The 72,089-nt window shown below is 37.8% G+C and overlaps 1 protein-coding gene across 1 annotated transcript; it reads left to right on the forward strand.

The window, feature by feature from the left end:
• The first annotated feature begins 23,669 nt into the window (after positions 1-23,669).
• Positions 23,670-47,689, forward strand: LOC134673091 (uncharacterized). The gene is made up of 7 exons (XM_063531032.1): positions 23,670-23,783; positions 24,301-24,694; positions 25,347-25,479; positions 26,684-26,771; positions 27,911-28,033; positions 46,856-47,011; positions 47,538-47,689. Exons 1-7 carry the CDS (start codon positions 23,670-23,672, stop codon positions 47,685-47,687), a joined length of 1,158 nt encoding a protein of 385 aa, XP_063387102.1. The 3' UTR covers positions 47,688-47,689.
• Positions 47,690-72,089: the final 24,400 nt, after the last annotated feature.

Here is a 72,089-nt window from a genome sequence, read left to right on the forward strand (position 1 = left end):
CGGTGGCTTTCAATGTAGAATGCGTGACGAAAGCAGAATAGGACGTACTAATTTAAGAACTTGAAGAAAAACGAATGGGACGACCCAAGACGATACCAGACAGTTTACAGGTCCTGTAAACTGTCTAGCTATCATGGTTCATCAGTTACAGACTGGTAACAGACGGACGGACACACGGACAGACGGATAGCGGAGTCAAACGGAAACCTAAAAAGTACGAAGCCCTCGGTGGGCGAGTCCGACTCGCACTTATCCTTTTTGTTTGTTTTTTGTATGTCATCGTTTTCGCGATAACCACCGGAATGATCCTTCATAATTTCGTTGATACTTAAAATTTGTAGTCAATTTTGCCGCCAAGTAGCGATATATGACATCAACAGTTGCGAAACAAAGCAATGTCGGACAATACGAATCATTACAATAGAGATCCGCACAATGCAACTGAAACTCATTGTTTTCGGTTTATAGGTTGTTAATAAAGTCAGGATAACTTATTTACGACTCGGTTCACTGATACAATACATCTTTCTACTGGAGCGGTATTCCTATATTAGAGTTTGTTAATTATTTGATATCGATATGATACGAGTCCCTTTACATCTCGCCTGCACCAGTAATTGCGAGCGAGATATGTAATGAAACGACTTTCCGTGTATTTCGCGTGTGTCAATTGGTGCGAGCGATCGTACAGCAGCAGAAGTTGCTAACCGGGCGAGGTGTTCAAAATGATTATACTTCATCATTATAATAAATTCCTGTCATTCATTCATCATTTATTCCATTCAACTTAAATTCCAAACCTCCGTTGCTGCCAATATCCCAATAATCGCTATCTTCAGAAGCCTTTTAATCTGAGATCGCACCTCACACAATTAGGTCAGTAAATAGTACAAATTATGGGCCATAGATTTCGGCAGTTCCGGTTCCGGATCCGGGGCGCGTCCGGACAGCGTCCGGGGTTGACCCGGATTGATGGCTTCCGGGAGCTAATTGTCAGGCTTGGAATTTGGATTTGTCAACGGTTTGAGACTGTTTAAGGCTTGTGGTTTTGGTTTTTTTTTCATGATCGTTTTGGCTGATTATAAAAAAAATATAGTTTTTATATTCTTTTAAATATATCGTCGTCTAGTACCCACAACGGTCACACATTTCAACTTTTAAATAAATTAAATTTTAGCTCTTACCGTATAAACGCAATGTAACATAACATGGGTCTCTATTGTTTCCCAAAAAGTGCTCGACGCGGTCATCACACACACACATGACACATGGCAGACATGTCATCTGGAAACTTAAGACATTGTCAATAGAGGTGACAGCAAGGTGTCATCTATTGGGCACTATTACTTGTACCTTACGTATACCAAACCCCACTGTCAGACAAGTTTCTCTTACCCCATCCGAATTATTGTATCCAAGTATTGAAACTAGATAATTAATCCAAACAGCAATCTAGCGTTTATTTATTCCGTCTATCGACATTTTCGATAGCGAGTATAAGTTGCCTCCAACTGTTCGAAACGTGCTCCGAATATTAATTAGCGAAAATACGAGATAATGTCTACGATGCGATTACTCTTCCCCAAACAAGCCAAATCGAGAACTTCTAGATTGAATTAATATTAGAGATGCACTGGATATTCGGTTACTATCCGGTATCCGGCTTAGCCGGCCATGATTTTAATATCCGGCCGGATACCGGATAGTGACCTACTATCCGGCCGGATACCGGATAGTAAAATTGCTTGATTTCGGAGTAAACTAATTGGATTTAAGAAACAGTCTTGATCAAAATCGTACTTGTTTATTATTTTAAAAGAAAACATTCCACTGACTTGCACGCGCACTCATTTCGAACCTAGAAATGTGTTCGCACGAACGTTCACTAGGAAACAGGTCAAAACTGCAGAATGCGCACCTGTAAAACCGAAACGTAGGTATAGTTCCGCTGCCCGATTATTCGGCGGCCGGATACCGGATATTCGCCCGATAGCCAGGCCGAATATCCGGTATCCGGTATTCGGCCAAACAACTATCCGTATATAGGTACCGCTGAAAACTACTCAAAAGAAAAATATTTGGTTTGAAGCGGTTACTTTTTTGTTTAAATTCGTTCAAGGACCTTTTGAATTGGTTTCCTCTTGTCGATGTTTGATTGAAAACCCTTGAGTAACCGTAAAATTAGTACAATAAAAAACTGAAGCGTGCATGTACCATTTAATTCAATCCAATTTAAACAATTTGAAGAGAAATATTCCAAAATGTTGAAAACCTTATTAACTTTCAGGATAATAAAGGTAATTTATGTAGGTCAGTGAAAACTGAGATAAAGGGACCGGAGAACAACGGTCTTAGAAGAAGTTTCTGCAAAATCCAGGGAAGGAGCGGACTTTCTCGCACAAAGGGTCCTTGTTTGTAATGAGATACAACTTTATAAAATCTAGTTAATTTTGTTTAACTGTAGTTATAGTAGGTCGGTAAATAAAGTTACAGTTTACTTTCTGTTCCAAGTCATCTCGGATTATGAGTAGGTATATATGTACATCAATGCATTCAGCATGATGTCTTGAATACAATATATGAGATGAAAAAAGCGCGTAAATGGTGAGGTTAATAACTGTGACGTCATAATATCGGCGGTATATATTTGTAATCTACTCACATGATATCCCTACATGGTAAGTTTACAAGAAAAAAAAACCGGGCAAGTGCGAGTCGGACTCGCGCACGAAGGGTTCCGTACCATAATGCAAAAAAAGGCAAAAAAAAACGGTCACCCATCCAAGTACTGACCCCGCCCGACGTTGCTTAACTTCGGTCAAAAATCACGTTTGTTGTATGGGAGCCCCACTTAAATCTTTATTTTATTCTGTTTTTAGTATTTGTTGTTATAGCGGCAACAGAAATATATCATCTATGAAAATTTCAACTGTCTAGCTATCACGGTTCGTGAGATACAGCCTGGTGACAGATGGACGGACGGACAGCAGAGTCTTAGTAATAGGGTCCCGTTTTACCCTTTGGGTACGGAACCCTAAAATTACCCGACTTTATGACGTCTCAGTTACTTTCCCCCACCTTTGTCACGCTTGTCAAATCATCAAATTGTATAATTGCCGCGTGTCCAATGTTCATATAAATTGCATGTAAATAGTTAAATTACGCGTAATCGCGAGCTTAATTATGTTCAAAGAATAACCATAAGAATTAAAATAAACATCTCGTTAATATACTATGGTTTTAGTCACGCGACTGACGGTAGCTATCAACAACTATCAATAACAATGTTTGAGCGTGTCGTGTGCCGGTCAGCAAAATATTATCAGCGCGTGACGACGAGAAATGAGCTAGCGCACGCGCTGATATACCTAGTTAAAATAAAAGTTGTGTCACCGTAGATTACGAATATGGCATTACGTCTGTATACAGGGTGAAATTGTTATCTCTGACCATACTCTGAGGGGTGGATATGTATTGTGTATTGTAGGTCATACAGAACAACTTTCACTACGGGGCCAACCTCATTATCGCGAAAAAAAATCACCTATTCTATAGAAAACATTGTAATGTATGAGACAACAGATTTTTTTCGCGATTTCGAAGTTACCCTCATATGTATCTACATACTAATACTTAATGTCTGACCAAACTTTGAGGAGTGTATCTACACTCCTCAAAGTTTGGTCAGACATTAACGATGTCACCCTGACCCCGTATACCGACCGGCTGGAGTCAGGCCGCGCCGGAGCGTCATTTCATAATGTGCCTAAGTACATTATGTGGCAGATGCAATTGAGTCCGTCCGGAGCCGTCCGCGAGAAGCCGACCGGCTTGCGTGGAGTTGGGTGGATATCGTAAAAAATATGCATTATCTAAGTTTACTAGTTAACGGAAACTTTATTCATCCTGCTGCGGACGCTTAATTTCCTAAGCGCCAATGGTGCAAGTGACGCTTAAAAAATTAAGCTCTTAGCTCAGCTCTATTTCCTAAGTTTTTTAAGCCTTTTAGACTAAATTTAAACAGCTGGAGAATAGAGCTATTAGAAATTTTGTATGTAAAGCTCTAAGGGTCACTATGCACCATTCACTTACCCCTTACCTGGAGTTACCATGGTTATCAGTACAATTTGACACTGGGATTGGTAACGGGCATAGACTAGGAATCCTCTAGACCGAGTTTAGAGCAATTATTTCATGCAACCGATGATGTCAAAAATGCGGGGGTGCGCGGGACGAGGTGAGCCGTTCGGTCCGTTCAAAGACATGGACGTCACACAAAGACACTTTCGACTCGAACATGGAGTAAAATTACCGTATGCGTGGCAGAGGGGGTATCGCGACTATGCCTAGTCTGGAGGAGTCTTGTCTGTGGTAACGGGTTTACCCCGGGTTAGTGGGATGGTGCAAGTGAACTAGCTGCTATCGTCACTGTGCTAGGAACTTATTTATGGTATTTCAGGACTTATCTTCATCCTTATTTAGCTTAATGCCTAAGGCCCTTAGGTTAAAGCGAGCTTAACGACTTTAACTAGGTCATCATAATAACTCACTGTCAGCTTAATTCCAAGTTCATTGTCGGTAACATTGAAGAAGTTCCTTTGTTAATGTCAGTAAACTGTAATGATTAATTTTGTTAAATGTTTCAAAGTACAAGATTGAAATGTTGTTCGGTTTCCGCGAATATTACTTATTTAATTAAAACGATTTGGAGGAATTTGGTCTGCGGATTGGTATTTTGATTATGCCTAAAGCGGTTGGTGTAAAGTTATTATTTACTTCAGCGGAAGCTTGAAAATTGTCTTTCTCTGAAACCCCGGAGACAATACCGTGCCTGCCTTAATTATATGCGATTAAATCCCATTGAAATAAATAATAATTTAAGAAAATCGTAAGTTTAAATCAGTGTTTTCGTGAGAAGTTTTTCTTAACTAACTAACTGCAAGTGGAGTCCAGACGGGACAATTTTTCAGCAATCTGATTAAATTGTCCGATCGAATCAGGCCGTGCGGAAGCAAACGCCAATTTGGCTCGCTGATCCCAATCGCCGATTATGAACAATATTACCTACCGATAAAATGGAGGTGCGGATGCAAGAATACTAGTTTGTGACACTAGTGTTCGCGTTTGGGGGCATTATTTATGGTTCCGTACCTCAAAAGGAACAAACGGAACCTTTATAGGATGTGACACATACGTGCGTCTGTCTTTCTAATATCACTGAAACTTAAATTGGCGATTAAATTCGAGATTGACGCTAATTAATTTTCTAATGAAATCTTTAGTAAGTAATTATAATAACCTAATATTTCACAGAGACAAGCTTAGAGAGAAATTATAATTACCTTTACCTAATATAAATAGAACCGAATTAACTTAACGCCCCAAGTTCAAAGGCACCCCGTATATTTTTGTAACAAGGATTCATTCGACCTCGGTATGCAAATTCGAGTCGTTGACACATCAAAGCTATCCCGAAATAAAATAACAGACGGCAATCGCTTTAAAAGCACACGAAATGTTTCCAAATCCGCACCTACTCCGTGCCGAGCCTGAGCTTACTTTAAATTATATACTCGTAGAATAATAGTAATTTATACAACTGCTACATAATGAAATACATTGAAATACGAGTGTGGTTAAAAATAAAAAAATATCACGCGAGTGTTTTAATGGCTAATTATGTACAGTTCCATAAACACACAGTTACACAAATCGTTATTACCACAGATGTTAAATTCGATGTAGCTGCTAAGATTTTTGACGTTTGCAGCAGAAATGTCGCGCTGCAGCGTAATGCTGGTGTAGTCTGAGAGCCTACCGCGAACCACGTTCGACTTGTTGCCTCTGTCGCACTTGTGAAAACGTACGTAAGTGTGACAGGGAGGCAACACGTCGATTTCCTTACGGTTAGGTACCTTTACACAACCGAGCGCAGAACGCTCGTAACTATAAATACGGTGTAAGGTGGTCCTGAAAGGGTTGACTTGCTATTTTCATTAATGTAATAGCACTTTAAAGGCGCCCTTTTACGAGTTATTCTAAGCAATGTTGACCGATCGAAATGCGAGTTGATTTAGGTAATGTTTTGTGGCTGTTTTATGGGTTAATAAAACAACAGTATCGGTAAGTAATTTATGTAAGCAATCAATGATGTACAGTAGGTATATAACTGTTATAGTGAAAAAGGAAAACAAAAGCTATATTAAAACCATAACAAGTTATTACATCTGGGTCGTTATGTTTTACACACATCTTTGTCCATGGGACTAGGCAAAATAAAATTTTACCACTGTATTTTTTGTTAATATGTTTAAATTAATTTAAATGCGCAAAAAGATGGACCACATACAATACCACAGAACGGTGCTGTGAGCAAAGTGATTATTTCGGAAAACAATTTTACAATCGCTGCTTTCACCGATAAATTAATAGTGATTCACACAAAAGCCCCTTTTGGCAACTTTTATACCTCGAATATTACGTAAATTTAATTTTAATTTTATTGTATTGCAGTACACAGCGGTCTTTATTCGCCGTATATTGTAGGAAGTGTTTTCGTCATTTGGTAACAAAAGAAAGTCTGGATACAATGGAAATAAATACCGAAGTATTTTTATAGATAGTGGTATAATATGACTGCTACACAATGAAAGACATTTAAATACGATGGGTTTATGAAACGAGCAGAAAGCGAGTTTGACTCTTAAAATATGGAAATAGAACTTTTTGCAACAGAAATGTCACATGACTTGGAAATGACGTAATTAAGTTTTAGAAGCTAAATCTACATCACTTCAGAGACATAGCTTCCGCGTAACGTAAGTTAGTTTGCCGTTCATACATAATCGTTCCCAGGACAGCGTATGAATAGTGGTATTGCGGTCTACTCGGTCTCTTGCGACAAGAAATTATAGAAAGTTATTGCGGGCGCCAATTCCTACGTAAAATGCATAAATATGGCAACAATTTAGTATAGATCTTTTTTAGTTCCAATTTTTATATTTTTACTATTTTATGTCGCACTATATTACCGTTGTTTCGCTTACACACCGTGTGATAACCGAGTGTGTGTAATCGTGCGAGTAATAATTGATACTTCCGATCCGAGACCTTGAGATACCCTCCTGACCTATTTCTGGCAAGGATTGTTTGTTTTTAATCCTTACGATGCGAGAATTCAGTGTTTTTCTAAAATATGCCGTGAAAACATAGGTAATGGATATCGAGTGATATTTAATTTTAGTATAAATTAAAATCTTACCCCCTTAATCATTAACGTTGACTAAAGTTGACAAGCCGATAATAATCGTTTGTCCCTTTCCATCATACATACGTCGGAAAGGCACAAACGATTATTATCGGCTTGTCAACTTTAGTAAACGTTTAAGATTATGAATAAGGGGGAGACGCTTCCGAGTTCCATTTGTTCTAAAGTGCATTCGGTCTTTGATAAGCAATGAAAAATTTTAACGCGACGTTCTTTAAGACTGAATTAAACGTTTGCAATTTGTCATAAAAAAGAGACTCATTTAAATGGAGGTCCTTATTCCGGCAAGTATTTAAGGGGGGTTTTTTATCCGGAAAGTCGGCTGGCAGTCACGTCTGACGCTTTCCTGTTCAGTTTCCGGTTTGCGTATCTCATAAATTATTGGATTTACGGATTTTATCACGTATTCAAAAAAGAAGGCATTGTGGGACGATCTGTGCTTTTCATAAATTGTTATTTAATTGGAAAGCCCACGGGGCTGGCTCGTTGTGATCGTTGGCAATTTTGATAGATAGATAGATAAAAACTTTGGGCCCGATTCGGATTTTTAAATAGACATCTATTAGATATCTTTTAGACATCACCAAGATACGATAACGATATGTTTAAGATCTAACCTGTCAAATTTGACATTTGCGCGATTCTGGAGATACTTACTCTTGAACGATTTCCACAGGATATGACTTAGAGATCCAATTCACATCTAATAGATATCTTACTCTATCTAACGTAAAAGTGACATTGGTTGCCCTAATTGCGCTGCAAAAGAGAACTAGTTGATATCTAAACTATAACGTATCTAGAATGGATCTAGTACGTGTCGTCTCTTGTGAATATCTTGAAGTTCGAATACGGCAGTTTATTCATTTCCACAACATACATGGTACATAGATAAAAAGAAGTTTAGAATTAAAAAACTAGTTTACAATTCTTAAAAATAAAACAAATACAAAACCATGTGTCGTGGCAGAGAATAAGCGCTGGCTTAGCATGATGATGCGGGAAGCCACATCGCTGATAATCTGCCATAATTTGCATTTGTCGTCGCAAAGCAACAGTACGTATGTAGACTTGGAACTGATTTTGCAGTGATGGTGCTCCTATATACAAATAGGGCGAAATCTGGGTCGTGATTCAAACCTATTGTACTTAACTCGGTAAATTAACGCGATGTTAGGTATAAAGTTAATTTTTAAATACAGTAGAGTCCGGTTATAACGACGCCCAAGGGACCGATGATATTACGTCGTACTAACCGGAAGTCGTACAAAACGAACTGCCAATTTACATATATTTTTTTTAATCAAAAATCATTTTGTATTTATTATCGCATACGTATCGACAATCAAAGAAATAAGAAAACATTTCTTTAAAAATATTTTTTTACGTTAGTATTACGACACCTTGCCAAAATGGAGAGACTTGTGTGTTTAGTTAGAAGAAGCCACTTTTCAAGGTACGTGTACTCACTCGTCATCCGCAAATTACTCGAATCCCGTAAAATAAAAAGTCGTAATTCTTCTGTCTGGAGATCTAATCAAGATGACGTTGTTTTATCATCACACAGTTCCTATGGCCACTTTCTGTGTCCATCATCAGATCAGCTCGAAGGTACCTACCAAAATATTGCATTGTTACCCAACTTTCATAATTATGTGTGTGAAGTTTAAGCTCAATTAAAAAATGGGAGTTGGTTTTATTTAGTTTGCAAGTTTACGAAAAGTCACATGACTATTTCATCTCGCTCCGTATAGGCAAAAGGGGGGAGGGGAGTTAGGTGCGCTAGACGGAGTAAGCTTCTTACCAACAATTTATTCGTAAAAACTACGTCGCTCGTCGTTGTAACCGGACTTGACGGACGGATTTTGTGTCAATTTCCGTCGTTAAAAGCAGTCGGTCGTTATAAGCGGAGTCGTTATAAACGGTTGTACTTTCATAGTAGCTTGTACTAAAACCAAACAAGTGCCTATACTTACGTCGCTATAAGCGGTTGGTTGTTATATGCGGAGTCGTACTAACCGGACTCTACTGTAATTGCAGCTATTCATTAATTAATCAACAATTTAAGTATCCCAGTTAAAAACACAAATTATGGTTACCTTACAATTACTGTTAAAACCTATTTAATAAACAACTGATTAGATGAGTAAGAAATGTCAACCGTCACTGTTATGACAAAGTCAAAACTTTAAAATAAATAAAATCATTCAAAGATTGTACATTGAGTTCATTAATTCTGGTAATTTTAAAGATAATTAAGCAGAAAGATGCCCGCGGCATATCCGTTTTCAAATGTTGAGCGGTCTGACATGGTAATGTTTTATTACCAAGCACGTCGTGCTACCACTGCTGGTGAAAAAAATCCCGATTTATTTCACCAACGTTATCGATTCATAAGTTGAGAAAAGTGGTGCCTGAATTACTGCGAGAAGTGCCGGAACATTACTTGCATAACCTACACTATCAACACGATAGTGCTCCGGCTCATTTTGAACACCGAGTACGCAATTACCTCGATGAACAGTTCCCCGGGACGTTGGATTGGCTGAGGCGGCGGCGGACCCGTGGCAAGGCCTCCTCGTAGTCCCGACCTGACGCACTTGGATTTTTTTCTCTGGGGCGAAATCAAAAGATTGGTGTACCATCGAAGAGCTTTGTCAGCGAGATATTGGAGCATTTGAAAGTGTGAAAATGAATCACTTTGCTCTCGGCAGATTAAAAGATAACCTAAGAGGACGAGCCGAATTGTGTCGACAGCAAAACGGATCACACTTTGAGCAGCTCCTGAAGTATGTTTAAGTTGTGATCGTATTTGTTAAAAGCTTGTGGATTCTCCGTCCGAGTGCTTGTAAATAATTTTAATAAAGTCTTTAAATTATTTTTAATTGCTTTTACACTGAATGTAAAACCGAAGATAAGTGTTATCAGTTAAGTATCGTAAGTTACCACTACTTTCTTTTCGAGATTCTAGATGTTTGTCTTGTCAAGTTGTAGGGTGACCATGACCCTAAATAAGAAATTATTTTGTATTTTATTTTTGTATGTGCAAAAAAAATACAAATTAATGCACTCTAATCTACAGTGTTGTGTTCCTAATTAAGTGGCAAGTCTTATTTTTCTTTCTTGCTACACGACCTAGATTTCACCCTGTATATAACTGACGTCAAGATCAAGAACAGCAAAACTCTTAACTGCCATAAAATGGATCACATACATAGACGTTTGATCGTCAAAACAAATATGATCGACTGATACAATTAGGGTAACATTCCATTTCTGACCGCAGCTGCACTGCTAGTACAACGCGTGGGTGTTATTGTCAATTTCCACGGCAGTATCAATTTGACTACACCCATAGAAAACATGACTGGAGTAAATTTTATTTTATCACACGGTATCGTTAGCATTCACACTGCAGACGAGAAGGTACAAAACATACTATGAATAAAACATACTCTCTATGGCGGTGTCGGCCAAAATCAACAAGAACATACTATACAAGTATACATACCCAGACTCTTACACACAACCTCGTACCAGATGCCACAAAACTTTACTAAAATCAACTCAGTTACACAAGACTTAAGGTGTATTATGCTGTGAAATTTGGCGTAAGACGTGAGGATTTGAAAGTGATCGGTCGGTATGGGGGTGTTGAATATTGTATGAACAATTATATGTGCGATATACATGTGTATGTCATTTAGGAAGTGCTGTGAAGAGCATGGATTTTTACGACGACTTTTTGAGAGAGAACGTTGTAGTTTGTTTTATGTTTAGTCAATATTTTTCTATTGTTACTCCAATGTCTTCAACTAAACAAAATATTAGATGGGAAAAGATTTTTGTACTTGTTAAAGATATTCACAAGAGACGACACGTACTAGATCCATTCTAGATACGTTATAGTTTAGATATCAACTAGTTCTCTTTTGCAGCGCAATTCGGGCAACCAATGTCACTTTTACGTTAGATAGAGTCAAGATATCTATTAGATGTGAATTGGATCTCTAAGTCATATCCTGTGGAAATCGTTCAAGAGTATCTCCAGAATCGCGCAATGTCGAATTTGATAGGTTAGATCTTAAACATATCGTTATCGTATCTTGGTGATGTCTAAAATATATATTATAGATATCTATTTCAAAATCCGAATCAGGCCCATATTATCTTTACTATTTGATATCTAGTGAATATCTAATTCGTTTCCCGATTGTTAACATTTTAGATAAGTGAATAGGTTCACAAGTTACACTAGTGTCTAGTATGGTGCGGAGTGAAATGGGAAAAGAATATTTTAATATAGCAAAGGTTTGAATCAAATCTGCCAGACACCAGTGGAATGAGGTAGCAATATCGAGCTATATCTTGTAGGGCATTACGGTAACGGTCTCCCTTTGGACGTGTTTATTAGGTTATAGCAGCAGAATATTAGATTCTGTCTCCTTCATCGAACGCTTGACGGTCTGGCTCAGATTATAAGCGAAGCGAGGCACATTTTTTCGAATTTCTCTCAAAATCTCTCGGGACAATTTGAACGTATTTTGACATTATAATGATATTTATTGGAATCATGTTACACATTTTACATTTTACATAACAATACTCGTATCTGGGAGACTGAACTTTGCTCGAAAAACATAAAAACTCAAAAATACGGTTTTTCGCCCCCGAACTGACTTATTTGACTGGTGGTTTCAGTAGCTTTCCCTATGTTTGCTGCGGGATCCTTTAAAATTTTGAGCTTTAGTCTGACGTCTACTTACTGGTTTGTTGGCTATAAATAACTCAGTCACTGCCGGATTCGAACTTTAAGATACGTCAATTAATATAGATCTAGAAACGATATGGATTAGATATGTCAGTGTCACATGTGACGTTTCTTCAAACAAAAACGTCACTATTGACACTGACACATCTAATGCATATTATCGTTTCTAGATCTATTAATTGACGTATCTAAAAGTTCAAATCGGGCAGTCAGTCAGTCGTCATTTTCTCATCGCGTGCGACGCTAGTTCCATTTGATTGAATCTCTCGACCTGTCCAAAGGAGGGGCCTCGCCGAGGGGCTCTCGATTGAATACCGCGCTCCATAAAGCATATTAATACGCTTGCTTAAGACTTGGATGTTTAGTGACACAATTTTATTAATAGGCGAACTAGGATATTTTTACTACCCTTAGAGCGTTGTCACGTTGTTCGATAAAATACCGGATGTCGGATACGACTAAAAAGAAGACAAAATTTTATGTGCTTTTAAATTCGTATGCATATAATTATTGTTTGTTGTTCTAAATATACCGTTAAAAACACAAAATAAAAGGACTTGATACCATAGGGCATTTTCTAGCAGCTGTTTTTCTCCAAACGTCATCCGATATTGAATTAAATAATAATAAAGCTCTTACAAGGCTTCTGTATGGCTACCAACAGTTTGATACTGACATATTCGCTAGCGTGTGCACTGTGCGTAACTTACTTTCTATCCATCTCGCTCGTACTCGCATATTAGTGCGAGCGAGATGTATGCAGGAAAGTAAGTCACGCAGACGTTAGTGAATATGTCAGTTTGACACTACTAAGGCAGTCGTGGTAAGGCTACTCGTTGTATGTAAATAAGTAAAAAGTTTAAACAATATGAACCTGCTTTGATTTTGAATATTTTATACTAACCTTTGTTTTTTAAGAAAAACTGTTTGGAAAAATATCCCTTCCCCCAGTATCTTCTAGTTCTAGCTGTCCAGAAAGGTTCAGAAACTATTGTAGATAATGGTATGCTTTTCTGCATTGCCAGAATGGCCGGCGCCGCCATTCTCAGATTCAATTTCCGACCTCATATTTCATAAGTAACTGCCGAATCCGTATCAGAGTTCAGCACCCGGTTAAGTTAGAGGGCAAATATGAAAACAAGAGTATTAAAACAATAATTCGTTACTATTAGAAGTTGAATTGCGAAATGGCGGAAAACATTTCCAATTTCAAGTGTGATAAACAAAATGTACTGGGGTACGAAGTAGGTACTTAAAGAAATGCGACACTCAAATGGGGTTGTGATTAAGCCGCGTATCCACTAGAGGCGGCAGCCTCGGGTCGAGCGGCTACCGCGCAAGTGGAGACGCTGCCTCAACCTTAAGTCAATTATTATTAAAAGCACAACAACAACACACAACAAGCGGCTGAATGGCTTCAGATCGGAACACAGGATAGGAACGAATGGCGAAATCTAGTGTAGGAGGCCAAGATTCACTTCGGGTCGCTGAGCCAGCGAAATAAGTAAGTATACCTACTACCTATTATTAAAACATCTTAAAAAGGGTTTAAATTTATGTGGTTTTTAATTATTTTAAAGCTTTTCACAATCCCAATCAAAACCAGCTCAAAGCGCCGTTTAAACTTGACGTCATTTTGCACTTTCAAATAAATTGAACTCCTGGTGCTCATATATGAATCGGTGTCCGAAAATATATGATTGATTAGTTCCATTTACAAATCCGGCAGCAATATTTCATAAGCATCATTCATCATTTCTATTCCGACTTTCCATTAGATTGAACGGATAAATCGTTATGTTACTTATACATTGCTGTTTTAGCTACCGTGAAGTCAAATGTCTATTAACTAACCGCGCATTCGAAATGAAACGTTTCATTAAGGACATTTATTTAGAATTTATACGATGTTCTTAGTACAGAACATAGCAGTGGCAAAATACGTAACATTTGTTCATTTTTTATTGCGTAGCTGCGGGGCATAAATCTGGAAGCGAGAAATATCCTAGAACAAGAGTTACGTTCAAAAATCGAATTTCTGAGTCGAAAATTTAATTTCGTTCCTTATATTTCACGGCCTGGTATTGAATATTTACAGGCATAAGAAAGAATGTGCTACGAGTAGAATCTGTGAAGGCTGAAAATGGAAACATACCTTATGGAAACATAACATATATTCTATCTACACTTCATACATAACCAAAATACAAAGATAGATTGACATTACATGTCTATGGAATTCTTGATATAGTCTGGCTCACCATCTGTGTCAGTATCATTAGGAGCATAAAACAAATATGCCATTCCTATATACTGGCGTAATAAAAATATTATTATACTGTCTGCCAATTCTCTAGTGAGACCAACTGCTAAACCAAACTGTATTGTAGTAATGATGAACCTGGGACCGCAGCCCGTAGCCAAGATTAAAATTGTACCTATATCTAAATGTATCAGGATGGCAGATGCAACGAAAAGTAATGTGACACTTCCATTCACATATATATCTAATTTATTGTTATCATCATCACTCGCACACACATTGCACGCAGAGAAGATGGCCGATGGGGTCGAAAAGTGCTCGAGTCGAGACCACGGACTAGCAAGCGCAGCGTAGGACGTCCACCTTGTTAAGGTCGCCGGAAGACGCTGGATGCGGGTCGCTTCCAACCGGCACGTATGGAGATCCAAGGCACAGACTTCTCATTGTAGGAATAGGGCATATTACGCAAAACTCTGCGTAAAGGGCTTCACTAGGCAAATCCCATGGCCTACCGTAACACACGATAGTCGAAAGTTCGGTTTCTGCCTCTCTATCACTCTTGATTATTTGATCGATAGAGAGGCAGATAAAGAAATTTCGACTGTCGCATTTCGCGGTAGACCACTTACCGCCTTGACGCATCAATGTCATAGTGAAAACTTGTAAAAAAACTATTTAAGGCCTAGTATATTGGTTAACTAAATAAATTAGTGCTGCACTCCGGTGGGAGAACATTGCAGTAATCCTCCCTATTGGTTTAGGCTTCAGTTCCTACCTCTGCCATAACACGCCATTAGGACTTCACACTCGCTTTTGGTTTTGTTCGCAGATGCAAGTTTCATCATTTACCGAAGCAGCTAATATCACATGATTTGTACATAAGTCCGCGGACACTAGCTGCTTTGTTTACACAACATTGTTAACTAGGGCACAGCTCCCCAAAAACTTAAATTTTGGCAATAAATAAAGTCACTTTCAATTCCCCTATAGTTCAACAACCATCTATAATAAGTACGCGCCAATACCAAATAAAACATGTTTAAGATTACGTAAAATTAGTCTTTAATGCATTGACATAAAGTGTGACTGGATTGTCGGGTTAAGTTTGTTGTGGATAGGGTTGTCTCCGCCCGCAGCGGAGTAAATCTTCGTTTTTGCCAACCCACCATCTGTTAGGGCGAGTTTGTGGCTTCAGCAAACTCGATGTATTTTTACTAAGACCGCCACTCTGTCACGAGATTTGTGGGGGCCGGGTGTTCCGGTTCAGTATTTTAAATGTAAGTGGATCTAAGTTTTCACTAAGCGAAAGTTTGGGACGGTGTTCTGGAAACTTTGGGCTCTCCAACCAAACTCTTATGTAGTCACTACTGAAGAAAAATTCAGGTATATTTCCGTACCTATACGTACGCAGTACAGCTAAGTATACTCACTAGGTCGGCGAGATGACCCAAAATGAGTTTTGGCCTCCAACACAAGAGCAAAGTGTGCTCGGCGGCGGCGGCGGGTTTTACTGCTAAGTATAATATCTTAAACCTAGGGGCCTAGCGACAAACGCCGACCGAAAAGAAAAAAGAAAAAAAAACAGATGCCACGAAAAGTTACGTGATTATTTCCATAAATTATTTCAGTTTCGATTGGTCTTTACTATCAACGATTGTCATTTGGCTAGGCCCCATTAATTTATATCTCTGCAATAAGGGTATGTCTACGCGGAATCTGTAAAAGCCGATAGGAAAAAGCTTTATGTCTGAGAAATACGAGCGAAAAAGCCGTCGAAGCGTCGGCATGAGGCGCCGGCCAATGCGATCCGAGCCTAACGTCGACTTTTTCGCACTTATTGCTTAAAGCTTCTTCCTATCGGCTTTTACCGATTCCGTGTCGATATACAGGGTGTTACTGACCATTGGATTTTAAATCCAGCGCTCGATTCTACTCGCTAAACTGAGCTACTTTTATTATGACACCAACCCCGAAATCCCGAAAAAATTTTTTACGTTTTCATACATTTTGTCTGATCAGGTGTCGACGTTTTCTATGGAAAAGCCAAAAAAAAAATCCCCGATTTTAGGGTTGGTCCCATAGTAAAAGTAGCTCAGTTTAGCGAGTAAAATCAGGCCCTGGAATTAAAGCCCCATGGTCGGACACATACTGTATACTCGTATGGGGAGACCCTAATTTTAACGAATTGTCATTCAGCAGTGTGGACGGTGGATTTCAATTTCTGAGCGGCTGTGAGCATGAGTAAAATTTGCTAAACATCCGAGGCACAAGGCAGAAGGCAGGCACGAGGCATGGCTGATCAACGAACGGTATTAGCGCCGCGAACGTGGCCCGGACGTGGTGCAAACATCCAACTGCAATCTGAGAAGGACTATTCTGAAAACATTCCTGTCAAAATTAAGAGTAATTTAGTGATCTTAGGTAACAGCAACTCACTTTTAACACAACCTTAAGTCTAGATTAATACCTAACTTTTGCGAGGTACCTACGGCATGTCTTAATTTAGGCATAAAAAGTGACTTAGGAAATTCGAAGCACTTTTTTTTAAATAAAAATTCAGAGAAAACAGCCAATGCTTTCCAAAATGGCGATTCTTCTTTTGTTATCGCGCTTACCTATCTCAAGTTTTTGGATGATGCAAGTTTTGTTTACCATAATTACCATCAAATTTCTGCATGCCACTCCCTTAGAGCATTTAATACCTGGAGTCGCCTTAAGAGCTTACCCCTCTGGCGAAAAACTGGCACAATTGTGAAAACATTTGTATGGACTGGTTATGTGTACGCTACGTCATGCAAATCATGTAGAAAAAAAATTATTTATTTATTATTTCAAATAACAAATTGCACCTTACAGCTAATGCCAAAGCGGCACAAATTGGAACACATTAAGACGAAACAGGAGCTGATACATTTGACGTCCCCTCCCCCGCAAAAATCGGCAGATTGTTTAGTACAGAAAATGACAGCCCTGACGTCTTCAGTTACTAAGTGCTCTAGGGCCACTGCATATTAGTTGTTGAAGTGATTATCTCTAGTTACACAGTAGCGACATCGCCCCGGGACGTTCGGAATACTCCCGCCGTTAATGAACAGTCCGGGGAGCCCTCTGCAGGCAAATAGCAGAAGCCCGGGAGTGTAACGATTCAGTACTCGCATGGCACATTCGACGTATCAGTTACTTGACTTTGCCATGAAATGTAACTGCAGCTGCCCTAAGCAGGCCACTGACGAGCCTTCCAAATGGATGCCGTTACAATGGATTCATCCAAATGGACGGCATCCTAATATTAAACATTGTACGTTTTTAACATTCACAGACCGATTTTGGATTACAGCCACGCTATTTGGACAGTTGGAAGGCTCGTCAGTGGCCACCTTTACCATTACAACAAGACTAAATACAGCGGCATTGAAGTCGCCGCAGAATCCGTCAGTTCCCTTGATTTAATGTATGGAAGGTAGAGGTATGGAGAACATTCATTATGTTTCAAAAAGTGTCCGTCGAAAAACCTTAAATAGGTGGCGCCACAATACCTAGAATATTTATATAAAAAAAAAATTGTCTGTATAGTCGGTTTAGGGACGATTAGTTTGCGTGATAACGTCATAAGAGAATGTAACGTCACCATGGCAATCCGTCCACAATGTTACCATAGTGACACTTTTTCGTGCATGCTACCGGTGTTCATCAATTTATAAGACTTCAATAACGGCTACTTTCTTAGCTACCCTACCGCAAAGAATATAATACTACCGCTACTCTGGAGAGATTTGGAACTGCTGTTTATAACTGACAGCTGGACACTTTTGCGATTTTTGCGAATGTTCTCCCATAAAAGAGTTTTCTTCTTACCTCTACCTCTTATTTAATAAATTAATGACGTTCGTCGCCACATTATTTCCGCGATTATGACATTCAGTCCGTCAGTAACGCCGCAAAAGTAACTATAAGCTGCAGCTACTCGTACCATCCGAATGTGACATTTACTGCTACATACTCCTTCGGCGGTGTTACCGTGGGCGCTACCATATCTTGCTCCGGTGGTTTACTGCGAATTTGACGAAGTCATAGATCCACCTTATTGGGAGTTGTTCTATGATGCGTTTCCATGTGCATAGTCACTATTTAGGTCCTCTAGCCGCCTAGACATCAAAAGGTGTCAATACAAATGCAATTTTGATTTGTCAAAATAAAGATTTAAATTAGAATGGGACGGCAGACCTTTTAACGGACGGCTAGAGGTTATTTTGGCCCACACCGTGCCATGCTCCACGAAGAATGAGCGACTATTTGATTTTAAACATTCATTTTTAAAGTAGGTAGGTAGGTAGGCATTTTGTAGAGTTGGCACAAAATCTCAAATATAAAACTGACTAAAACTGACTTAGATTAATAATTTCAATAAGGCTGGGTTTAATACAGTTCTCCATCACAATTTTAATAACGCTAATAAAGTGGTAAATATCACGTCACCTGCACCGCAACGATTAGCGCCAAGGGATAAATCTATTCAAATTTTATACATTTCAATTTATACAAAATTATACATTTAAATTTGCGGCTGAAACGTTGGAGTAACAGATAAATTTGTGGAGTCGATTCTGTATAACAATTCGATATGGTTTTCATCTTATTTAGATATGACCTTGAGTCAATGTGCACCGCTGAATTAATCAGCGTGAGACGCTATATGTAGTTCGTCTTTTTACCCGACTACGGCAACGCAAAAGGAGGGTTATGATTTTGACCAGTATGTATGTGGGTATGTATGTATGTTCATCTGTTCCCTCATGACGTCTAAAGTACTCATTATAATTTGTTAGCATAAAAAATTTTCAAGCATTCCCTATTAGCAGCATTTCGTGAGGACCAATTAGCGTTATAGTTCGTTTTTTACATTAGAAAGAAGGTATGGTCATCAATACAATGTTGTTATTATTATTATAAGGCACCTGACTCGCAAATATAGATCAGAATCCCGATTCAGACTAGGCAACTTGGCACGAGTTTAAACTGGTTTAGATATGAGCATGACGAGCGTTGTTGTGATTGGCGCGCATCTCTCACACGAAATGTGCTCCAATCAGTGCTCCATCGATTTTCAAAGTCATATCAACTGTACCTATTAAAGTAACTATTACTTATAACAGAATCGGTTTACAGTTCAAAAGATTCTTGGGAATGAACTCTCCTTATTATTTTAAGCCAGAATTACAATTTGGTAACGATAACGCCTGTGTTTGAAATAGAACGCTCCCATTACAGTATAATTTAGGTTCTTATATTTACCCAATTAAGTAAATAACTTTAGAAATCTAAGCCAAAACCACTGTAACGTATATGTTCTTCACTCTTATCAATACTTATCAAAATATCAAAATGTTGTGCGATGCTTACAGTAGTTTTCTAAATTATATATTAAAGGAAGCTTTAAAAATAGGTACAGGAAAATGCTTAAATACCTAGGTACATGAGTCTGAAAATTCTCTGATGTAGTATAGGTATGTAGACAGGGATGATTAGTTAGAATTAATAATTCCTGTGTACATTATAAACAATATTTTCAGGTATTGGTATAAATAAGTAATATAAGTAGGCTAGGATACTAGGGGTCTGGCACGAGTTCTCGCACGTGACTCTATACGTCAAGCGCGACTTCAAGTATGGACTCGCGCGCGGACTTTAGTATTTGTTTTTATAGACAGAAATACATCATCTGTGAAAATTCGTGAGAAACATCCTGGTGACAGACGGACGGACGGACGGACGGACAGCGGAGTCTTAGTAATAGGGTCCCGTTTTACCTTTTGGGTACGGAACCCTAACTAGGTGTATAGGTTTTCCTGTTTCAAAAATTTGCAATCTTTCTTTTCATTAAAAAAAATGTAATCTTTAAAATATATTATGCTAAAGCGATTGACATCAAAATTTAAGCGCTATGTTAAAATTTAGTTAGTGGAAAACGTTTTCTCCCGAAATGGATTTTATATGGAAAAAGTAGCTATACCTACTTTCTGGGAGCTCTTAGAAGATATTCTAAACGAAATTAAAGCAAAAAAAAAAACAGAAAACGTGTTTTTATAATCTCGTGTTATATTCTTCACTGATTTTATTTGAAAAACCACTTAAACCTTCTCAAGTTTTCGAGAACACGACAGTAAAATATTCCCTTCAAAATGAATTTTATCCGATGCCGGCCGCTATACAAAAGTTTTTGTTGCGTTGTAACAAATTGCACGTAAAGGCTTATTAAACGCTTCATAAGGATATAAAAAAAAATTAAATGATAATACCAAATAATACTATAAGTTAATCTAAAAGATTAACTTAAAAATACTTAAGCAGAAGGACTTTCCTCATACTCCTTAGCCCGAGTAAACAAACTATAGTCCGACAAGAAATTGTAGAAAATTATTGAGGGCGCTTATACTTACTACTTAACTGTCACATTTTTGACGTAAAATGCTTAAACATGGCAACAATTTAGTATGGAATTATTTTAGTTCCATTTTATTTAATTTCTACTATTTTTCTCGCATTATGTTTCTCTTATCAAGCTCACCTTACTTACCCCATTTACCCCACCTCACTTCATATACTTATTTTTATTTATTTATTTATTTAAACTTTATTGCACAAAACATAAAAATAATGTACAAATGGCAAAACTTAATGCCTAATGGCATTTTTTTTTTCAAACGTAGATTTTTCTGCGTTAAAATTTTCACAGTCGCGCTATTCGCACAAATGTGGACGGGCTAATATTTTATACAAAGTATACAAACGTTTACTTTTGTACGAACCAGCTGTTTGTTTCAAAGTAAACTTGATACGGAACAATCCGCTTTCAAATTGTTCTTATTATCTTGTGAATTTTGTTTATTGCCGCCCTTTTCAACTTCGGTGCTTGCCGAATTAAGACCTCCACAAGGGGTATCTCAAACCGGCTCGGTTAACTGTTCTCTCTGAACATTAGGGCTGACTTAGACGGCGCGTAAACTCGTCTTGCGATTTTAGTTACATTGAGGACTATTGATTGGATCCAATTCAGCCAACCAAACAAATACCGCAATATACCTAATGAAACTCGCATGCGAGTTCTCGCACCGTCTAAATCACGTGACTGGGTAGGTAATTAAACTCTGACAAGCCAACTTTGTCACTAGAAAGAGGATATTGTTGACGTGCGTTGAAAAAGCGCCCGTGTGGAGGAGGTCTTATATTCTGGCAAACCTCATTTATGACAGACTACTTTATCGATAGAGTCTGTGCGGAAAGAGAAGAGTCGTGGCAGAAACGGGAACTAACATTTTAAATTTTATATGGCAATCAAACCTTTGACACCTGTCTTGTAAAAAGTAAACAAACTTCTGTCAATGTATATTTTTATTAACAAAAACCGCAAGTTTTATGTATAAAATCTTTTCAAAACACGATAAAACCGTACATAAAACCACAAGGAAAATTATATTTAACATTGTTCGGTTTTGTCAGCGGGAAGAAAACAGCTAAAAGCCGACTATCGACTTACAAAAAGTCGCGGTACGTGTTTCCGCTATTCGCGGGGATTGATGTTGTATTTAATATTAAATAATTACCTATTTAATAAGTCCCCTAAGTAACTTGTCTCCGGTACATAATCGGTAAGTATATTTTATATTCATTCAAAATATATTAATTTTCATAAATATGCAGGTCATTCATGATCTTTAAAATAACTGACAAATAGTCTTGATACTTGCCATTTTATGCATATTTATATGTAATTTCTTTTTCAGGATTGTGTAAAAGTACCTACGGTATCTCGAATAAAAGACCGCTAAGTAGGTGATATGCAAGAATTCGTAATCTATGTGCCGGATTCAAGCACATCCAAGTTCAGATGAAGATAATTCTATGAGTGTCCCTGGTTGTTTTGAAGCTAGCTCAAACATAAGTGACATTGAATATTTTAATTCAGACTTCGATTACAAAGAATGAAACTTTTTCTAATAAAATATTTCTTTATTTGTAAGTTCGTTTATTAGGTTCTGAATAAAACTTTTTCTAATAAAATATTTCTTTATTTGTAGGTTATGTTAGTTAGTAATTATTTCATATTTAGCAGTGACTTTTCGTATCGTGATTGACGGCGTAATATCGTGAGATGAGAGAACCGGACATATCCCAATAAGGCCTACCTACTTATGCACTATTTTTATTCATATTCATATTTATTATTAATAATGTACACATACATTACAAGTAAAGTTTACAATGGGTGAAAAGGTGAAATACATCCCAGATAAAATTACAGTTCTATTGCCCAATTTCTACCCGATTTACCCGGTTTAAATAACTGTTGGAATGCACAGATTAGGCAGTACATAAATGAGACTCTATCTTGTTTGGTACTAAAATTACAGTTGTATTGGGCAGATCTTAACTAGCTTTAGCAGTTTTGTCAATCGCAGTCACTTTTTAGTATCTGAGACATAAAAACAAGTGTGTTTTAAAAAGAAAACTAGTGCCTGCGCTAAATCAGCGGATTGAGTTGACGAGCCGACACCACCACCAGGCTCCGTTTAGTAAGCCGTGGTAAAAAACCAGAACAAAAGGGATTCAAGTATCATGACCTTTAGTGTCGTGCTATAATCACGTGACCAGTGTTGTCAGCATAGCAAAAACCATAAAATAGCACTGGCGCGCCCTCAAATCCCACGACTCTTCTCTTTCCGCACAGACTCTATGGGAAAAACCTCATTTGTCAGTTGAAAAGGTGGATTCGAAAAATTCAGGCGCGAAAGCAACGCGAAAGGTCGATAAGGGTCGAACCTTATTTCGATGTACTTTTTTATTCAGTTTTTATTATTTGAGTAAAAAAGATGTCTATGCTTGACAGTTACTGTCACACTTATTGAAGTTAATGATAGGCTTATTTTCTAGAAGATTTATGTTTGATAATATTTTAATTATTTTTGGTGCATTTCTGGCTTAGTCAATTTATTATTATATGTAAGTACATCGTTTTATTTATATATTCGTATGTGTATATAATTATGTGCTTCAAAACATGTTAATCATGTAACTTTGGCCCACTTTTCGGTGTCAATTCCGTATATCCGACGACGATGCAATAATATGCTAAATCTGATGGTACAGACGAAAGTCAACCAAAGAAACTCTTGTATGGAAAAATATTTATTTAATCACATTGACTTAACGCTTATTAGAAAAATCTGGAGAAGTACTTGATAAACATAAAAGCGAAATAAAGTACAGTCAGCAGTAAAATTGTGTCAAAAACATTTTTGTCATCAACTTGTTTTTTACTTACTTTCAGATGAGTGACATCAAAATCACTGTGCAAGATGATAATGATAAGGATGACGAAAAAGACCATATACCTAAACAAGCAAGTGTGGATACTTCCCTTGATATGCGTGCTGATGAAGATGAAGAAAAGGATGTACGAAGAAGTGTACCACATAAAGAAGAACGTGAGACGGGACGAGAGGAATTAAAAAATATAGAAGAAAGTAGATCTAATAAAATCTTTGGCGTTTTCGGTAAGATTATGACGTTATTCGGGTGAATCAACTTTTTCTTGTCACTAGTTGCCATGGTTACGGTCTCCTGGGTCACTCTTAAAATACTAGTTATATCGTATTTTAATGAACCAAACTTGAATTTTTAGGTAGTTATATAATGGGACTTCTCTGGTTGCTGACGGGCCGGTGTTTAGAGAGTCCTGGTCTAGTTCAATATATGGTAGAGGTGTACCTTACATTGAAGTATGCTAAGAGTGGCTGGCTGTAGTCGTAATATTTTACTCAGTTTTAAAATATTACGTAGGTACAGATCTACAGAGTACCTAATTCCTCGTGTGGTCTAGACGACTATCAGTAAAATAATATAAAGGTGTGCCTCTAGATTGTTATAATTTGGTTACATCAGGAACATAACTTCTAACTTTTACTGAATTCTATTTGTTTATTATAGATCAGGAGTACATAGTTGCTTACAACCAGCCACCTCCAAACTGGCAACAAGAGCAAGGGCAGGGATATTATTCACCACCACAACAAGGGCCACCACAAGGCCAAGGCCAGGGTTGGTTTCCACAGGGGCCACCACAAGGGCCACCACAAGGCCAAGGCCAGGGTTGGTTTCCACAAGGGCCACCTCAAGGGCCGCCACAAGGCCAAGGGCAGGGCTGGTATCCACAAGGGCCGCCACAAGGCCAAGGGCAGGGTTGGTTTTCGCAAGCGCCACAACAAGGGCCACCACAAGGCCAAGGGCAGGGTTGGTTTTCGCAAGCGCCACAACAAGGCCAAGGGCAAGGCTGGTTTTCTCAAGGGCCAGCACAAGGACAAGAGCAAGTACAGCCAAATGAAGTACGTCGTGCACGGCATGCAGGTATAAAGATGAAATATAATATAATATTTAATAATTTTCCAACAGTTGAACAGGTACAGCCGGAATCATAAATCTAAAGTGAAAGCGAATTGGTCAAATATATCGTAATACACCTTAATGATAAAAACGCTCCCAAATGAACAAAATGCTTTAATCCTTTTTGTGTAGCGTAGAATCCTTGATTATGTTTAATTTAATCAGCACCGTTCAATCCATCATATCCACTAGGTATGTAGTATTTTATCCCTATTTTATTATAACAACGCGTTGCTAAATTTTTAAAGCCGTGTTTAATTTTTCTTAATGCTTTGGATTTAAAAGAATTTCGGTCAAGTTAAGAAGAGAAGTTAGGCAAGACCGTATATAAGGTTGACTGTCTACAAACTCTTTCGTCGCTTCTTACTCTCGTGTTTATACACATATACTCCACTTACAGAAGTTATGTTCTGGTCTGGATGTGTCTGAGCAAAATGTGTATACAAATAAGAGAGTTCAAGAACTCTTCTTTCAAGAACTTCTCGACAAGACGGACTTTTCAACAACGGTCTTCTGACGGCTTTCCCAAGATTTTATATGCCGACATTACCAATTCTCCTCACATTTGACTTTCAAGTCATAAGAGTTTGCATTTTACTTAATTACAGACTATTCATCCGGCTCGCCTCTGGATTATAGCGAAAACAAAGCGGATCGAAATGTTTTCGTGAGGAAAGTCATGCTGATCTTGCTCGTTATGCTAATGTTCACTACTGCCTTCATGTTGGTAGTAATATTGGTGTAAGTACATACATACTCTCCGTTCTTAACATTACAGAGAACAAAAATACGTTGACATAGAATTTTAACTGTTTTTAGGGTTCCGTACCCAAAGGGTAAAACGGGACCCTATTACTAAGACTTCGCTGTCCGTCCGTCCGTCTGTCACCAGGCTGTATCTCACGAACCGTGATAGCTAGACAGTTGAAATTTTCACAGATGATATATTTTTGTTGCCGCTATAACAACAAATACTAAAAACAGAATAAAATAAAGATTTAAATGGGGCTCCCATACAACAAACGTGATTTTTGACCAAAGTTAAGCAACGTCGGGAGGGGTCAGTACTTGGATGGGTGACCGTTTTTTTTGCTTTTTTTTGTTTTTTTTTTTGCATTATGGTACGGAACCCTTCGTGCGCGAGTCCGACTCGCACTTGCCCGGTTTTTTTTAACTTTATAATTTATTACACAAAAGTAATCATCTGACCACAATAACACCAGATAGAAGTGCCGATGCAGTATAGGATGGAAAAGATGTCTATTTGTTCTCGAGTTAAAAAGATCCAAGTTTTAGTGGACTGGGATTGGGAATAGATTTGCAGGAAGTAAATTGATTTTTTATTGTTGATTATTTAAACAAATGTTTGCGTTTGTATATCGCCAAAGGGGAATGTTTTAGCTAGTTTTGTTTCAGTTAAACGAGTATACTTAGTTATAATTTATGAATAAATTTTTACATCAAACACCTAATTAATAAAAAGATCCCTAACAACTGTTCGTCAACGTATTTCAAAAGTAAGTTCAAATGTGAAGAGGAGGTATGTTCCTAGTGGTATATGTAAATGTATTATGTTATCGTTGGTCCCGTAGTCATCAGGCTAGTATATTCACTAATGGGATCCTGGAATATGTATAATAGGGGCACTTATGAGACGCCCCACTGGTGCGTTGCGTTCATGGTGGGAAATATATTCCTATATCTGATCTATTTATTTATAAGATCTACTACAATAAGCATCTCTTTATTTTCAGGGAGCCAGTGAGACTAATTTTCCGAAGATTTGGTTTATATATATTGATTCCTTGCCTGTAAGTTTTTCTTATGACATACATTATAAATACAAATATTTATTAATTACATCAAAGTTAAAGGAATGATTAAAATGTTTTTTGCCAAAAAAAACATATTCATGACATGAACAGATTGTTTTTTTTTTATTTAGCATCGTGTTAATGGTGATGAGTTGCGTCATGCCGACGGCATCGTGTGCACGAAAAAGTCCATCAAACTACGTTTGTTTAGTGATTGTTGTAAGTTAATTAATATATAGTCATTTAAATTGTGTTTCTTCTCATTTATTCGTAATGCATGTTAATTATAAGAAGTAATGTTTTGAAAAGATGTGTCCCGCCGAGTTGGTTGCCGGTCCCATATTGGGATACCCTCCTCCAAAATCTTCTCGAAGCATTTCATTTCATTCAAGCAGACATTCAAAAGCATATTTTAACATGCCTACTTGAATAATAAACTATACCTATCTTTATCTTTACTATAATTTGTACAGTTGATATTGCACGGTGTTTTTTTTAAAGTCCGGTTATTTCAAGGGTGGATACCTAATAGGTACCTTACCTATATATATTAAGTAACTTTCCCAAAGAAACCGGTATTCTAATGAACTCCTTAAAGAGATAATAAATTACTTATTTTTATCTGATAAAGCCCCTACGAGCGTGTACGCTTGCCTTAGGGCCTATTTACATAATGATTACTTCCATTTAGGGTCCTAGCTAAATTGGTTGTTCAATGCTTACGCTATAGATTTTCCAATTTAGCAAGAACCCTAAATGGCATAACAATCCTGTGTACTGACTGTACAAGAAAATTCAATATTGCTGGCAAGTGTGCATTAATATTTATTTGACTCCCGTAATTCTGTAATTTTCTTATACACCGTGTTATTATTGAATTCCGTTAACTTCGAGGTATGGTTTTACAGACGTTTAAGAGAACTAAATAGCATAGTTAATTTAAAAAAAAAAGTTTTTGTTTTCTTTTTTGCAATTTTTTTTTGTTTAAAAAGTAATTAAATGTAGCATATAGCGATGTTGTAACACGGGCATTACATTTCAACTCAACTCAACCAAACAATTGAAATCTGTGACATAGCAATGTAATTTCGTACATCAATCGACCGAAATTGTACTTAAGTTTAGTAGCAAATGTATGAACTCATTCTAAACACTAATCAATATGTAGACCGGCTTTAAGGCAAGTGTACACGCTTGTAGAGGCCTTATAGGAAAAAAATAAATTATTGATTCTCTCCGAAATGGACTTAATTAGAACATCGGTGTCTTTGAGAAAGTTACTTGATTTAAGCTCAGGAATGCACCCTTGAAATTAACGGAAATAAAAAAAAACACGGTGTAAAACAATGAACTTTCAGGTTATATTGGAGTCTCTGGTAACCGGTGCAGTAACCGCAAGATACAGAACTGAAATTGTACTACTGGCGTTTATAGCTACGCTGGCTGTCGTGGCTCTCTGTGTGGTATTAGCTTATACAAAGGTTAGCAATGTACCAACGAACTAAGGGCCCGATTCGGATTTTGAAATAGACCTCTATTAGACATCAACAAGATACGATAACGATATGTTTAAGATCTAACCTGTCAAATTTGTTATTTGCGCGATTCTGGAGATACTCTTGAACGATTTCCACAGGATATGACTTAGAGATCCAATTCACATCTAATACTTAGATATCTTACTCTATCTAACGTAAAAGTGACATTGTTTGCCCGAATTACGCTGCAAAAGAGAACTAGTTGATATCTAAACTATAACGTATGTAGAATGGATCTAGTACGTGTCGTCTCTTGTGAATATCTTGAAGTTCGAATACGGCAATAAGTCAACGTATACCGCTACACGAACTAGAGCGTGCGGCGGCACAGTGTGAACGTACCTCTACTTGAACTAGAGCGTGCGCTTGCGGCGTAGTGTCGTATATGCAAATGTAGGTATTATGCGAGCAGCCTTAGCATGGCAAAGATTAAGGTAGCTTCGTCAAAAAAGGCCCATCTTTGTTTTTATTTTTCTCATGTTCCATATGAACTTGCAGTTTTATTAGTAGAGAACATAGATAGAATACTTATAAAAGTATGAAATTTTCAAAGCAGGTATATAAGCTTATAACGGGTTGTTCTTTGGCCTCAGTTTGTAGAGAAGCTCTTTCCTTGAAGAAGGGCGACTGCTACCCTATACAAACGTAGTCTCAATTTTCCTCTGTCGATATTAATGTTATTATCTGGGAGACCGAGGTTTGCTCGGAAAACATATACTTAAAAACTATATAATGCGCGTTTTCCCAGAGATAAAACCTATACCTAGGTTAGATTTTTCGCCCCCGAAAACCCCCATACATCTGTACTGTGGGTTGGCACTTATTACTTTTTTCTTTCAGTTTGACTTCACAAAGCTTATGCTGATCATAACCTGCATCATGGTGGCTTTAGGCGTTCTGACCATAGCGGTCGTGGTCGCACGCTTCGTGTTTGGATTCTATTCGAAGCCTCTGATGATAGTGCTCCTTGTCGCCATTACAATAGCCAATGTTGTGGTAAGATTCGTCTTTATCTCTTCTCCTTCATCTTCCTCGCGTTATTGCCATGGCTCATGGAAGCCGGGTCTGCTTGACAACTAATCCCACGAATGGGCGACATTCAAACCCAAACGGTAAACTAGGCCTTATCGGGATTAGTTCGGTTTCCTCACGATGTATTCCTGCACCGAAAAGCGAATGGTAAATATCAAATGACACACACAGTACCTACACTATAAGTTCCGGAAAACTCATTGGTAGGTGGGAGCCGGTTTTCGAACCCGCGACCTTCGGAATGAAAGTCAGACGCTATTGCCGCTAGGCCACCAGCGCACACTTCAAGATTTTTTTATATCTAGAGTAGCTAATCTAAACACGTGAACAGTCCCCATACAAAATGTTTAAATAGGCAGTTTTTATGTCAGTGCACGTTTGAATTGGCCTGTAAATTCATTTTATGTGTGCATTCCTGAGCTTAAAGAAGGTAATTTCTCAAGATATTCTAAATTAATCAACTTTGAAAATAGTATTAATTTTATTTTAATGTGTGCAATAATCATTAATATTTACAACTAACAATGCACAACAACACAACAACAACAACTAAGAATGTTTACAACTTTTCGGAATCTTTCTGCAGTTTCTAAAAGCTTATAAAAATGAGCCCACCCTGGGGGTTGCGTACTAACAGATGTAGTGCATCATTCTATACCATCGTATTTTCACGGAAACGCATGAACATGTTATGCTATTTTTGTCAGTCTCAGTACAAAAAGTATAGAGGTTGACTGAACACAAATACGAACGTTTCCGATAAAATGCGCATTGTACCTTGTACCTACGGATCGGCAGCGTCATATAGTTAGACCGTAAAAAGTCTGTGCAGCGATTTCGGTAGCCCACGTAGTGCAACTTTACTGTCATTTTAAACGGCAAATTTCTATGAAATGATGACGTGTACATAACACTTACACTGCGTGGGCTATCAAATCCGCTGCAGAATTTTATTGGTGCGACTATATCAAATCATTGTTTGTTCCAGATGCTTATAATCGAGCTACAGATGGTGCTGGGAGGTAGATCAGTGGAGCTGAGTGAGGCAGACTACGCGCTGGGCGCTTACTTGCTATACACTTCTATAGTACAACTATTTTTGCTCCTTGTACAACTTCTTGGGATTATTGATTCTTAGTCCTAACATTTTGTTACGGGTTTTTTATGTTTAACATGGCCTCGAAGATCGCTCATGCTGTTTGGTGCATTTGAAATGCAAAAGTGGTGCGTGAGAGGAGTAATGAGCATCTTGCAGAAAGTTTCTAAAAAGTTGGATAAGATCTATAGAATTTCAGAAAAAAATTTAGAGGTAATTAAAGATTTCGGAAACGGAAAATTTCGGTTTTTTCGAGATCTTTCGATGTAAAAATATTACAGAAAACTTTCCGACAGCACATCAGTATTTGTTACCAAGACGATCGTCAAGGTCTTATCGAAACCATACCAAATTGTTGTTTTAACCCCTCGTATGCGGCCTGTCAAATATGATCATTGAAATAGTGTCCTTGACATTTAAAACAATAGATTTAAATTCACACGCACGGATCCGTGTCTAAGCATACGAGCGGCTAAGTATATTTGATTGTATTCATCATCATCATCTCAGCCATAAGACGTCCACTGCTGAACATAGGCCTCCCCCTTGGACCTCCATACGTGCCGGTTGGAAGCGACCCGCACCCAGCGTCTTCCAGCGACCTTAACAAGGTCGTCTCTCCATCTTGTGGGTGGACGTCCTACGCTACGCTTGCTAGTCCGTGGTCTCCACTCGGGAACTTTTCTTGATATTTGATTGTATTAGGTGAAGGAAAACAAAGTGAGGAAACTGAACAGGCCGAATAACCCGAGGGCCATGAAACTTATCTTTATTGCTGTTTTATTTATTTATTTATTTCCAAATTTAAGGGCATTCCACGAGAAATTCGCTTGTTAAGGGGCAACTGGACTTGACTCTAGAATATCAAATATCAATCCATTTGTAACCTAAATATTTGCAAGTTAAGACATTATTTATTAAGAGAAATGTTGACTTTGTTCACGTTATTCATGGAATCTTTCTAATTTCCATAAAATATACTTTCATAGTTTATATAAAGCTTTTGATATATTGATACTTTATTAAATTTATATTGTATTAAAACTTGAGTTTTATTTTGTAAATTTACTCTTTAAACGAGGGTAGAGTAGACTATGGCGAGCAGTGTAATATAAAGGTCAAAGATAACCCTCTCGTGCAAAATTAAAATTTTCTATGAGACGATATCCCTTGGCGCCTACATTTTTCTAATTTGCCGCCTTTTTCTACTGACAAGATCTGCTTGACCAACTATACGTCATAAGTTTATAGAAGTTTGACGTTTAAAATAACACTTTGTATATGGAGTGTAGAAGTAAAGGAGAGCTATCTTTTATGATAAGACGGTTGTAAAAGTGTCCAGCTGTCAGTTGAAAGAATAGTTCGAAATCTCTACCTTCCATAACTTTGTATATACTTTGTACTGCGTGGGCAAGGCGTGGGCTGTCAAAATCGCTGAAGATTTTTCTTGGTTTAACTCTATGCAGTTGCAGCATCATGTCCAAATCATGTCTATGAATATAGACATTTCTGCTTATTGCTTCATGTCACTTTCATGTCAATAACGTGACGCTACCTAGTGTCATTTTCTAAATGATTTTATTTTAAGATTTAGATTATTTTACGACGCTTTGTGATATATATTATTGTATACTTTATGTAAGTTCTGCTTGCTTTGTTTCTGTTATTTGTAATCGGTTGCTTGTTTACAGTGCAATACCATACAATACAATACCATTTATTTCTCTCATACATTTGATAATATTAATTCAACCTAAGCTATATTTATTTATTTATTTTATTTATTTAACCTAAGCTATTAAATTATATCGAGACGCACGATTCGTTCCTCGAAGGACAATTATCACCTAGCCTTTGTCATTTTAATAACTGGTTCACAAAAGTATAATCTGCTTTTTCACTGAGGCGGAGATGAGAGGAGACGTGCGGAGATCAGCTAAGCTTACAGTACCTAGTTTACCAATTCGCTTACACGGTAAAATAGAAGATATGACACATTAACAAATTATCAATTCAAAGAAGTAAAACTTAAATACAGAAAGTTTAAGATGCATTATGAAACTACACAACGGGACTTAATCGCGTATTTAAGTTTTAAGATTAACCTCCGACGTTTCGAGGACGGCGTTGTCCCCGTGGTCTCGGAGAAGACTGGCTTAAGTTGACATCAACATCTTCTAGCCGCGCGAGTTTTTCGAACTACCCGCACTTGGTCTTGTTTATCAGTTTGAACGTTTTGCGCACTAGGGATGTCACTCTGTTGACACACAACACTAACGATATTTGATTTATCGACTGTCGATATACTTTTCCGCTTACATTTACTAATGACTGGATTCCATGTGGATGAGATCTTAAAACCCTCGTCCCGATTAAAATTGCAATGTTTTTTGATTTCAATCGCTTCTCGCACTTTTCTACTGTAGAAATGGCGATCTGTGGAAAGGATTTTAGGGTTATCTTAAAACTTAAATAAGCGATTAAGTCCCGTTGTGTAGTTTCATAATGTTAAATAATCGTGAAAGTTTAAATCAGTGTTTTAAGATGCATATTCATCAGTATCATCATCCTCCATATATTATCATCCGATAGACGTCTACTGTCAGCAGGTGCAGGAGTTCCTCAGGGAGATAAATAAATAATTATTCGGAGACAATCTTAAGGGCTCATATAGACGTTGCAAGAACTCGTATGCGTGTTTCATTACATTGCAGTAGGACGGTCAATTGGACTTAAACTCAATAGTTCTCAATGTAACTAAAATTGCATATGAGTTCGCGTGCCGTCTGAAAGAGCTCTAACGCTTGAAACATCACTTTTCTATCAACAAGCGTAGCGAGTATTAGCTCCACTTGCACCATTCACTAACCCGGGGTTAACCGGTTAAACCTGGAGCTACCAGTACAATTTGATACTGAGTTAACGATTTAACCGGTCAACCCCGGCTTAGTGGGATGTTGCAAGTGGCACTTAGAGTAGTACCTATAGCAATATTAGCACAAGGACTTAAACAACAACTTTGCCCCCTTGTAAAACAAATAACTATTATTGTCTTATTCCCTAGATGAGTGACAAAAATCCTATAAGTAATGATAATGCTAAGGATGTCGAAGAAGGTAGTTTATCTAAACAAACAAGTCCTCATACTTCCCTTGATATGCATGCTAATGAAGATGAAGAAAAAAATGTACGCGGAACTGTATTACATAAAGAAAAACATAAGAAAGGAAGAGAAAAAATAAAGGCAGGTACTGAATTTAGTAAGTGTTATACTTATATACTTGTGTGTAAGGAGCTCTTTTTTTGTACACGGGATTCAGACATTTTATAACTATTTATTTTTATAATATTCCTATATATGTATTTAATGTAAGATGAAACATAATAGTAAAAGGATTAAAATGATGTGACTCGTAATAGACATACCCGTTTAAAGTTATAAAATAAAATACTAGTACCAAAAAGTCTTCAATAGTGATAGACGTATGTGAAGTCTAAGAAAAATCGTACCTACCCGCCAGATTCATGTGTTTCGTAGGCACTAGATTGTCAATTCGACTTCAGACCAGCAAAGCTACCACATAATAACAGTACGAGTATAGTACCATTTACATCAGCTGTCAAATTTTAAGCTAATGACGAAACAACGCTAGAATATTGATGATGCCCTCATCATGTGATAAACACAAAAAACGATCTAGATAATTTTTATTCATTAATTGTCAACAAAGATAAGTAAGCAGCAACAACAAGACACATTTAAGCTACCAAAGGTAAATATTGTTACAGTAAAAAACCGGGAATACATCGTGTTTGCGTTCGGAAGTGAGCCCGCAGGTGAGCAACCACAGAATCCAACCCCGGGAGCTAAATTATGTGCAAGGGTCTATCCACTGCATACCGTGGGGTATATCTACCTTCAGGGTCATATCCGTTAATCTGTTAAAGCTCTGGTCGCTATAAGAGCGTGCGACTTTCAATCCGGAAGTCGCGGGTTCGAACCTCGGCTCATACTAATGAGTTTTCAGAAATTTATTTACGAAATATCTTTTGATATTTTTACTAGTCGCTTTTCGGTGACATCGTGAGGAAACCGGACTAATCTTAATAAGGTCTAGTTTACCCTCTGGGTTGGCCAGATGCCAGTCGCTTTTGTAAAATCTAATGCTTACGCCAATTTGACATGGTTAGGCTTCATATTCATGAAACTTCCAAAATGGGAGGCCCTAAATGCTAAAGCGACCATAGGACCTTAGAATACTTTTTTTTTCAGAGATCTATAGTGAAGGTAAAGACGATAGAAATGATTTTGTCCGGAAAGTCTTCATCATTTTGTTTGTTATGCTGCTCATCACTTTTGGATTTAATTTATTTGTAATGATGAAGTAAGTATACTGTTATGAGTATATAATGTCCCAGCAAATATAATCTTTAACGGCAACAGTAGCATTATGTATTGGACCTTAGCATTTCGGTATCGTCTTGGGTCGTCCCATTCGTTTTTTGTCAAGTTCTTAAATTAGTCCTATTCTGCTTTCGTCACCCATTCTACATTCGTCACAATCGTCGGTGGCTTTCAATGTAGAATAAGTGACGAATGTAGAATGGGTGACGAAAGCAGAATAGGACTAATTTAAGAACTTGACAAAGCAGTAGCATTATGTATTGGACCTTAGCATTTCGGTATCGTCTTGGGTCGTCCCATTCGTTTTTTGTCAAGTTCTTAAATTAGTCCTATTCTGCTTTCGTCACCCATTCTACATTCGTCACAATCGTCGGTGGCTTTCAATGTAGAATAAGTGACGAAAGCAGAATAGGACGAATTTAAGAACTTGACGAAAAACGAATGAGACGACCCAAGACGATACCAGCATTTCTAACAGTGGGACGTTTACCTTACAGTAGTTTGTATATCCAAAAACAGACTTTTTTAATTTCTTCATGTCCGTTTGTCCGTCCGTATGCATTTATGTTCGTGTTCATAATATGTCAGAGCCACTTTTTTCGCAAAGCATAAAGTATGTGTATACATATTTTATTTTGCGAGTGTGAACTTCTAGTAGAGGCTTTATACATGTTACTTGTATGTACCTCGATAACACTACATCCTCGATAACATTAAAAAACTTGCTCTTCTCTTCCCTTGAAAACATAAAAACGAAGTTGAGCACCAACGGCGTAGGATCCCTACGGTAGATACGACTTAAGACATAATATGTACAATGCAAGCATCGCACATTTCTCGCGTCAGCATTAAATATAATGACTTTATAATAATTGCTGTATTTGCGATTACACCATACATCGATTTATGTTTTAGTTTACGTTTATACGTGCTCCTAGCTAGTACTCATATACCTTGGTTATCAATAAATAAATATACCGAAATCAGTGTTTCCATCAAGATTGCAATCTACCATCAAGAATCATATCAACTCAGATGTACTATCCGTACATCTTATGGTCCTTCGAAGCTATCAGTGACTGTGACAGTGATTTCGTCCAAACGGCCTCCCACAAGCGGGTCTCACCGTGCGGATTGAACAGGCGCTGTGACTCATCCAGAGCCTGACTATATTCATTGTCATAGGAGAACAGCATCAGTTCATCATCGAAGATATCAAGACTATCAAGAGACGTCTACTATCAAGCCAAGTAAGAGAAATCTCGAACTTGAAAAATCATCATTGTCAGTGCTGCAGCAATTATCATCAATTTTAAATCAGGAAATCAATATCATTATCAAACATCAAATATCAGTGGCCACAGTATTGTCAATAGTTTGTTGATTAATACTTTTTATTAATATCTACACTACTTCCTATCAATAAATCAAGATGAGTTTAGAAAAGGAAATGGAAGCGATTCGCAACGATCAAAATCAGCTCATGGCCAATATGAACAGGCTATTTGAGAACTACAAAAAAGATGGTCCAAGCCGCCGAACTGAGTCTAACATCAATAACAAGTTGACCGGCCTCGACGGATTCTGGCAAGAGTTGGCAAAGCAATCATGCAAGGCTGGTAGCATTCAAGAACGAGGAATGCAACTATTTTGCCGAAAAGACTTACAATAAAACCAAAACTTTCTACGAATCAGCTCGGTCTGTATTGCTAGATCATTTGGATTCAGCGAAAAGGGCTCCTCAATCACCGAGACCTAGGGCAATCTCACCGAAACCAGCAGAACGTTCAACACACCCTTCGTCAGAAATGCCTAATTGGACCGAAGAAAAAACAAAAGAAGAAGTGCATCCTGGGCCATCAAATCACCAGAGCCGCGAAGTCACTCGAGACAATCAATCTGAGAATCAGGACAAAACGGCTACCCGGGCTCCAGTCAATCCAGAGTTCGCATTTCCACCTATTTTCAATTTCAACGAAAAACCAAGCGTGGATGCTGCCAAGTTATCAGAGAAGATGAGAAAACAACAGAGCAACTTCAAGGCCTTCGCACGTACTTTATATTACATAGACCTCTCCACCGTTAATGAAAAGTGGGAATTGGAAGATCTACTCAAATCAGTCCAATCTCGTTGGACAACCATTGACACGCTTCACTGGGACATCGACAGTGAACTTTTCGAAGACGACGAAACCTACAATCAAACGTTCTACAAATATGAGAGAAAATTCCAAGACATCAAAAAATCCATCAATTCAAAAATATGGTCCATGGCCCACCGTGAGAAATCAACTCCCGTTATGGACATACCGCCGTTTAGTGGAAACTACCAACAGTGGGTTTCATTCAAGGATTTATTTAATGAAGCCATACATCATAATCGCTCCATGTCCAACGCACAAAAGATGCAGTTTTTGAAAAATAAGGTCAGAGGTGAAGCTGAAAAACTTATTCAACATCTCAACATCAGTTCAGAAAATTATGAAACCTGCTGGGAAATCTTAAACCACAGGTACAACAATACGAAACTGATTTTCACCGCCCACCTCAATAACCTGCTGTCGCTATCAACAATGCAACAACAATCATATCAACAAATCAAGCGTCTACATGACACCACCAACGAGTGCTTAAATGCCATCAGAAACCTCGGCGTGGACACCTCGTCATGGGATCCGCTTATCGTCCATATTTTATCACAAAAGTTGGACGCGGAAAGTCATACGGAATACGTCGAATCATTAAAGAACCCACGTGACTTGCCGACCTTAAAGGAATTTCTAGATTTCCTAGAAATGAAGTTTACATCATTTGAAGCCAGCCGCCGCAAGTTGGACGCACCAAAAACATCCCAACAATCAGAAGCATCAAGAAAGCCTTATTACAAATCATTTGTAGGCATAAAGGATTCATCATTATCACAAAATAAATCAAATGATGTTAAATCAAGTTATTATCAAAGAAAACATTGCCCAGTTTGTAATAAGAATCATGGCATATTTAATTGCGAAACATTTCAAAGTGCAAAGCCTGAACACAAACGGAGCATTATTGCAAGTTTGAATTTATGCAAAAATTGCCTTTACAATCACTACGATAAGGAATGTTTTTCAACAAGTCGATGCCGCACATGCCAAGAAAGACATAATACACTCGTGCATGATGCCTACAGTCAGAAACAAGATACTTCCGATCTACTTAATAAACGGAAAACTGTTGCAACTATTACGCAAGAATGTAATAAAAATATAGAAGTTTTATTACCTACCGCCCTCATCAAGGCAAGGGCAGTAGATGGAACTTATCACATTTTGAGAGCATTTATTGATCCTGGAGCACAGATGTCATTGATCACGGAGGCTGCGGCTCAACTTCTACAGATACCCCGAAAAAGCTGTAACGACACTATGTATGGCCTCGGCATTAGTGGAAACACCTGCAACGGCGTTATAAACGTCACCATGTCATCAATGCATTGTGACTTTCAATTTGACGGCGAGTTATTTATCATGAATAAACTCACTCTGCCTCTACCGAATCAAACCTTCGTCAAACCCGATCTGTCGTACTTAAAAGGACTTCCACTGGCAGACCCGGATTACAACATCAGCCGCCCTATCGATGTGATTTTGGGAACAGAAATCTACGCTAAATTCGTCCAAAATGGAACCATAATAGAAGGCGATGACCTCCCAGTAGCTCAGAAAACGAAACTTGGGTACATCATAAACGGAAAGGTCCCATTGCCATCGTATCAATGCTGCACCGTCGTCAACAACATGAATAATATCTCGCGCTTTTGGACCATAGAAGATATCAATGAAGCATCAAGTTTGTCATCAGAAGATCAATATTGTATAAACTTCTACCGCGAAACTACATTTCGACAAGAAGACGGAAGATACGTCGTTCGATTGCCGTTGAAACCAGAAAAAGAAAATGCTCTGGGACAATCAAGGAACATTGCCATAGCACAGTTCAGGCAACTCGAGATCAAGTTTCGGAAGGATCAAAATATCGAGAGAGAGTACAAGAATTTTATTCAAGAATACATAAGTTTAGGCCATATGCGCGAATGTACAGACGAAATCGACGGGCCACCCAACTCGACACAAGAGTGCTTTTTGCCACATCACTGCGTGCAAAGGCCTGAGTCAGCAACTACATCTCTTAGAGTCGTGTATAATGCGTCTGTCAAAACGTCAAATGGGACAAGTCTGAACGACATCATGTACAGCGGACCCAATTTACAACACGACTTATTGTCACTCATCATTAAGTGGAGACAATATAAGGTCGCGTACGTTGCAGACATAGAAAAAATGTTTAGAATGATTGGTATAAACATTCAAGATCAAAAATATCAGAAGATCATTTGGAGAGACAATGAACATCAAAGGTTTCGTGAATACGCCTTAACGACCACAACCTACGGCACCAAGGCTGCCCCCTGGTTAGCCATGATGACGTTAAGACAGCTGGCCAAGGACGAACGCCACAATTATCCTGAAGCGGCTAAGGTCGTAGAAGAGAGTTTTTACATGGATGACCTTCTACACGGCTGTCACGATCTTGAATCAGCGAAGATAATGAAACAAAATTTGATCGAATTATTACAATCAGGAGGGTTCAATCTTCGAAAATGGGCATCAAACACACCCGAACTACTACAAGGAGCTAGCAAGTCTCAAGATCAGCAACAAACATTCGAATTCAAAGATCAAGAAACAACGAAAACGCTGGGACTACGATGGCACCCGCAGGAAGATCTATTTACTTTCCAACTAAAAATTGCACCACTATCAACTCAAACATCGATCACAATGACGAAGAGAGAGTTACTGTCAAGTATAGCGAAAGTATTCGACCCTCTCGGGTGGCTATCGCCAGTAACCACGAAATTGAAGTTACTGTTTCAAAATGTCATATCAAATGACATCGGATGGAACGATCAAGTACCGCATAATATCAAAATGGAATGGTACACAATGTCACAAGACCTACAAACTATCAAAGATATCAAAATCCCCCGTTGGCTAAATACCTACAAGAATCAAGACCTTGAACTACACGGTTATTGCGATGCATCGACTAAAGCATACGCGTGCGCAATCTACTGCCGTGTCATCCCTCCCGACGACAAACAATCAACGTCGCCGCCGGTACTGATAGCAGCAAAATCAAGACTCGTACCGTCCAAAAAAGCTGTGACCTTGCCGAGATTAGAACTATGTGCAGCTCTTCTTCTATCAGCCCTCATGGAGAAGGTCAAGCAATCCCTATCAGAAAACAAAATCAAATTGGTCTGCTGGTCTGACAGTACAGCAGTTTTGGGCTGGCTAAATGGCGAACCTAGCAAATGGAAACCATTTATAGCGAACAGGGTTACTCAAATTACAAAAATCATACCGCCGACTTGTTGGAACTACGTCAAGTCCGAAGAAAACCCGGCCGACTGCGCTAGTCGCGAAATCACGGCCCAGCAATTACTAAAACATCCTCTTTGGTGGAATGGTCCAAACTGGCTATCATCATACAGTGAAAATCAAGAAAGGCCCACATTCACTACGGATCAAGAGGTTAAAACATCAAAACAAAGCCACGCGGTAACATGTAAACAAACAGACGGGGACATTATCAATGAATTAATAAACAAGCATAGCAACTTGACACATTGCACCCGCGTGCTCGCATGGATGCTACGAGTGGCCGCGCGGCGTCAGCAGTGCTCGAGTTACCTAACAGCTGACGAGATAAGAAGCGCTAAAAATAGAATCATCAAGTACGTGCAAGAAAGAGAGTTTTCAAATGAAATCATTAATTTGAAAACAAATCAATCAGTGGATTTAAAAAGCAGTATTTTGAAATTAAGACCTTTCCTCGATCAACATGGAATGTTACGCGTTCGAGGACGACTTCATAACGCACACATCAGCTGGGAAATGAAGCACCCTCTTATTATTCCACATAGAGGTCGCCTGACGGAGCTACTTATAGATCAAGCACATAAAGCTGTTTTGCACGGAACCGCCAAACTCACACACTCCAAGCTAAGAGAATCAGTGTGGATTGTAGGAGGTAATAGAGCTACGAAAAATCTCCTACGCCGTTGCATAACGTGCCTTAAGCAGAAACCTCCAAAACTATCACAACTCATGGGGGACTTACCTGAATCAAGGTCAAATCCATCAAGGCCATTTTATAATACCGGTGTGGACTATACAGGATACGTATCAGTGAAGGCAAGCAAGGGTCGCGGCATCAAAACAACTAAGGGCTACATTGCTGTGTTTGTCTGCATGGCGACAAAGGCAGTGCACTTAGAGCTAGTTTCAGACCTAAGCTCGGAATCATTTCTGGCCGCTCTACGGAGAATGTCCGCCCGGCGTGGAGCACCCCGTCATATCTTCAGTGACAACGGCACAAATTTTACTAAAGCCAACAAAGCAATTAAAAGGGAGTATGAAGAGATCACTGCCTCGCTAGATGAATCATTCTTCAAAGCAATCAGCGATATGAACATCAGCTGGCACTTCAATGCACCTTCGTGGCTCAGCGCGGGCGGCCTGTGGGAAGCGGCCGTCAAAAGCCTCAAACATCATCTTCACCGAGTGCTGGGAGAACAGCACCTAACCTTCGAAGAATTTTCGACTCTATTGGCACAGATAGAGGGTTGTTTAAATGCACGTCCACTGTGTGCATTGACCGAAGACCCTGATGACCTGGATTATATCACACCGGCACACTTTTTAGCAAGTGGTCCGACTCTCCACATCGTTGAGACTGAAAGGGACGAGCGTACACGGTGGCGCCTAACACAGAAAATATTCCAAGATATATGGAAAAAATGGCAAACTGAATACCTGTGTCAGTTACAATCACGCTGTAAATGGACGCAACCCAAGCCAAACATTGAAATCGGCGACGTCGTAATCATTCACGACGCAAATTTACCTGCCGGCAAGTGGGCTCTTGGCAGGGTATCAGATGTTCATGCAGGAAAGGACGGCCTTGTCCGTGTCGCTTCAGTAAAGACAAAAAATTCAATAATCAAAAGGCCCATCATCAAGCTGTCAAAACTGCCAGTATCAGAAAACGAAACGTCAACCAGTGAAGATCAGAAAAAAGATACATCGGCCACGCCCCCTGCAAGACAAACAAAACAAAGAAAACCAGCAAAATCCAAACTCATTGGTTACATCACTATGGCGCTTATGATGTTTATGTTATTTATATCGCCGGCGCAATGCACTCATGACATATCACATTTCAAAGGGGGACAAGGCATTTACTTTGATAAAATAACAAATATGAAACTGGCCCGAGACGAATGGAAGCTTGTAGTTTATTATGACATCAATCCATACTGGGAAGGATCAGAACTATTTTCCAAATATATCAAACACTTGGAAAATATGTGCCACGCTATCGAAAATAAACAACAGTGTAACATCGTACTCAATCAACTGCGTCACGCCTTTTCGGAATTAAAATACTACGACAGCATGCTACTCGGTCAACGTGTCGAATCACCACGTAAGAAGAGGGCATTCTTCAACGGCGTCGGCAACCTTGCTCACAGCCTATTCGGCGTGCTCGACGATCAGTTCGCCGAACAATATCAGAAGGATATCGACCTCACCCGAGCTAATGAAAAACATTTAGCACAATTATGGCGGAATCAAACCTCGGTTATAGAAGCGGAAGCCAACCTACTAAAGAGAGTTGAAACATCAATGCAAAATCAGCACAAAACTTTCAACCAACACATAAACAACATCGAGATGAGCCTTAACAAACAGGCTACCGAAATTCAAGAATCAACACAAATAAATGAAATCACCGTGTCATCAATCATCGCTAATAACATACTCGTAAACCTGAAGAGCATACAAGATACTTTATTGGACACCATCGCTAACGTCATTTATGGCAAATTCAACGTTCACCTATTGACACCACAACAGTTGAAAGATGAGCTGAATATCATAGCCGGGCAAATGCCAAAGGATTTGACTCTACCCTGCGAAAATATCAACACCGATCTACCCAAATTATATCAATTAATGAAGGTGCGAACAAGAATGACCCGCCAGTACCTTATCTTCGAAATCAAGATTCCCTTAGTTTTTCAAGATGTGTACGAACTCTTCAGATTAATATCAATTCCACGTCAAGTTGGAAAAAATATGATCAAAATACGACCTATAGCACATCAAGTGGCTATAAATATCAAAAAAGAATCGTATATACCTATGTTGGATGAAACTGTAAATAAATGCTCGCACTACGATTCTAATACTCTAATTTGTACGCTACAAGGTCCTATTTATCAACTAAAATCTGACTCACACCTCTGCATTGCCGATCAAGTTTCAAAAGAGTGCTCAGCTGACTCTGACACTTGCCACAACATATGGACGGAACTAAGCACTATGAATACATACCTATTCTTTTGTTGTGACGAATGTACGGCGAGAATCATATGCGGACAGGAGGTCAAGGCCGAGCATCTGAATAAGGCAGGAATCATAACTCTTCAAACAGAGTGCGTGTTAAATGGAGACGCCTTTACCATATTTCCACAGAAGAAACATTCGAACGACATCAAAACACAAGCAACCGTTGTTAAGTTCGACGTGCCCTCCATAAACAACGTTATAAATTTAACAGTACCAGTCTTACAAGGCGAATCAAATGCTCTTGAAAGCAACGACAAATATTTCAAGGTCATCAAAGACCAAATCGAACATATGAAGAACGAGGGAGCGCTATTAGACAGGATCAACTACCACGACGTTCATCATTACACAGTAATCTACGTGGTCCTAAGCATAGTCATCGTGTTAGCAGCGCTGTACGTGCGCCGCTGCATTCGACGCCGTCAACTCGTCGCGCGCCTCACCCCTTCGTTCGCCGCCGCCGCCCCCCGGGAGAGCGGTCGCAGACCAACCTCGATGTCATCCACATCGCGCAGCTCCATCCCATCAGCGACCGAGCACAACCACAGCGGACAACCCCCTGAGAGACAAGATCATCGCGTCGCGGCAACTGCGCTCAACTCTACAAATACTTCTATTTTTAGGGGATTTACTTCTATCAAATAATTTCAGTTTCAAATTATTTAATTACATCAATCAGTTTTATATAAAAATATCTCAGCATCTCTTATCAACTTCTCATCTCCTGGCCGGGAATATGTACAATGCAAGCATCGCACATTTCTCGCGTCAGCATTAAATATAATGACTTTATAATAATTGCTGTATTTGCGATTACGCCATACATCGATTTATGTTTTAGTTTACGTTTATACGTGCTCCTAGCTAGTACTCATATACCTTGGTTATCAATAAATAAATATACCGAAATCAGTGTTTCCATCAAGATTGCAATCTACCATCAAGAATCATATCAACTCAGATGTACTATCCGTACATAATACTTAGTTAAACTTAATATGTTTAATTAATGAAGGAGTCCCATCGGAAATTCGGCATTTTACGACACAAACTTTTTAATATTTGGGTATTTTGGGACTTAGACGATATTAATACAAGTAATTATTTTTAAAAATAAATATATATATTTGTCGTTTATGCATTTAGGGACTTAATTGTTTTGGAATTTAGGACCAATAAAGGCATTGGGGACAATCTATGGTATTGTGATATTCCCAGATCTCACAAATGTAAACAAGAAATCCACTTGAATGAGACGTGCAATTTCCTTTACAAAATGTTGTTGTTGGCCGAAAGACCATGACAAGATTTTTTTTGACTAAGAGCCACTATTTTAAAAATCCGCGTGAAATAAAGCTGTATACCTATTTACGCATTAAGTTTAATTTTAAATACTATTTCAATATTTGTTTTCAGCGAGGTCTTAAGAGACTTCTTCAGACGATTTTTCTTATTCATAATGATTCCTTGCCTGTAAGTATTTTTTAAATGTTGTTGTGCAGAAAACGCTGCCGGCGCTATATGTTTTGCTGTCACTGAATTGTCAAACGTCAACTTTTAACAATCAGAGTTCTCGCAAAATGTATGGATATTTTCAACTTTGTGAAAACAGGCGTTACGGAAAACTCGAAGATGCGTTTTCACTAAACCGGTTTTTGTGGTGTTATATTATATTATAGGGTATAGAGTAGATATATATTTTTTCTGTTTTTTACAGCATTTTGTTGGCGATAATGGGTTGTTGTATGCCAACAGTGGCATGTTGCCGGCGAAGCCCTACAAACTATATATGTTTAACAATAGCTGTAAGTTTTATTTTAATCATTATCACAAATCAGTTTGTCAAAAATTTCACTTTTGGTACAAGCTTTTACTTTTCCTTCAACAGGCAACATTCATTTATACAATTTTAACAAACCCAAATACAATTATAGTCTGTATCTTTAGGTATTTGAAAAAGAGTAAACAAAATCTACCCTCAAATGGCTTCTGAAGCCAGTTGAGCGTAGATAAAAACATTACTACCCGAAAATGTACAAATTATTTGTTTACTTTTACTTAATCTAAAGATACAGAGTATAGGTTGCGTTCTATAATCACAGATTTTCTATGCCCATCTTCTGTATCCATCATCAGATCAGCTCGATGGTACCATAATGTAGCAAAGTTTCTACATCGTATGAAGTTACGGAACTCTCCATTATGCGTGGCCCGACAAGCAACTGGCCGGTTTTTATCTTGCAGGTAATATTGTATTCACTATTTTGCGCTTGCTACACTGCCCGGTACCGCACGTTTATCGTAGTCATAGTAAGTACCTTCAAAGATTAAACCCCCATGTTCATAAAACTTTACAGGTCTCAATGAGGGTTTCCGCGATCGAGATTTTCACTAGATGGCAGCACCATGACGAGAGGTCTTTTTGACAGCTGCTGTCAAAATCCACCAACAAAAAAAACATGGTTAAACATGATTGGTGGATTATGACACCTAGACCTCTCGCCACGGTGCTGTCATCTAGTGAAAAACTCGATCGCGGAAACCCTCATTAGTTATAGGTATCGGCAAGAGAGTTAAGGTCAATTATTATTTCATCACACTTGCTCGAAAAATATATAATTTCATGCAGGTATTACAGGTATAGTCAAGGACAAAGGCCTATGTCGTACCCGCGGGAGTTACGGATTGTGAAAAAAAGCTATAACTCAATAGGGAGTTATGGCTTTTTTAAATTAACTAGGTATATGAATACATATACGAACCATGTAGGTTAAGAATTATAAGTAAAATTATTTGTTTAAAGTCGAGGTATAAAGGAGTTTTACTTTTAAAATACCGACGTTTATTATTTAATATTTTTATTTAATCTTTTAAATAATATTTAATTTGCTGCCAATAAATTCAATGGCGAACGAATGTTTGAAATGTCACCGTTTTTGAATGACTTTCTTTGAGTTTCTTCGAGGTCTTTTTTTAGCTTAATATCCTGTATTTAAGTCACGTTTATTCATTCAATACTGTTTTTGCAATGAATACTATGCGTAATTAACTAATCATTGACCTCATTTCTCCTGGGGCCAGTTTCTCGAACGATATTAGACTAATATTATTAGTCCACGAACTGTCAAACCGAATGGGTTGTCATGACAACACACTAATAATATTAGACTAATATCGTTCGAGAAATGGGCCCCTGCAGGTGCCTATACATATCAATATAAGAATAATATTAACGTACTTATTTATAATCTAGGCGCTGATCACAACGCTCGTGGTAGTAGCGGTCTGCCTGGCACTGGCGTGTACAAATGTAAGCAGTTAATACAACTTTTATACTCTAGCACGTCTGGTCTAGTACCTACTAAAATAAATACTAAAACACATATGTACCTACTAGGCAAACATAAAGGACCCTATTGAAGAGCCTCTGAAGGTAATTATAAGAATCCTTTGTATTTGCATTCAAAAATCTCGAATTTTGCGGGGAGATAAAGAGTTAACACATGCAAAAGATCACTCACACAATACATGCAAAAAAGTTCGGTGACGGCACACGAAGAGACACACTCACATTAAAATTAAAATTAACATTCTCATTTTGACGCACACGAACATATCACGCATGGAGATGTCTTTATAAGATTTTTTGCACATTGTGCATTTGCAACGTTTATGACAGGGTTAGTTACGAGTACTGAAAGGCTACTCCATTACTGTATGCTCTAAGGATCCACCAGAATAATTAATATCTAATTCAATTTTTTTTTCAGTTCGACTTCACGAAATGGATACTATATGTAATAGCTATCTCCGTTACGTTGTCCGTCCTCATGTTAATCGTAGTCATTATGATGTTGGTCTTCCATGTGCGTTTGAAACCTCTCATGTTAGGACTAACATTTCTTATGACTTTAGTCAATGTCGTGGTAAGAAGATATTTTTTAAAATTAATAATAACAATTATGTTCTTTAATAATGGTATATTTTTAATTTTCTTTTTGTTTGCATTTTTAAACACAGCAAAAGAATATTAGTATTTAAATAGCATAATATTTTAAACTCCATTTATTACACAACTATTTAAATAGTCAAACCATAATAATATCTAAAAAGATAGATATATATTTAATCGATTAGATATAGAACTTTGGTTGTCATTTCGGACTATATCATGCCCGCGGGACTTAAGGGGTTTAACCCTTTACCGGGCAAGACTGAAAAAAATCCTCAATTCAAACCTAGTGTACAAGAAAAATGGTGTTACAGGGTAGTTTTTTTGAGACTGTTGCTCTATAAAGGGTTAAACATAAATGTCCACAGAGCAGAGAGTTTTTTGTGCATGTAGGTAAGGATATCATCTAGGTCTCCCTATTAGACTATTATTTGTGTTTGAAGCTTAAATAATAATTAATATAGGTAATTTAGACAGAACATTTTATTGATTTGTTTCAGATGTTTATAATTGAGCTACAAATGGTTTTAGGAGGTAAATCCGTCGAGTTGGACGAGGAAGACTACGCTTTGGGAGCATTCATGCTGTACACATCCATCATACAGCTCTTCATAAACATTCTTATAATGGCGCGCATGGCTGACAGTTGAAAGAGGTCCAGGAAAGGACGAACCGCTATAGAAACTCCAGCAGAATTACCCCAAAAGATGAAGCCGTACTTGGAAATTAATGGCACGTAACCATGGTTAAAATAAAACTTTTGGCAGATGCACGGTATTCATTGACTTGTATTTAATTGAATATATATATATATATATATATATATATATATATATAAATATATATATATATATATATACAGGGCGTCCCACGGCTATGCCACATGGAGGGAAAGTACCCTAAATATTGTAGATGGAACATTTTACTGAAAGAAGACATTATTTTAATTTAAAAAACAATTTAAACTGCATTCATAGATTTTTAAATAATTACATGGTTGAACCGGGAATCGAACCCGCCGCACGAGAAAAAAAATCACCCTGTAGCTTTATCATACCGATCGAAAGGCTTGATCATAAGGATTATTTTTTGCTAAATAACATAGTGTCGGAAATAAAAGGAAGCCCATGAATTTTAACATTTTTAATTCAAAATTAATCAATTTAATTTATCAAATGCTCAAAATGTAGTCTCATTCTGTTGAATACAAAGCCGCACTCTTTTGATTATTTCGCTAAATTTCACATCAAATGTTAAAATTCATGGTCTTCCTTTTGTTTCTGACACTATGTTCTTTAGCAAAAAATAATCCTTATGATCAAGCCTTTCGATCGGTATGATAAAGCTACAGATGATTTTTTTTCTCGTGTGGCGGGTTCGATTCCCGGTTCAACCATGTAATTATTTAAAAATCTATGTATGCAGTTTAAATTGTTTTTTAAATTAAAATAATGTCTTCTTTCGGTAAAATGTTCCATCTACAATATTTAGGGTACTTTCCCTCCATGTGGCATAGCCGTGGGACGCCCTGTATATATATATAGCCCTAGTTATAGTTGGATGCTTTTAAATCAGCAACGAACCATAACAATAGTAGGGTAGTAAGAACAGAAAACATTTACTTTGGCTTAGATTTTTGGTTTTAACATGTTCAACTTGGATATTAGGATCCAAATCGTTGTTTTAAATCTTGAATGGAGTAAACGACACATCATCCAATAAATCCCACCAATTAACACATTCAATACCACTAAGTGCTACGGGTTACGCTCGTAGCGCGTAGCCACGGTTTCGTCGTATGTAGCGCGTAGTCGCTACGAACAGTGTACCCGACAGTCGGGTTCTTGGTGTTGAATGTGTTAACCGACAAAGGCGCTAGAGAGAAACAAAAGATATGAGAAATTACTTCAGATACATCTGCAGCTACTACTGTTACCATTGCTTCCAAATACAGGAAGATTAGGCCACGACCGATCTGGCCTAGTGGGTAGTGACCCTGCCCGTGAAGCCGATGGTCCTGGGTTCGAATCCCAGCAAGGGCATTTATTTGTGTAATTACACAGATATTTGTTCCTGAGTCATGGCTGTTACGTATGTATTTAAGTATTTATATATTATATAAAATTTATATTTATTTATTATTCTCTTTATTTATCTTTCGTCTTAAGTTAGGTTTGTTATAATATGAATATAAAAGTAAAATATAAAAACACTTACAAAACAATAAAAAATACATATAAACACATTATAAAAAACCTAACCTAGGGTTTTTATTATTTATTTATTATTAGGTTCGCCAACAGGTGCAATACAAAAAATACTTATAAATAACAAGTTTTAAAATAATATTGCTAGAGTATTCACCCAATTACAGGCAAACACGGCATGCTTGTAACAGATATTGCTTACAAATGTTTTTTTATCCTAAGTACTAAACTAGTAGGTATAGGTACTAGGTCGTTGTACCCACAACACAAGCCTTCTTGGGCTTACTGCGAGACTTAGTCAATCTGTGTAAGAATGTTCTATAATATTTATTTATTGATAAGAGAGACGTTAGTAGGATCAGTTAATGATTATCTCTTGATTTGTATCAGTTACGAGTATATTCAGATTAACTTTTTTAATTAAGTATAAAAAAATATGATTCGTATGATCACCTTACAATAAGAATACTTCTTAGTACAGTCATTATAGATTTTGACCCGTGAATAATTAGTTCTTGGATTTTTTTTTCGTAGGTCCTTCGGGGGGGTCACTGGGAGTGTAAATTCAAAAAGTAGGCTGAATCAGGCTCCTGCGTATATTCGAAAAATGGTTTTTTTCCAAAAAAACGATTTTTCTTCAATAACTCGGCCATCTTTGATTTTACAGTAAAACCGTAAGGACAAAAATTGTAGGAAATTTGATTCTCTACAAGTTAGTCCAGTCATTATATCCAAAAAACCGACCCTTCCCGTGAATAATTAGTTCTTGGAATTTTTTTTCGTACGTCCCTCGGGGGAATCACTGAGAGTGTAAATTCAAAACGTAGACTGAATCAGGGTCCTGTGTATATTCGATAACGGTTTTTCTTTAATAACTCGGTCATTTTTGATTTTACAGTAAAACCGTGAGGACAAAATTTTAGAAAATTTGATTCTCTACAAGTTTGTTTCCCTTCATTTATGCCGTAAAGCGTGGAACATAGGAGATAATGATAATATTTTGAATTTGTCGCGTTTTTCAGGTTTAATTTCTAAAATATCGATTTTGGGGGAAAAAAGGCGGGAACCAAAATTGTTCAGAATTTGATTCTCTACAAGTTTAGTCCTCTTCATTTATGTCGTAAAGTTGAAAATAAACGAGATGTTGAAAATATTTTGAATTTGTCGCTTTTTTCAAATTTTATTTCCAAACTATCGATCCTAGAAGAAAAATTGTGAGGACCAAACTTGTAGAGAATCAAATTTTCTAAAATTTTTGTCCTCACGGTTTTACTGTAAAATCAAAAATGACCGAGTTATTCAAGAAAAACCGTTTTTCGAATATACACAGGACCCTGATTCAGTCTACTTTTTGAATTTACACTCCCAGTGATTCCCCAAGGGACGTACGAAAAAAAATCCAAGAACTGATTATTCACGGGAAGGGACGGTTTTTTGGATATAATGACTGGACTAACTTGTAGAGAATCAAATTTCCTACAATTTTTGTCCTTACGGTTTTACTGTAAAATCAAAAATGGCCGAGTTATTGAAGAAAAACCGTTTTTTTGGAAAAAAAACCATTTTTCGAATATACGCAGGAGCCTGATTCAGCCTACTTTCTCAATTTACACTCCCAGTGACCCCCCCGAGGGACCTACGAAAAAAAAATCCAAGAACTAATTATTCACGGGTAGGGTCGGTTTTTTGGATATAATGACTGTACTATCTGTTAAATACACAAACTGAAGACGCACTGTAAATGTCACCCATCTATACTATATCCCCACCTTCCCCTTTCAATCAAAGAAACAATCGCTTCCCCCTAAGCACACATAGTTCCCTTAATGGAGATTAAAAAAACGTTTCCACGCATCGAAAGTGCAAAGCGTTAAGTAAATGGCATCCGGACAAGGGTTACCAGACGTCAGGAATTTTCCTAACATGTCAGGAATTATGGCCGTTTGTTAGCCATGCGGCCGGAACACGAAACTGTCAGGAATTTTAGTGAAATATCAGACTTTTTTACAAATCAAACGTAAACAATGTATCAAGCATACATATAAATATCGCTTACGGCTAGATACCCCCCCCCCCCCTCTCCCGTCACTGATATGAGCGTAAGGAAAAAAAATAGCAAATCAGGAATTTTGTCAGGAAATTCCAAATTTGGATCTGGTAACCCTAATCCGGACAAGCAATAAGGGCAAATAGATTGCTATTCGTTCCTTTTCCATTTGCGATTGTCGGGTATTTCGCATAATCACCGCCCTAGGGTATGGTGGGGCCATAAATTCCGGTGACTGATGGCGCAGCGGGGATCCGTTAAGGAGGTAAACGGTCTGTTACTGGGATACTGATAACATTGTTTAAGTACAGAATGTTGAAAGGCGTTAGTTGTGTCTTAGAATAGTCTGTTTTCTTTGATAAAATCAGTGTGGGTTGGGTTTTTCGGCTTGAAAAAATTGACTTACCGTAAAACCGGTGATGTCTCTCTGTCACAATAATGTAAAGTGATAGAGAGAGATTACCGTTTCGTTCGCTACGACGACGCAAACGATTGGCATCTTGGCTAGGCCCTCTGAACGAATTTTTTTTATTGGTACCTAATAACAGGGAAATATAAAATATGTGTAGGTAACACAATACAAAGATTCGCCAAACTGCGTGCTTACGTACGTACGCGTTTGCGTAAGTGTCATTTTGTATGGGATTGTGAGTTTCCAAAACGTCCCGCTTGGCGCGCTGCATGATGGTGAAAACCCCATACAAAACGCGCATAACGCGAACGCGTACGTCAGTACGCTATTGAATGAAATTTTATTTACACTAGTGGTACTGGATTTCGAAAGTAAACATAACTTTGTAACATTAGGTTTTATAATACCTACAATTTTATTGCAATGCTATAATGACATGCTTATGCGACGGGATAGTAGCCTTCGGAAATAGGAAATCCAACGAACGCAGTAGCATAAAACATGCAATTTCATAACACTTCTTAATATCATATCATAAATATACATGTATATTTTACTGCTTGTAAACCAGGACTCGTCTCACATCATGCATTATGGATAGCTTATTTTGTTGCGTGGGTGTAATGTACAGACAATCTTTTTAGACTCCACATTATGGAGGTTCGACTACGAATCACGGTTACTGCTCATGGGTGATCGTATGTCTATTTTCAAATTACTGAGACGTAAATATTTTGCACTACAACAGATTATTTTATACCGTAAAATTAATTTAATGTCAGTATGACTCACGATAACTTATATTCAACAACTGCCTATGTTTACAACTACTGGTCAATTTTTATTTTTTTTTCCAATTCAATGAAGTAAGTTAATGTAGGTATTGTCAATTGTACAGTCGCGTTTATAAACATCTTTACAAGCCATTGATCAAATATATACGTCTCTAAAACACCTACAACCAGGTCGGGATATTTTTGGAACGATAGTTTAAATGACTCGTGCAAAAACGCTAATCAATAAGGCAAAGGAGTGGAATCCCTTTTCAAAGTCTGACCGACTAAGACCGAATAATCAAGCGAGAACCCAGATAAAAATACTTCAATTTCAGATGATTTTGGCGCTAGTAAAATGGGAGCGCCACCGAATGGTGACCACGATTCTAACATACATAGCCCGGTATTGTCATGGGTCGTCCCATTCGTATTTCGTCAAGTTCTTAAATTCGTCCTATTCTGCTTTCGTTACTCATTCTACATTCATCACAATCGTCGGTGGCTTTCAATGTAGAATGCGTGACGAAAGTAGAATAGGACTAATTTAAGAACTTGACGAAAAACGAATGGGACGACCCAAGACGATACCCATAGCCCGTCTACTTGACAAGTGGTCTGTGTTGTAAGGTAAGAAGTAACATGGGCTGACATATCGCTGACTGAATCGGTTTTGTGGCAGGTTATTACGGGGCCTGTTTTATAAATAATTCCTTTATGGAATTCACTTTGTAACGAAGTGGAAATTCGCCGAACCCACATGGGAAACTTGCTCACTTCTTAGATTTTTCTCATTATGAATTCAGTGAAATTTCTTTATTTGCGAATCAAGGTCGTCTTAATGTCACTTTATTATATTTAGAACGCGTAAAGGTTATTTTCTCGAAAAGATGGCGCCATACCTTTGACCTATCCTCGACTAGATGGCGATACTTTGACATTTTACAGATTTAACACATATCAGTGAGAAAATAAGGATCAAAGTCAAATGGCGTTCTAAAAATGTTAATTATTTAAACTATCCGTCATTCTGTCCATTTCATTAACTTCAATAGTATTTTTTTTATTTATTTTTTACTTGCAAACTTACATTAGGTAGTCATATTAATTAATTAAATAACAATAATTAATAATTGTTTTTTTAATTAAATAACATATTATTTTAACCTTTTCGACGCCATGTCAAACAAATAAGCGGTCACTCAGACGCCACGTCACCGAAGTGTCAAAACTGAAATTGAACTTTATGCATATGCACGTAGGTCTATGTTACTCTGTAGTCTGTGACCGATTAATCGGTCTTTGGCGTCGAATTTGCGGTGCGGATATATCGGTCATTGGCGTCCAAAAGGTTAAACTAGTTTCAACTAAAGCACTTGCTGCTTTTACTTGATACTCTAGAAGTCTAGATCAAGGGTCAGATGTCGGCAAAGTGCTTTGTGGCGAGCCGCAAATACTCGACGCCTGGGCTTTGTTATCGTAACGCTAGCCTGTGACCTAAACCTAGCGTTTATCTGTAGTGTCAACATACTAACTGAACTGTGTTCGAACTTCAAGATATTCACAAGAGACGACACGTACTAGATCCATTCTAGATACGTTATAGTTTAGTTAGATATCAACTAGTTCTCTTTTGCAGCGCAATTCGGGCCACCAATGTCACATTTACGTTAGATAGAGTAAGATATCTATTAGATGTGAATTGGATCTCTAAGTCATATCCTGAGGAAATCGTTCAAGTGTATCTCCAGAATCGCGCAAATGTCAAATTTGACAGGTTAGATCTTAAACATATCGTTATCGTCTCTTGGTGATGTCTAAAAGATATCTAATGGATATCTATTTCAAAATCCGAATCGGGCCCTTAGCCGTTTGATTTAGCACTTAAGACGAAAGTGGACGACCCCTTCCATAAATAAACGTACTAGCTTTTGCCCGCGACTTCGTCTGCGTGGAATTAGTGACAGCAGCTAAAGTAGGTATAGCGCCTGGATAATGCTAGCAGTAACCATTCAATTCAGCTGAAGCAGTAGTGGCCGAGTGGATATGACGTCTGACTTTCAATCCGGAGGTCGCGGGTTCAAATCCTGGCTCGTACCAATGAGTTTTTCGGAACTTATGTACGAAATATCATTTAATATTTACCACTAGCTTTTCGGTGAAGGAAAACATATAGTGAGGAAACCTGCATACATCTGCGAAGAAATTCAAAGGTGTATGTGAAGTCCCCAATCGGCATTGGGCTAGCGTGGGGACTATAGCCCAAGCCCTCTCGCGCATGAGAGGAGGCCTGTGCTCAGCAGTGGGACGTACGGCTGAAATGATGATGATGATGATGGTTCATCAATTGCTTACTTCAATTATTAGGCAAATCATTAACACTTTCAATTCCACCCACCCTTTGCACTCCCTTCAGGGATGATTTCCGACATAAAAACTACTGTGTTCTTGTGCGGTGTCGCCATTTAACATCACAAGCATCACAGGCGTCGGTCCACAGTTACTTTTTACACTGTGCCTGAAGCTTTATGAAATTCGATTTCTCTCTCTTTAACTCCAGCTGACTTGTTTTGTGAGTAGGTAGTACCTTAAAGTCCTAAAACCTAAAGTACATTTTTACCTTCTTATCTTGAAAAGAAAATCGTAAAAACTACTTTGTATTGCGAAACTTGTTAGGAGGTAAAAAGGTTTCACTGAAATACGAGTGTAATACGTCGTATTGGCGTTTCAGCGAATTTAATTTTCCATCAAATTTATCGCCATAGCCCGGGTTTTCATGGTCATAATTGTTAGTGATTATTAAATATCGGCTCAAGTGTTGTCGATATAGATAACAAGCAATATCTAAATCGTAATTACAAATTGTGAGTCGTCCTTGATGTAAACAATATTAATAACACAGATTAATAACTAGCGACCCGCGGTTTTGCACTGGTTACACAAAACCTTAACAAATGATATCTACATACTACCGTATTAAAAATCACTCTATTTATAGATGAAAACCGCAGGAAATACCTACTTGAGAGTTCATCCTAACTTCACCTTTTTAAATCTCATGAATAGTAATCTCACATTATTAATATAACAGACGTAGTTTTCGAGCACTATTTAGCTAAACATGACATTTCTATTCCTTCAATGACCTTGTACTAAATAATGTAACTTTAAAACTTTAAAATCCAAGTTTTTACGTCTTACAAGAGCTAAGAAAGCACTCAGCTCAGAGTTCCAAAGTAAGGTTAGTTAGGTCGCAACTTAATAAAACTAAAAGCGGACTCAAATGAAATAAAGTCGGTTCTCTATAGAGCCGCGGTGGCCGCTACTAGGGATGTCATGTTTCCGAGAATAAATTCCCGAAAAAATACTAAAATATTTTTGGCATTGGCATTGGTTAGAATAAATTAGTAAAGTAGTAGTAGACTAAATATTGTTGAAGTGTTCTCCCTAGCAATATATCAGACTAGCGGCTCTGTGAGCTGTATATCTGGCGAGCATAACATAAAACTGCTTAATTTGAGCTTAATTTTATCATCGAAACTGTTCACAGAATTTCAAGCAAATCGGTTGAGAATTGTGATCCGTAGAGAAACGGAGATTTCCGCTGACGCTCGGTCTATAAAAGCAGATAGTTATCGAAAAAGTTAAAGTTTACTTAGCTTATATTTTTTGGAAGTTACTATTGATTATGGGTTAATTCATCAAAGCTTGCGATAATCAACTGATTAAATAATAGAACAAGAGCCTTGAAAGTATTTTACTTGGATATAACCTACATGGTTCGTATGAATTAGTGACACAGTTAAAAAAAAGCTACAACTCCCTAGGAAGTTATAGCTTTTTTTTCACAATCCATAATTCCCGCGGGTACAATATAGAGGCCTTTACCCTTCAGTTCACCTGCATGAAATAAGATGTTTTTTGAGTAAGTGTGATGAAAATATACATTTACAAATATACTTATTCTTGTTTTTAATCCATCAAATGTTATTATTGTAATAATTCAAAATTATTCTTCCGTTTTCATCGCATTCAATATTTTTTTACCTACTCGCTTTTCGCAACACTAGTCGCTAGTAATAAAAGTTGTAAGGACAAAGGACGGGGTTGAAAGAGGAACAATTCATAGCGCTTCTGAGGAATTACGTGGGGCTCGTAATGTTGGATTTACTGAATTAAATTTAATGTCCCATTCACTAGGGTTGTAAACTTAGTAGCCACAGACATGTTTACAAATAGTATTTCCATTCTTTCTGTGTTTTTCTAAGAAATTATGTAAAATAAGAAAACGTATACATTGAAAATGAAAATGAAGGAGATATTGATGTTTATTGCATTAATAAACGTTAGGTATCCACATAATAAAATAAGGTAAAACGTAGGGACTTCCTATTAAGTTTATTATAATTGTATTTATTGTATCAGAAAGCCTTGCTACCACTACCAGTATATACCACTTTGGTCGGAAATCAAGACGCCTATGATGGTTAAGGGCCCACAGATTACCAGTTCGTCGGACGAAAACAGCCTGTCAGTTATTCGGAGCTGTCAAATTTTGCTTTTAACTGACATGCCGATATCGTCCGGCGGATCACTTTAGCAGTTATAGTAGCCTATTGATTAATGTAACTCCTGGGGTGTCCGTTATACATAGATACAACTTAACTTTAGCTACCTATTTTCCTTCAAATTGACGACTAAGTTAGTACAAAATGTTTTTATGTAGAATCTGTATTACAAAGTGAGGCTACCGCGAATTAGCATCATTGGAGTGACAGTGGTGAAGTACCTTAACACGAACTTTTGTTTTTCTAGGTTCGCAGATGCCTGCGTAGTCTATTTATTGTAAATATCTGTAGCAATAACGTTACTTTGCGCATTATTTAACTCGATTCCATCCCTCTGACCGTTGCAACCTCAGACGTGGACGAAAATAAGACTTATTTTTACGCTTTTTCTCATTCTTGCCTAGCTTATGTTTGTTCAATTATTTATTTTGTGCTGCCCGTAATATAAGGCCTACGTGTTGTATTTTGCAAGCTTTTTAGGGTTTCGTAGTCATCTAGAAAACCTTATAGTTTCAGCATGTCTGTCTGTCCGAGGTTTTGTCCCGTGATCGTTAGAGCTAGAGAGTTGCAATTTGGCATGAATACATAAATATTGCATTGATTCCTTTTGCATCTTAAAAACAATATAAAGAAAAAACCTATGAGTATATTTAGTTCGTTAAAGTATCAACTTTGTGCTCGTGTCACGGAAGAAGGAAGAGGGAAGGTTTATTAGGTACTCATACGTAAATCAGCTTACGAGTACCTCTGGGCTCTTATAATACCATTGTAGGCATCTTATATGATTTCAACTTCGGACACATTATGAGATCACCAATGCATGATATGGAGAAGTGTATCATCTTGGGGCGAATGAATGGCAAACGCGCTCAGGGTGGGGCTCGTAAGAGTCTGACGCCATGAAGAAGACGAGTGGCGGCAGCCTGCACCGTGCGGTCCACTTGGCTTAACTATGACCGCAATCAATGGAGAGATGTTGCATGTGGTCGCGATCCTCAGCATTGAGGGAACGAGGAAGAAGAAGATATGATTTCAAGCTAATATAATTAAAATAGTAATGGTATAATATTTATGTATAGGGTGTACTAATTACATAAAAGTATCAGAACGCATTCTTTGAAGTTACTAGCATTTACGACGGTACGGTAATAGGGGGTGTTAATGTTCTGCCGCCAGAGTGCAGCATTACGCTAACTAGTAAACCATAGAGTAACTTCATACTGTTGCCAAGTTTCACAGACAATAAAATATGACATTGATGCACCAAGGCGGTTTCTTAAAGGGCCTACCGAGAACCGCGAAAACGAAATTTAGTTACCTATCTGAGGGCATACCGCGAACCACGTTCGATGTGTTGCCTCCCTGTCACACTTACGTACGAATTTACAAGTGCGCCAGAGAGGCAAAACCTGGAACGTGGTTCGCGGTAGGCCCCCTGCCTCTTGTTGCATTTTCGAAACGTCTTTAATAAAAATCGTTATGTTATTTTTGGGGACCGTCAGCAAACACATTACTTTATTTTTTTTGCATGTAAATAGCTTGTGATTGATCTTTGCCCAGACATTCCAATATTGATCCTCTTTCATTTAATAATAGGTTTCTATTTATTTTGAATCTTATGTATTGGTAGTATGACTCAAATTTCTGTTTTGTTACCTACTTAACCTGGACATATTGAAAATAACTGAAGGTCAGGGGTAATTTGCAGATTACAAAAATTGTCTTAACACATTCATTGCCACTACGTGCTATGGGTTACGCTCGTAGCGCGTAGCCACGTTTTCGCCGTACGGAGCGGGTAGTCGCTACGAACAGTGTACCCGACTGTCGGGTTCTTGGCTCTGAATGTGTTAAAAATGCGACACGTACTTACTTATACGAGATATCCCGACATACGAAAGAATTTATGGCCAAGCTGAAACGGACACCTTCGCTTTGAGTTCGCTTTCACTCGGTCAATTACAGTTTCATTTTTAGTGTTCTGTACCAAAATTGACATACTTAATGACCACTTTTTTGTTACATTTGTTTCTGTTGTATAAGGGCTAATATTCGACATGTACAACTGTCGAATTTCGCGTCAACTTCAATTCAAAAGTTGTAGTTCATCAAGTGCGGATGGTTCATTTGGTACAACTAATAATTTAACAAAAAACAACTTTGTTTTATTATTACTTTAAGGTTTATAATGGTTTGGTTGTCACCTAACTGGGGATTGCTAATGTCAAATTTTGACAAGTAATGATTCCATTCAACGGAAGTTCAACATGCGACGTCAAAAGTGGCATGTCGAATAGGCCCAAGGTATTCTTCGATTTTTTTTTGTATTATTTTGTTTTATTAGGAAGGCTGTAATTTACGATGAGTAGGTATGAAAGTTGGCCAGTTATTGAAACCTTATACTAAAATGAATTCTGTTTATATGTGAATAGAATTCATTTTTAGTTTAGGGCGACCAGTTACTAAAACCGGCCAGTTACTTACTTACTTAGCGAATTACCCTACTCTATTCTGTGGATACTTATCAGATATAGTTCGGCAGACATCAGAGCATAAATAATTACACGTATCCTCCGGGCCCGATCAATCTCGTTCATTCGATTAGAGAACAAGGCCGGAATATATCTCTTTCGAGGCGAATTAGCGGTGGATAGACCGGGGAATTTACGAGTATGGTTGAACCCGGCCATAGCGACTCACAGATAGAGTTCGACCAAGAAAAGTCTACAGCGAATTTGATAGCCCACGCAGTGCAAGTGTTATTTGTACGTCATAATTTCATAGAAGTTGGAAAACATCGTGAGGAAACAGGACTAATCTCAATAAGGCCTAGTTTCCCCTCTGGGTTGGAAGGTCAGATGGCAGTCGCTTTCGTAAAAACTAGTGCCTACGTCAAATCATGGGATTAGTTGTCAAGCGGACCCCAGGCTCCCATGAGCCGTGGCAAAATGCCGGGATAACGCCAGGAGGAAGAAGAATTTCATAGAAGTTTGACTTTTAAAATAACACTTACACTGAGTGGACTATCAAAATCGCTGCAGACTTTTCTCATGCAGTATTTTTTTCCTTGAAATTACTTAAACACACGTTTTCACCAAAATCTAAGAAATTGATCAGAAATTGATTAGCAGGGTTTGTCTCAGTCTTACAAACCAAATTTGCAAAAGGGAAAACGAGCGGGATCTCACAGAGGGCCAATCAGGAAAACCGTTCTACTTTAAAAAAATATCTTTTGATCATCTCTTTAAATTAGGGTCTGCTCTGCATAACCAAAGGACGCATATTGGAGTTGGACGTTAACTTACGACATTGTCATACAACGGACAGTTGTTTTTTTATCCTCTAGCCGCCCAGATGTCAAAACTTGCCAAGAAAAATGCAATTTTGATTTGTTAAAACAAAGATTCAAATCAGAATGGAACAAGAGACCTTTTTATAGGTCTCTGGGCGCCTAGAGGTTAAAGCCTATTATATGATGTCGCACTGCGAGGCAAAGGCCTCCTCTAACTTTCGCCACTCGCCACGGCTTTGTGCATACTCCCGCCAGTCGCCATAGAAATTACAAAAATGATGTTGTTGTTTGTTTTGAAAAATTAAGACACCTTAATGAAACACCAAGCTTAGTTACAATACCAGGTCATAATTTAGGTAAACCGTATGCATACTTAATAATTAGACTGTAATTTGAATTCTTCACATTATGTTAGACATGTCACAAACCACTCGATGTCCACGTGGAACCGCACCCCAGATTTCAGCTTCCACTTTGGTTTACCTACGTATTTGAATTATTCCGGGCTCTACGTGTCTCGCCTGCATTACTCCGCCGGGGCCGACGAGGTGGTGGAGTACGTCCGCCGGAAGACTGGCTACACGCTGAGGGTGCACCAGCTACAGTCGCGTCACTATGTGCACTTCAGTTCATTTGTGGTGCGCGTACCGCGGCCGCTGCAGGACACCATCGCAAGCGCAGACTTCTGGCCGAAGGGTGTGGTGTTTCGGCGGTACCGGGGCAACCTGCCGAATCCTACACCAAGTCAAACGACGCAACGGAGCCACGCTGTTACGTCGTCGCCCAAATCTAATGTTTAATTTGTCTTTGGTTTTTATTTGTAGTTTCTTTGTACTTATTGTATTTTATTTTGTAGTTTCACAGTGCCTTGGTTTTACTGTAATGCTGTGTTACTTATTTGACTAATAAATAAATAAATAAATAAATAATAAATCTTTTATAATATCTAATGGCCGTCATCCACGCGCACATTTTATGAATTCTTAATCCATTGTCGCTCGGAATCCGGATGTAACGAGTTTTTTAGGGTTTATTTTGGGGCCGAGTTACGAAGGAATTGATATGCCAAAGTTAGCATTAACAAAAAGCATAGATAGTATAGAGGGGTCCTGTCATAGTAAATGTGGTAGTCACTGTAAATTTACTGCCATCTATGTCGACACGACTATAACTCAAAATAAACACGTATACAATTATCAAAAAAATAAATATATATGGATAAATGATTTTATTATTTTTATATCATTTTGACCCATGTTCATTCACTGATATCTATGTGTTAAAATTGATAAATATGAAAGTGCCGTCACGCCATCTAGCCGAGCATAGGCCAAAGGTGTGTGCGCCATCTATCCGAGAATGACTTTTTCTTGATTTCCGAGGCACGTTTTTTTTTATTACTTTATTCATCTTATACGAAGTTACATATGTCTTTGGCATTAATGACATAATATATGTACGGTCAGTAAAGAAAAGTAACTAAAAAAACACATATAAAAAATTACACGACTAAATACCTCTTTTTGTTTTGGTCAACGGATGATCAATACATTGAAACTAAATATCAGTTTGCGTTTTATCACGTGACAAGATGATACCTACAATGGTGGTAATGGTCAGAGCTCGGTGGGGGTGAGCTGTTTTCACAGTTTGCACAACATGGACATGCCTTGTCATTCGATGGTATATGTGGTGTAATTTAATAACTATAGAAATTATTTTATTTCGGCTGCCTTTGCGCTACGATCTTTACGTCGCCATTAAAACAAATGAATTTTATAGCAAGCTTTTTTAGTAAACCTCTTCAAATAATATGTATATTAGGGTGGAGCGCGCTTGTATGGAAAAAAATTTTTTTTCGTAGATTCAATTCTAATAGTGCGGAAAAGTTGTCTTATGGTGAGACTATATTGTGTGATTTTTTATATTTTTTTATGACGTCATCTTGTGCCTCCGCATCACCTTCAAAATATTTAAAGAAGTGGAAAAACGTGACACGTGTGTAACCATTAAAAATGATATAAAGCTTTATTTCCTGCCTAAATATTTAATTATACAGTTATTGTAAGCACCTATAAGTAAACAAATATTTATTAAAAATATAAGTACCAATTATAAAAAACATATATTGCTTGATGAAATGGGCCTTGAAAATCCATTACGGGCAGCATCAAAATCGCTAAAGTGAAAATAACCGAAATAAAAAAATAAAACATAATATGTATGTATTGATTATTGTATATCATAAAAATATGTTTTCCTTCTTCGATATTATCCATTTCCCAGTTAAATAAACCATAATAAATGGTTTCAAATACCTAAGAAGAAACCACCAACACTACGTGAGTGCAAGCAACTTTTACTCTCATATGTATGTGTTAAATATTGTTTTCCTTTGTTTTTAAAAGGTTCTTACTTTAGATAAATATTTATTGGAATACATTTAGGTGTTAAAAGAGTTTTTTCTTTTATTTTGACTCCATAAAAACTTTTGCAATATATTTGAAGTGTAGTCTTCAAATATATTGCAAAAGTCTTCTCACCGTATAACCCACTTCAGGACGACAAGATACTAAACGTGATTAATTACAATATAAGTTATATACAACGACAAACTAAGTGTCTTCTGAAACAAAAATAATCAACTTTGATAAATAATTCAGAAACAATATAATTGTGTACCTATTTATAATATTATAATCAATATTTAAGGCCAAAGCGATATATATCCCTCCTCCACTTAATCATCAGATAGAAAACTGGAATTCGCAGGAAATTTCGTCAAATTGGTATTTATATTTTGCAATAGCATGGATTCACTTTCATCGCTGATATAATGAAGACATAAAACATACTTTTTTACCACTACTTGGTCAGTTTTACTATATTTCAAATATACGTCATTGCAGTGGATACGGCCCATATTTGACTACTGGTATGGTCAATAATTACTATAGAGGTGAATGTCTGATTGAACTTTTTATTCCCCTAAAATAATAACTTTAAATAAAAAAGAATAATTAATAAGTAAAAAACCTAAATTTGTCATTTTAAGTCCAAATAATCCTTAAACAAAGTTGGTGCTATATACAGGACAAAAAATTTTCATTTGCATTTTCAAAGTTCGGTGACCTTGCGGAGGCACTTACTCCCTTTTAATAGTAAAGTCGTCATAATAACTTCTTATCTTAAACCCTAAAGGCAACTTTTTATCACTATTAGAAATCCAAAATCCAAAAAAAATAATTTCGCTCCACCCTAATGTATATCCATCCATATGCTACTATTAAGTTTATTTTTACATAAGGCAATGTCATTTTAGTTTAATTATAATTAATAAAGTTTTATTTTAATACTTCTTTCTAAGGTGTATCTATATTAATATCTACACTTGACATAAGTGACGTCAAAATGGGTCACCCCTGCCGAGCTCTGGTGATGGTCCAAAATTTTTCACCACACCAACCTGGAGAAAATAGTAACTGTAAGACATCAAACAAAAACAGACCAAATCAAATCCAAATGAATGTTATTAAATATTTAATCATTCAAAATCATCATTTCAAAGTCTATTCAACCAGCAAACATAAGAACCCAACTCAAAATTTGCATTTGATTACTTTGCCTCACATTTGAATAAAATGCAACTTTGCTATCGGTTTTTTAACAATCAAGAGAGCTTTTACCAGTTGGTGTGGTGAAAAAGGTTTTATTTTAATAACCTTTAAATTTAGTACCTTTTAAAATAATCATATTTTGTCAAACGTGTAGGTATTATTACTATTTATGTATGTAGGGAGTTTATAAAACATTTTTTTGACTCCGTGAACAAGCCGGACAGTTTGGTCTCAAATAGATTGCAGCTAGCCGGGCGCCCTATTGTAAAACTTTTCGTCCATGGTAAAATTTCTGGTGAATATAACCATAGCTTTTTGTATGGCTAAGTCTGCAGCCAAACGGCAAATTGCCGAGGTATCTATTTTAAATTCCAGAACTAACTAACTACCTCACCACGAATAACAAGTGTAGGTGAGTGACATGTAGGAATTAACTAACGCTCAGTTTCTTTCTTTTCTATTTCGCAGTTTTTTCCTATGATGGACCAAGGATTCTAGTAGGATACAGATATATATTTACATATATATAAATTTATATATGTATATATATATTTTACAGTCAAATTACTGAATAAATTGGTGAGTAACTATTTAGGTAGCATGCAAGAATATTAGTTAAGTACATTGCCACCTCCATTCACCTGTCGCTCGCCTCAGCATTAGACGGACGGACAGCGGAATAATCCGCGCGCACTGTTTACAAATGAGTCCTCAAGCCCGGCCCGAGATTTGGAAGCTATGGAAGTGGTCTAATGTGGGACCCGTGTGGCGTCGTGATGGTGATGGTGCATGAGGCGCCACGAGCAGCTACCGAATTCGCACGGGGAAAACCGAAATTCGCAAATTGCGGGGATCTTTCTCTTTTACTCCAATGAAGGCGTACTTAGAGTGACAAAGAAAAATGCCCGCAGTTTGCGAACATCGATGTTCGCGGTTATAGGCCAGGTCTCCAACCAACCCAACGCCCATCTGGGGGAGCATACGCCTGCCGCGTGTGTGGACGCGGGATCCTCTCTCGTATAGGACTATACAACTACGAACGCAAGTGTCGTCACCAGGATGATGATTAAAACATCTGACACAGATGAAAGGGCTTATTATATTCCTCAGAAGGAGAAGGAAATTGTATAAGGTGTATTCGGGTAATACCGAATGTCGGATAATTCCGAAATTCAGATGAAAATCACCCTTAATTCCATCATAATAAAAGTCTCTTTTCGGAATTATCCGACAATTTTCGACATTCGGAATTACCCGAGTAAACCTTAGTAGTATTTAGTACGCAATTAATGGGTCGTATAATGATACTATCTCACCGATCAGTTATTACTTTATTAGGAATCGAAACCATACGAGTAAGTAATTAAATATAATAATCATCTTTGTTCCAGTCTTAAATATAAATAATTTAGTGACGTCACATTTTTTTATAACAGACGATTTGTCTCTTTATTTGAAGCCGTTTCCATTCAAGCCGAGTCCTTGTCGAGTTTTTCATAAAGACCGTTTTATTATTAATATTATTATGTAGGGTGGCTTTGTTTGACATGATTTAATTTGGAATAAGCGAGAAGAATTTTTGCAGAATATCCTTTGACGCATTTTTCCACGTTTCTGGCAATGGCGGGAACGGGGCATGTTCACAATTTGTGATAAAGCAATTGTATTTTATTATTGTTAATCTCTGCCCGTGTCATTGTCCGTATACCGGGTGTGGCCTGTAACACGAGCAAATAATTAAAACATAGATTGTACTCCTGAAACGGAGACACTTTTGTTCAACATCTTTTAAAAATTATGAAGTATTTAGACTCCCTATTTTTCATACAAAATAAATATTGTCTTCAATGGACGCCATCGCCACGCCATATCATTGTGATTGACGTTGCTTGTCACGCCTTAAGACATAATAAAATTCGCAATATATTGCGTCTTAGAATGAACTTTAAAGTGTAATAAAAATCAAACCACAAGTTATTTTTAAAATTCGTTGAACAAATGTTGGTCAGTATGAGTACAGCCTACAGTTAAATTTTTTGCTCATGTTACAGGCCACACCCGGTATAATAAGGGCTCATTTAGACGATGCGAGAACTCGTATGCGAGTTTCATTACATTGCGGGTTTTGATTGTTCTGTTGAATTGGACGTAACTAACAGTCCGCAATGTAATTAAAATCATATGCGAGTTCGCGCGCCGTCTAAATCAGCCCTAAGATTCTGTTACTTCATACTTTGAGAATAATTTAGAACTGTATTTTTTACCTTTACTAACCTTACCTTTAACCCACCTAACGGATATTGGATGGGATCTTGGGTTAAACATTGGGCTTTTGTATGGAAGCCTGCATGATTTTTGATTTTTCATGTTATATGTAGGGTAGACCGAGGTAAGTTGAAACAACGTTAATTTTGCGGTATTTATTATCGTCTTGAGGCAAGGACGCATATTAAGGAACCAGATGGTAGGACGCGGCTAAACATAGTTATTTCCACCACAATATAATTTATAGATATCTCATAAATGACGTTGTTTAACTTACCTCTGTTTCAACTCTCCTCGGTTTCCCCTACAGTTTCTGTAAAAAAAAAGCCTTTAGGCATTAAGTCCGACATTTATACATTATTTGTGAAATAACTTCCATAGTTTGTCACGTCAAAGTGCATAGGCAGTCGCACCGATAAAAGTCTGCAGCGGATTTGATAGCCCACGCAGTGGAAGTGTTATTTAAGGGGCCCACTGATTAACAGTCCGCCGGACGGTATCGGCCTGTCAGTTGTTCGGAATTGTCAAAATTTTGTTTTAACTGACAGGCCGATACCGTCCGGCGGACTGTTAATCAGTGGGCCCTTTAAATAACACTTCTACTGCGTGGGCTATCAAATCCGCTGCAGACTTTTTACGGTCTAACTATATTCAGCTTGGTCTAGACAAGCCTATCAGTATATCAAAGTCGTTTAGCCGTTTGTGATATACCGTAGAATCCTCAGATACACACTTCGGTTCGGGTTCGGACGACATGTTTCCTCTTGCCTCGAAGGTTAAACATGTGAACAGTCATTATCATTAGTTGTGCAGGGTTAATGACAAGCGCCCGCGACTTTTATTGTTTGGCATTGTTCCGCTAACTACCCCAACTAGTGGTGCAAATGAAAAGAAATAGCGTAAGTACTATAGAAAAACATGACGTTATTCATTAATTGTTGTAGGCATAGGAGTCTACAGTAAGCACATTATTGCATTGGTATGGCCCTGACGAATGCATTTGTGTCTGCGTTTATAAATTGATAATACATTTTTTTGTGTTTTGATCATAAACATCTCCAAAAAATTGCGTTTGTAAGTATGATTCACGCTAGACCGGGCTGGGGCCGGGCCGAAGCTTCCAACGCTTCATTTTCTATCGTGATTACCGATCAGCGGTCACAGAAAATGATGTATCGAACGCCTTGGCCCGGGCTCGGCCTGTCTAGCATGAGTCATCCATTACGCGAGCGAGTTTAAACCTTTCGCATTGTACTCGTACCGGTAATAACAACGCTAGGCCTTCTATTTTAACTGCCTGCTGTCCCGTTAACACAATTATGTAGAATTGTCTAACAATATAATGAGGGTTTCCGCGATCGAGTTTTTCACTAGATGACAGCACCGTGGCGAGCGTAGCTGTCATAATCCACTAATCATGTTTAATCATGTTATTTTTATTGGTTGATTTTAACAGCAGCTGTCAAAAAGACCTCTCGTCACGGTGCTGACATCTGTCGAAAATCTCGATCGCGGCAACCCTCATTGGAAGAACAACTACGCTAGTATTTCTTGTTTTGGACAGCACATTGATCGGTATTTGTCCCTGCTGTGGTACAAACTCGTTATAAGAGTGGTGACGCTTGCGCTGCGCTATCAATACACGTCAGTCTGATAGATGCAAGATTGAAGGCTGGTTGGAAACTTGTTTGGGACTTTTGGACCCTTTGATCGTTTATTGATGCGGCCCTGTAGGAAGATTCTAATTTAACAATTTGTTATTTTTCAACTGGTTTTGATAGGATCTTGGGTTAGTTCCTGGTTCGCCGGTTTTACTTTAGTACGGTAGGTACAATCCCGATATACATACGAGATACGAGAATCCGACGAAATAAGAATCCGGCGAAAGAAGAATCCAGCGGTGCTGCCATCTAGTGAAAATTTCGATCGCGGCGACCCTCATTGGAACAACAACTATGCTAGTATCTCTTGTTTTGGACAGCACATTGATCGGTATTCGTCCCTGCTGTGGTACAAACTCGTTATAAGAGTGGTGACGCCTGCGCTGCGCTATCAATACACGTCAGTCTGATAGATGCAAGATTGAAGGATTTTGGACCCTTTGGTCGTTAATTGATGCGGCTGACCTGAGGCTGTGCCTGAGGGTAGATTATATTTTTACAATTTGTTATTTTTCAACTCATTTTGATCAGGGACCGTTACCGGTATAACTAAAAATATTTAAAAATATCACATAGAATTGACAATATTTTTTTTGATATTCTAAAATAATATTTAGGTGAGGATAGGGATTGATCAGATTAGGTGAATTAAATGCAAAATTATACATAAACAACCGTGATACCGAAATAGAATACTGGTAATCATGGAAACTCCAGGTTTAACCGGTTAACCCCCGGGTTAGAGAATGGTGCAAGTCGCCCATAATGATTGGCGCGCATCTCACGCACGAGTTTCGCTTCGTTAGCGAGCGATGTCCAATGTCGTATCAAAATGAGATCAAAACTGTAAGAAGTTGTTAAATCTGAATCAGAGGGCCTACCGCGAACCACGTTGGACGTGTTGCCTCTCTGTCGCACTTGTGAGTTCATACGTAAGTGTGACAGGGAGGCAACACGTCGGACGTGGTTCGCGGTTGGTCCTCAGGCTCCAGGTCTGGTGCTAAGTAGTTGATTATATATCAAAGTTATATACTTAATTTATTTTAGGGTTAGTATCATCATCATCATCACAGCCATAAGACGTCCACTGCTGAACATAGGCCTCCTCCTTAGTATAGCTGTGGTGAATGAATAGCTCTAGTGGGTGAAATAAGATATGGTGTGTGATTGTTTTAAATTAAACAATCAAAAAACAGACGGACAGATAGACAGATAGACAGACATACAGACAGACAGACACACAGACAGACAAACAGACAGACAGACCGACAGACAGGCAGACAGCTAGATAAACAGAGTTACTCTCATATTTATAATACCTATTAAGAAACAGTGACCAAGGCCTCCAGTGCCCCTGGCTGAAATCGAACCATCGTCCTCCGCTATCGCGTTTTATTTCAGTTTATTATTTACTAATATCTGAATAGTCTCAATTTTTCAATAACGTATTTAAACACGAAGACAGTAGTTTCAACAGCAGACATTCAGCAAAAACAATATCAAAGAAGCGACCAGTGTTGCCAACTCGGATTTTGAAAAAATGCTAGACTAATGTCTAGATTATGCCAAAGATTTTTGAAACACCTATGATAAAAAAAATGCTAAATTATCACTTGAATTAGAGACTTAAAACACATACATTTTCCAAAATTACCGCCTTTTTCTACTGACAAGATCTGCTTGACCAACTTTATATAGTCCGTTGACGTCCATCCGTCCACAAAAGTCAAAATTCATATGAAAATATGAACCACATAAGGCGATGGCGCATATTGTTGCTGCCAAGTTGGTGCAAATTTGGCTTAGACTAAATTATGCTAAAAAATATGCCAGATGCTAAATGGAAAATTTTGGTGCCAAAGCGAGTGAAAATATGCCAGATCTGGCATCATTTATGCCAAGTTGGCAGCACTGGAAGCGACTCACACGAATTCTTGACATCCAAGCAAACATGTTATTACCCGAATCCACACGTCTCAAAGGGCTTTGATACAGCTAGAGGTGTGTGCCCTCTGCATATTTCATGGCACCTGTATCTTCTCGTCGCTTCGCAAGTGTAGGTTGACCGTTAAAATGTACCACACTTTCTTTTTAGTAGTTAAACTGAGCCAGTTTTTGAAAACTATTAAATGACTTCTGTGACTTTAATAAATCCTTTGGACTTAGGTTATGAAGAGATAATTATTACTGTTTCCTATTTAAAATTTCACAGTTTTTTTACTACATTAATCGTTCACACACACATCGTAAAGTTAGGCCGTTAAGCCCCCAGCAAGGATCTTTTAAATAGGTACCTACAGTAGACTTAACTACAAAATTAAAAAAAAAACCCAACGCAATGAAACGGATGAACCGATTTTGATAAAATATGTCTAAGATGAACCGATTTTGCAAAAATATGTCTCGATTTTGATAAAATATGTCTAAGAACTAGCGCGAGAAAACATGCTTTCAAATAAAAATATGCATCCAATCTTTTTACCTCTTTAAGAGCTACGGTGCCACAGACAGACACACATAGCGGATAAACTTAATTATAATACCCTTCCTTTTGGGGCTAAAATTCAACACACTGTTGCTCTATGGTTCAAATAAGTTTTTGGCAAAAATTTCATTTTAGGTACAAGCTTTTATGGCTGACTGTACTTTTCTTAGGACAGACAACTAATACTCATCGAGACAATTCTAAAAACCCGTAACACAATTAGGTTGCATTGCTTCATCACAGAGTTCCTATGGCCACCTCCTGTCTCCATCATCAGATCAGCTTGATGGTGCCATAATATTGCATTGTCATGCGATTTATACATGCATGCAAAATTTCAGCTCAATCCGAAACCGGGAAGTGGATCAAATTTAACTTGCAAGATTTGATTACACACAGACAGACAGACAGACAGAGAGACAACGGCAACGGTCAGGTGAAACTAAATAAAAGCTTGTGTATGTAGTGCATAATTGTTTTCCAACATATTTTCACGGAAACGCACGAATGTGTCTTACTATTTCAGTCAGTCTCGGTACAAAAACACTGTGGTTGACTGAAATAGCATGACAGAGATACGAACGTTTCCGAGAAAATAAATAAACAAAATAATATATAAACTAAAACAAGGTCATTTACTTGAATAACTAACGTTAGTAGTATAATACTGTAAAGTTTTAAGTTATTATTCAGAGCAGATGTCGTGGCTGTCTGAATAACCATCTGCTACAAAACGTAATTCTTGCTTCGCAGCCAAGCGTGCTCTACTAGATAAAACAAAATGGCAGATTACATTAAGAAATCCCTACTAATATTAAAATGTGAAAGTAACTCTGTTTGTCTGTCTGTTACCTCTACACGCTAAACCCGCTCAATAGATTTAGATGAAATTTGGTATTGAGATAGGTTAACCCCTTGTCTGCGGCCTGTCAAATTTAATCATTGAAAAAGTGACCTTGACTTTAAAACAATAGATTTTAACTCACACGCACGGATCCGTTTTTAAGCATACGGGGTGTTAAGAACCAAGGAAGAACTTATGACAGAGTTTATGAGTCAGATTTAAGTTTTTAAAAACCCAGAAGTTAACTTCAAAGCAATTTTCGAGAGCTACAAACACATTATGTCAACGATAAAACTAAAAAGGATCCGCAATAAAATCAATGTTTTCTTACAAATCTGGATGCAAACTTTGTACGTTACAAAATGCCCGCGTTGGTCGAATGGAAGGCGATAAAGTAAGTCGTTTCCGACATGTTTAAAGTGGCCAATACATTTTCTTTATAACAGTTACATCAGTAACAGTGTTGCTATGATTACCTCCCATAGATTGTGCATTACGGTGTAGTACTTTGCGTTTCACATCAAGTATACGAGAGTATTTTATACTTAAACATAAAATACTGCGTGTCGCTCGAGTGAATTGCGTTTGAGAATATTTTTATTTTTTGTACCCCTTCTTTATTTCTGGATACGTATTCTGACTGGCGATAAGCTGTTATTAGAATTCGAATACGCATACTAATAATTTTTTGTTTGTATTTTCATTAAATCACCTTACATCTTAATCCAGTCTTTGAAATGGCACTTAGGTATTTAAAATAATTTTAATATGGCAACGCCATTTTAGCGATAGAACGCGTTTCAATAATTAATAGTAGGCATGTAGGTAGGTAGGTAGTGGCATGGTTAGCCGTCCGCATCCGCATAGCTCATCTAGCTATT

The sequence above is a fragment of the Cydia fagiglandana genome, chromosome 2, assembly GCF_963556715.1.
Source record: "Cydia fagiglandana chromosome 2, ilCydFagi1.1, whole genome shotgun sequence".
Taxonomy (NCBI): Eukaryota; Metazoa; Arthropoda; class Insecta; order Lepidoptera; family Tortricidae; genus Cydia; species Cydia fagiglandana.

Excerpts from the sequence above, each read along its gene's own strand:
- LOC134673091 (XM_063531032.1), top strand. The coding sequence starts at position 23,670 with ATGACGAAAAAGACCATATACCTAAACAAGCAAGTGTGGATACTTCCC. Across the intron at positions 25,480-26,683 it reads ATGTTGGTAGTAATATTGGT|CATCGTGTTAATGGTGATGA; the intron begins GTAAGTACATAC and ends TTTTTTATTTAG. Across the intron at positions 28,034-46,855 it reads TGGTATTAGCTTATACAAAG|TTCGACTTCACGAAATGGAT; the intron begins GTTAGCAATGTA and ends TTTTTTTTTCAG.